Genomic DNA, 72,089 nt, shown 5'->3' with positions numbered 1-72,089 from the left:
TCCTCTGTAATCCCTCCTGGAAATGTATGAACTTTACTTTATGCACTTCCTCTGTAATCCCTACTGGAAATGTAAGAACTTTACTTTATGCACTTCCTCTGTAATCCCTCCTGGAAACGTAAGAAATCTACTTTGTGCACTTCCTCTGTAATCCCTCCTGGAAATGTAAGAACGTTGTGAATTTCCTCTGTAATTCCTCCTGGAAATGTAAGAACTTTACTTTCTGCACTTCCCCTGTAATCCCTCCTGGAAATGTAAGAACTTTACTTTATGGACTTCCTCTGTAATTCCTCCTGGAAATGTAAGAACTTTACTTTATGTACTTCCTCTGTAATCCCTCCTGGAAAAGTAAGAACTTTGCTTTATGCACTTCCTCTGTAATCCCTCCTGGAAATGTAAGAACTTTACTTTATGCACTTCCTCTGTAATCCCTCCTGGAAATGTAAGAACTTTACTTTATGCACTTCCTCTGTAATCCCTCCTGGAAATGTAAGAAATCTACTTTGTGCACTTCCTCTGTAATCCCTCCTGGAAATGTAAGAACGTTGTGCATTTCCTCTGTAATTCCTCCTGGAAATGCAAGAACTTTACTTCACTTCCTCTGTAATCCCTCCTGGAAATGTAAGAAATCTACTTTGTGCACTTCCTCTGTAATCCCTCCTGGAAATGTAAGAACGTTGTGCATTTCCTCTCTAATTCCTCCGGGAAATGTAAGAACTTTACTTTATGGACTTCCTCTGTAATCCCTCCTGGAAATGTAAGAACTTTACTTTTTGCACTTCCTCTGTAATTCCTCCTAGAAATGTAAGAACTTTACTTTATGGACTTCCTCTGTAATTCCTCCTGGAAATGTAAGAACTTTACTTTATGGACTTCCTCTGTAATTCCTCCTGGAAATGTAAGAAATTTACTTTATGCACTTCCTCTGTAATCCCTCCTGGAAATGTAAGAACTTTGCTTTATGCACTTCCTCTGTAATCCCTCCTGGAAATGTATGAACTTTACTTTATGCACTTCCTCTGTAATCCCTCCTGGAAATGTAAGAACTTTACTTTATGCACTTCCTCTGTAATCCCTCCTGGAAACGTAAGAAATCTACTTTGTGCACTTCCTCTGTAATCCCTCCTGGAAATGTAAGAACGTTGTGCATTTCCTCTGTAATTCCTCCTGGAAATGTAATAACTTTACTTTCTGCACTTCCCCTGTAATTCCTCCTGGAAATGTAAGAACTTTACTTTATGGACTTCCTCTGTAATTCCTCCTGGAAATGTAAGAACTTTACTTTATGCACTTCCTCTGTAATCCCTCCTGGAAAAGTAAGAACTTTGATTTATGCACTTCCTCTGTAATCCCTCCTGGAAATGTAAGAACTTTACTTTATGCACTTCCTCTGTAATCCCTCCTGGAAATGTAAGAACTTTAATTTATGCACTTCCTCTGTAATCCCTCCTGGAAATGTAAGAAATCTACTTTGTGCACTTCCTCTGTAATCCCTCCTGGAAATGTAAGAACGTTGTGCATTTCCTCTGTAATTCCTCCTGGAAATGCAAGAACTTTACTTCACTTCCTCCGTAATCCCTCCTGGAAATGTAAGAAATCTACTTTGTGCACTTCCTCTGTAATCCCTCCTGGAAATGTAAGAACGTTGTGCATTTCCTCTGTAATTCCTCCTGGAAATGTAAGAACTTTACTTTATGGACTTCCTCTGTAATCCCTCCTGGAAATGTAAGAACTTTACTTTTTGCACTTCCTCTGTAATTCCTCCTGGAAATGTAAGAACTTTACTTTATGGACTTCCTCTGTAATTCCTCCTGGAAATGTAAGAACTTTACTTTATGCACTTCCTCTGTAATCCCTCCTGGAAATGTAAGAACTTTGCTTTATGCACTTCCTCTGTAATCCCTCCTGGAAATGTATGAACTTTACTTTATGCACTTCCTCTGTAATCCCTCCTGGAAATGTAAGAACTTTACTTTATGCACTTCCTCTGTAATCCCTCCTGGAAATGTAAGAACTTTACTTTATGCACTTCCTCTGTAATCCCTCCTGGAAACGTAAGAAATCTACTTTGTGCACTTCCTCTGTAATCCCTCCTGGAAATGTAAGAACGTTGTGCATTTCCTCTGTAATTCCTCCTGGAAATGTAAGAACTCTACTTTCTGCACTTCCCCTGTAATCCCTCCTGGAAATGTAAGAACTTTACTTTATGGACTTCCTTTGTAATTCCTCCTGGAAATGTAAGAACTTTACTTTATGCACTTCCTCTGTAATCCCTCCTGGAAAAGTAAGAACTTTGCTTTATGCACTTCCTCTGTAATCCCTCCTGGAAATGTAAGAACTTTACTTTATGCACTTCTTCTGTAATCCCTCCTGGAAATGTAAGAAATCTACTTTGTGCACTTCCTCTGTAATCCCTCCTGGAAATGTAAGAACATTGTGCATTTCCTCTGTAATTCCTCCTGGAAATGTAAGAACTTTACTTTCTGCACTTCCCCTGTAATCCCTCCTGGAAATGTAAGGACTCTACTTTGTGCACTTCCTCTGTAGTCCATCCTGGAAATGTAAGAACTTTACATTCTGCACTTCCCCTGTAATCCCTCCTGGAAATGTAAGGACTCTTCTTTGTGCACTTCCTCTGTAGTCCCTCCTGGAAATGTAAGAACTTTACTTTGTGCACTTCCTCTGTAAATCCTCCTAGAAATGTAAGGACTCTACTTTGTGCACTTCCTCTTTTATTACTCCTGGAAATGTAAGAACTTTACTTTATGCACTTCCTCTGTAATCCCTCCTGGAAATGTAAGAACTTTACCTTATGCACTTCCTCTGTAATCCCTCCTGGAAATGCAAGAACTTTACTTCACTTCCTCCGTAATCCCGCCTGGAAATGTAAGAAATCTACTTTGTGCACTTCCTCTGTAATCCCTCCTGGAAATGTAAGAACGTTGTGCATTTCCTCTGTAATTCCTCCTGGAAATGTAAGAACTTTACTTTCTGCACTTCCCCTGTAATCCCTCCTGTAAATGTAAGAACTTTACTTTATGGACTTCCTTTGTAATCCCTCCTGGAAATGTAAGAACTTTACTTTTTGCACTTCCACTGTAATTCCTCCTGGAAATGTAAGAACTTTACTTTATGCACTTCCTCTGTAATCCCTCCTGGAAATGTAAGAACTTTGCTTTATGCACTTCCTCTGTAATCCCTCCTGGAAATGTATGAACTTTACTTTATGCACTTCCTCTGTAATCCCTACTGGAAATGTAAGAACTTTACTTTATGCACTTCCTCTGTAATCCCTCCTGGAAACGTAAGAAATCTACTTTGTGCACTTCCTCTGTAATCCCTCCTGGAAATGTAAGAACGTTGTGAATTTCCTCTGTAATTCCTCCTGGAAATGTAAGAACTTTACTTTCTGCACTTCCCCTGTAATCCCTCCTGGAAATGTAAGAACTTTACTTTATGGACTTCCTCTGTAATTCCTCCTGGAAATGTAAGAACTTTACTTTATGTACTTCCTCTGTAATCCCTCCTGGAAAAGTAAGAACTTTGCTTTATGCACTTCCTCTGTAATCCCTCCTGGAAATGTAAGAACTTTACTTTATGCACTTCCTCTGTAATCCCTCCTGGAAATGTAAGAACTTTACTTTATGCACTTCCTCTGTAATCCCTCCTGGAAATGTAAGAAATCTACTTTGTGCACTTCCTCTGTAATCCCTCCTGGAAATGTAAGAACGTTGTGCATTTCCTCTGTAATTCCTCCTGGAAATGCAAGAACTTTACTTCACTTCCTCTGTAATCCCTCCTGGAAATGTAAGAAATCTACTTTGTGCACTTCCTCTGTAATCCCTCCTGGAAATGTAAGAACGTTGTGCATTTCCTCTCTAATTCCTCCGGGAAATGTAAGAACTTTACTTTATGGACTTCCTCTGTAATCCCTCCTGGAAATGTAAGAACTTTACTTTTTGCACTTCCTCTGTAATTCCTCCTAGAAATGTAAGAACTTTACTTTATGGACTTCCTCTGTAATTCCTCCTGGAAATGTAAGAACTTTACTTTATGGACTTCCTCTGTAATTCCTCCTGGAAATGTAAGAAATTTACTTTATGCACTTCCTCTGTAATCCCTCCTGGAAATGTAAGAACTTTGCTTTATGCACTTCCTCTGTAATCCCTCCTGGAAATGTATGAACTTTACTTTATGCACTTCCTCTGTAATCCCTCCTGGAAATGTAAGAACTTTACTTTATGCACTTCCTCTGTAATCCCTCCTGGAAACGTAAGAAATCTACTTTGTGCACTTCCTCTGTAATCCCTCCTGGAAATGTAAGAACGTTGTGCATTTCCTCTGTAATTCCTCCTGGAAATGTAATAACTTTACTTTCTGCACTTCCCCTGTAATTCCTCCTGGAAATGTAAGAACTTTACTTTATGGACTTCCTCTGTAATTCCTCCTGGAAATGTAAGAACTTTACTTTATGCACTTCCTCTGTAATCCCTCCTGGAAAAGTAAGAACTTTGATTTATGCACTTCCTCTGTAATCCCTCCTGGAAATGTAAGAACTTTACTTTATGCACTTCCTCTGTAATCCCTCCTGGAAATGTAAGAACTTTAATTTATGCACTTCCTCTGTAATCCCTCCTGGAAATGTAAGAAATCTACTTTGTGCACTTCCTCTGTAATCCCTCCTGGAAATGTAAGAACGTTGTGCATTTCCTCTGTAATTCCTCCTGGAAATGCAAGAACTTTACTTCACTTCCTCCGTAATCCCTCCTGGAAATGTAAGAAATCTACTTTGTGCACTTCCTCTGTAATCCCTCCTGGAAATGTAAGAACGTTGTGCATTTCCTCTGTAATTCCTCCTGGAAATGTAAGAACTTTACTTTATGGACTTCCTCTGTAATCCCTCCTGGAAATGTAAGAACTTTACTTTTTGCACTTCCTCTGTAATTCCTCCTGGAAATGTAAGAACTTTACTTTATGGACTTCCTCTGTAATTCCTCCTGGAAATGTAAGAACTTTACTTTATGCACTTCCTCTGTAATCCCTCCTGGAAATGTAAGAACTTTGCTTTATGCACTTCCTCTGTAATCCCTCCTGGAAATGTATGAACTTTACTTTATGCACTTCCTCTGTAATCCCTCCTGGAAATGTAAGAACTTTACTTTATGCACTTCCTCTGTAATCCCTCCTGGAAATGTAAGAACTTTACTTTATGCACTTCCTCTGTAATCCCTCCTGGAAACGTAAGAAATCTACTTTGTGCACTTCCTCTGTAATCCCTCCTGGAAATGTAAGAACGTTGTGCATTTCCTCTGTAATTCCTCCTGGAAATGTAAGAACTCTACTTTCTGCACTTCCCCTGTAATCCCTCCTGGAAATGTAAGAACTTTACTTTATGGACTTCCTTTGTAATTCCTCCTGGAAATGTAAGAACTTTACTTTATGCACTTCCTCTGTAATCCCTCCTGGAAAAGTAAGAACTTTGCTTTATGCACTTCCTCTGTAATCCCTCCTGGAAATGTAAGAACTTTACTTTATGCACTTCTTCTGTAATCCCTCCTGGAAATGTAAGAAATCTACTTTGTGCACTTCCTCTGTAATCCCTCCTGGAAATGTAAGAACATTGTGCATTTCCTCTGTAATTCCTCCTGGAAATGTAAGAACTTTACTTTCTGCACTTCCCCTGTAATCCCTCCTGGAAATGTAAGGACTCTACTTTGTGCACTTCCTCTGTAGTCCATCCTGGAAATGTAAGAACTTTACATTCTGCACTTCCCCTGTAATCCCTCCTGGAAATGTAAGGACTCTTCTTTGTGCACTTCCTCTGTAGTCCCTCCTGGAAATGTAAGAACTTTACTTTGTGCACTTCCTCTGTAAATCCTCCTAGAAATGTAAGGACTCTACTTTGTGCACTTCCTCTTTTATTACTCCTGGAAATGTAAGAACTTTACTTTATGCACTTCCTCTGTAATCCCTCCTGGAAATGTAAGAACTTTACCTTATGCACTTCCTCTGTAATCCCTCCTGGAAATGCAAGAACTTTACTTCACTTCCTCCGTAATCCCGCCTGGAAATGTAAGAAATCTACTTTGTGCACTTCCTCTGTAATCCCTCCTGGAAATGTAAGAACGTTGTGCATTTCCTCTCTATTTCCTCCTGGAAATGTAAGAACTTTACTTTATGGACTTCCTCTGTAATCCCTCCTGGAAATGTAAGAACTTTACTTTTTGCACTTCCTCTGTAATTCCTCCTGGAAATGTAAGAACTTTACTTTATGGACTTCCTCTGTAATTCCTCCTGGAAATGTAAGAACTTTACTTTATGCACTTCCTCTGTAATCCCTCCTGGAAATGTAAGAACTTTGCTTTATGCACTTCCTCTGTAATCCCTCCTGGAAATGTATGAACTTTACTTTATGCACTTCCTCTGTAATCCCTCCTGGAAATGTAAGAAATCTACTTTGTGCACTTCCTCTGTAATCCCTCCTGGAAATGTAAGAACGTTGTGCATTTCCTCTGTAATTCCTCCTAGAAATGCAAGAACTTTACTTCACTTCCTCTGTAATCCCTCCTGGAAATGTAAGAAATCTACTTTGTGCACTTCCTCTGTAATCCCTCCTGGAAATGTAAGAACGTTGTGCATTTCCTCTCTAATTCCTCCGGGAAATGTAAGAACTTTACTTTATGGACTTCCTCTGTAATCCCTCCTGGAAATGTAAGAACTTTACTTTTTGCACTTCCTCTGTAATTCCTCCTAGAAATGTAAGAACTTTACTTTATGGACTTCCTCTGTAATTCCTCCTGGAAATGTAAGAACTTTACTTTATGGACTTCCTCTGTAATTCCTCCTGGAAATGTAAGAAATTTACTTTATGCACTTCCTCTGTAATCCCTCCTGGAAATGTAAGAACTTTGCTTTATGCACTTCCTCTGTAATCCCTCCTGGAAATGTATGAACTTTACTTTATGCACTTCCTCTGTAATCCCTCCTGGAAATGTAAGAACTTTACTTTATGCACTTCCTCTGTAATCCCTCCTGGAAACGTAAGAAATCTACTTTGTGCACTTCCTCTGTAATCCCTCCTGGAAATGTAAGAACGTTGTGCATTTCCTCTGTAATTCCTCCTGGAAATGTAATAACTTTACTTTCTGCACTTCCCCTGTAATTCCTCCTGGAAATGTAAGAACTTTACTTTATGGACTTCCTCTGTAATTCCTCCTGGAAATGTAAGAACTTTACTTTATGCACTTCCTCTGTAATCCCTCCTGGAAAAGTAAGAACTTTGATTTATGCACTTCCTCTGTAATCCCTCCTGGAAATGTAAGAACTTTACTTTATGCACTTCCTCTGTAATCCCTCCTGGAAATGTAAGAACTTTAATTTATGCACTTCCTCTGTAATCCCTCCTGGAAATGTAAGAAATCTACTTTGTGCACTTCCTCTGTAATCCCTCCTGGAAATGTAAGAACGTTGTGCATTTCCTCTGTAATTCCTCCTGGAAATGCAAGAACTTTACTTCACTTCCTCCGTAATCCCTCCTGGAAATGTAAGAAATCTACTTTGTGCACTTCCTCTGTAATCCCTCCTGGAAATGTAAGAACGTTGTGCATTTCCTCTGTAATTCCTCCTGGAAATGTAAGAACTTTACTTTATGGACTTCCTCTGTAATCCCTCCTGGAAATGTAAGAACTTTACTTTTTGCACTTCCTCTGTAATTCCTCCTGGAAATGTAAGAACTTTACTTTATGGACTTCCTCTGTAATTCCTCCTGGAAATGTAAGAACTTTACTTTATGCACTTCCTCTGTAATCCCTCCTGGAAATGTAAGAACTTTGCTTTATGCACTTCCTCTGTAATCCCTCCTGGAAATGTATGAACTTTACTTTATGCACTTCCTCTGTAATCCCTCCTGGAAATGTAAGAACTTTACTTTATGCACTTCCTCTGTAATCCCTCCTGGAAATGTAAGAACTTTACTTTATGCACTTCCTCTGTAATCCCTCCTGGAAACGTAAGAAATCTACTTTGTGCACTTCCTCTGTAATCCCTCCTGGAAATGTAAGAACGTTGTGCATTTCCTCTGTAATTCCTCCTGGAAATGTAAGAACTCTACTTTCTGCACTTCCCCTGTAATCCCTCCTGGAAATGTAAGAACTTTACTTTATGGACTTCCTTTGTAATTCCTCCTGGAAATGTAAGAACTTTACTTTATGCACTTCCTCTGTAATCCCTCCTGGAAAAGTAAGAACTTTGCTTTATGCACTTCCTCTGTAATCCCTCCTGGAAATGTAAGAACTTTACTTTATGCACTTCTTCTGTAATCCCTCCTGGAAATGTAAGAAATCTACTTTGTGCACTTCCTCTGTAATCCCTCCTGGAAATGTAAGAACATTGTGCATTTCCTCTGTAATTCCTCCTGGAAATGTAAGAACTTTACTTTCTGCACTTCCCCTGTAATCCCTCCTGGAAATGTAAGGACTCTACTTTGTGCACTTCCTCTGTAGTCCATCCTGGAAATGTAAGAACTTTACATTCTGCACTTCCCCTGTAATCCCTCCTGGAAATGTAAGGACTCTTCTTTGTGCACTTCCTCTGTAGTCCCTCCTGGAAATGTAAGAACTTTACTTTGTGCACTTCCTCTGTAAATCCTCCTAGAAATGTAAGGACTCTACTTTGTGCACTTCCTCTTTTATTACTCCTGGAAATGTAAGAACTTTACTTTATGCACTTCCTCTGTAATCCCTCCTGGAAATGTAAGAACTTTACCTTATGCACTTCCTCTGTAATCCCTCCTGGAAATGCAAGAACTTTACTTCACTTCCTCCGTAATCCCGCCTGGAAATGTAAGAAATCTACTTTGTGCACTTCCTCTGTAATCCCTCCTGGAAATGTAAGAACGTTGTGCATTTCCTCTCTATTTCCTCCTGGAAATGTAAGAACTTTACTTTATGGACTTCCTCTGTAATCCCTCCTGGAAATGTAAGAACTTTACTTTTTGCACTTCCTCTGTAATTCCTCCTGGAAATGTAAGAACTTTACTTTATGGACTTCCTCTGTAATTCCTCCTGGAAATGTAAGAACTTTACATTATGCACTTCCTCTGTAATCCCTCCTGGAAATGTAAGAACTTTGCTTTATGCACTTCCTCTGTAATCCCTCCTGGAAATGTATGAACTTTACTTTATGCACTTCCTCTGTAATCCCTCCTGGAAATGTAAGAACTTTACTTTATGCACTTCCTCTGTAATCCCTCCTGGAAACGTAAGAAATCTACTTTGTGCACTTCCTCTGTAATCCCTTCTGGAAATGTAAGAACGTTGTGCATTTCCTCTGTAATTCCTCCTGGAAATGTAAGAACTTTACTTTCTGCACTTCCCCTGTAATCCCTCCTGGAAATGTAAGAACTTTACTTTATGGACTTCCTCTGTAATTCCTCCTGGAAATGTAAGAACTTTACTTTATGCACTTCCTCTGTAATCCCTCCTGGAAAAGTAAGAACTTTGCTTTATGCACTTCCTCTGTAATCCCTCCTGGAAATGTAAGAACTTTACTTTATGCACTTCCTCTGTAATCCCTCCTGGAAATGTAAGAACTTTACTTTATGCACTTCCTCTGTAATCCCTCCTGGAAATGTAAGAAATCTACTTTGTGCACTTCCTCTGTAATCCCTCCTGGAAATGTAAGAACGTTGTGCATTTCCTCTGTAATTCCTCCTGGAAATGCAAGAACTTTACTTCACTTCCTCCGTAATCCCTCCTGGAAATGTAAGAAATCTACTTTGTGCACTTCCTCTGTAATCCCTCCTGGAAATGTAAGAACGTTGTGCATTTCCTCTGTAATTCCTCCTGGAAATGTAAGAACTTTACTTTATGGACTTCCTCTGTAATCCCTCCTGGAAATGTAAGAACTTTACTTTATGCACTTCCTCTGTAATCCCTCCTGGAAATGTAAGAACTTTACTTTATGCACTTCCTCTGTAATCCCTCCTGGAAATGTAAGAAATCTACTTTGTGCACTTCCTCTGTAATCCCTCCTGGAAATGTAAGAACGTTGTGCATTTCCTCTGTAATTCCTCCTGGAAATGCAAGAACTTTACTTCACTTCCTCCGTAATCCCTCCTGGAAATGTAAGAACTTTACTTTATGGACTTCCTCTGTAATTCCTCCTGGAAATGTAAGAACTTTACTTTATGCACTTCCTCTGTAATCCCTCCTGGAAATGTAAGAACTTTGCTTTATGCACTTCCTCTGTAATCCCTCCTGGAAATGTATGAACTTTACTTTATGCACTTCCTCTGTAATCCCTCCTGGAAATGTAAGAACTTTACTTTATGCACTTCCTCTGTAATCCCTCCTGGAAACGTAAGAAATCTACTTTGTGCACTTCCTCTGTAATCCCTCCTGGAAATGTAAGAACGTTGTGCATTTCCTCTGTAATTCCTCCTGGAAATGTAAGAACTTTACTTTCTGCACTTCCCCTGTAATCCCTCCTGGAAATGTAAGAACTTTACTTTATGGACTTCCTCTGTAATTCCTCCTGGAAATGTAAGAACTTTACTTTATGCACTTCCTCTGTAATCCCTCCTGGAAAAGTAAGAACTTTGCTTTATGCACTTCCTCTGTAATCCCTCCTGGAAATGTAAGAACTTTACTTTATGCACTTCCTCTGTAATCCCTCCTGGAAATGTAAGAACTTTACTTTATGCACTTCCTCTGTAATCCCTCCTGGAAATGTAAGAAATCTACTTTGTGCACTTCCTCTGTAATCCCTCCTGGAAATGTAAGAACGTTGTGCATTTCCTCTGTAATTCCTCCTGGAAATGCAAGAACTTTACTTCACTTCCTCCGTAATCCCTCCTGGAAATGTAAGAAATCTACTTTGTGCACTTCCTCTGTAATCCCTCCTGGAAATGTAAGAACGTTGTGCATTTCCTCTGTAATTCCTCCTGGAAATGTAAGAACTTTACTTTATGGACTTCCTCTGTAATCCCTCCTGGAAATGTAAGAACTTTACTTTATGCACTTCCTCTGTAATCCCTCCTGGAAATGTAAGAACTTTACTTTATGCACTTCCTCTGTAATCCCTCCTGGAAATGTAAGAAATCTACTTTGTGCACTTCCTCTGTAATCCCTCCTGGAAATGTAAGAACGTTGTGCATTTCCTCTGTAATTCCTCCTGGAAATGCAAGAACTTTACTTCACTTCCTCCGTCATCCCTCCTGGAAATGTAAGAAATCTACTTTGTGCACTTCCTCTGTAATCCCTCCTGGAAATGTAAGAACGTTGTGCATTTCCTCTGTAATTCCTCCTGGAAATGTAAGAACTTTACTTTATGGACTTCCTCTGTAATCCCTCCTGGAAATGTAAGAACTTTACTTTTTGCACTTCCTCTGTAATTCCTCCTGGAAATGTAAGAACTTTACTTTATGGACTTCCTCTGTAATTCCTCCTGGAAATGTAAGAACTTTACTTTATGCACTTCCTCTGTAATCCCTCCTGGAAATGTAAGAACTTTGCTTTATGCACTTCCTCTGTAATCCCTCCTGGAAATGTATGAACTTTACTTTATGCACTTCCTCTGTAATCCCTCCTGGAAATGTAAGAACTTTACTTTATGCACTTCCTCTGTAATCCCTCCTGGAAACGTAAGAAATCTACTTTGTGCACTTCCTCTGTAATCCCTCCTGGAAATGTAAGAACGTTGTGCATTTCCTCTGTAATTCCTCCTGGAAATGTAAGAACTTTACTTTCTGCACTTCCCCTGTAATCCCTCCTGGAAATGTAAGAACTTTACTTTACGGACTTCCTTTGTAATTCCTCCTGGAAATGTAAGAACTTTACTTTATGCACTTCCTCTGTAATCCCTCCTGGAAAAGTAAGAACTTTGCTTTATGCACTTCCTCTGTAATCCCTCCTGGAAATGTAAGAACTTTACTTTATGCACTTCTTCTGTAATCCCTCCTGGAAATGTAAGAAATCTACTTTGTGCACTTCCTCTGTAATCCCTCCTGGAAATGTAAGAACATTGTGCATTTCCTCTGTAATTCCTCCTGGAAATGTGAGAACTTTACTTTCTGCACTTCCCCTGTAATCCCTCCTGGAAATGTAAGGACTCTACTTTGTGCACTTCCTCTGTAGTCCCTCCTGGAAATGTAAGAACTTTACTTTCTGCACTTCCCCTGTAATCCCTCCTGGAAATGTAAGGACTCTACTTTGTGCACTTCCTCTGTAGTCCCTCCTGGAAATGTAATAACTTTACTTTGTGCACTTCCTCTGTAAATCCTCCTGGAAATGTAAGGACTCTACTTTGTGCACTTCCTCTTTTATTACTCCTGGAAATGTAAGAAATTTACTTTATGCACTTCCTCTGTAATCCCTCCTGGAAATGTAAGAACTTTACTTTATGCACTTCCTCTGTAATCCCTCTTGGAAATGTAAGAACTTTATTTTATGCACTTCCCCTGTTATCCCTCCTGGAAATGTAAGGACTCTACTTTGTGCACTTCCTCTGTAGTCCCTCCTGGAAATGTAAGAACTTTACTTTGTGCACTTCCTCTGTAAATCCTCCTGGAAATGTAAGGACTCTACTTTGTGCACTTCCTCTTTTATTACTCCTGGAAATGTAAGAACTTTACTTCATGCACTTCCTCTGTAATCCCTCCTGGAAATGTAAGAACTTTACTTTATGCACTTCCTCTGTAATCCCTCCTGGAAATGTAAGAACTTTATGCACTTCCTCTGTAATCCCTCCTGGAAATGCAAGAACTTTACTTCACTTCCTCCGTAATCCCTCCTGGAAATGTAAGAAATCTACTTTGTGCACTTCCTCTGTAATCCCTCCTGGAAATGTAAGAACGTTGTGCATTTCCTCTGTAATTCCTCCTGGAAATGTAAGAACTTTACTTTATGGACTTCCTCTGTAATCCCTCCTGGAAATGTAAGAACTTTACTTTTTGCACTTCCTCTGTAATTCCTCCTGGAAATGTAAGAACTTTACTTTATGGACTTCCTCTGTAATTCCTCCTGGAAATGTAAGAACTTTACTTTATGCACTTCCTCTGTAATCCCTCCTGGAAATGTAAGAACTTTGCTTTATGCACTTCCTCTGTAATCCCTCCTGGAAATGTATGAACTTTACTTTATGCAATTCCTCTGTAATCCCTCCTGGAAATGTAAGAACTTTACTTTATGCACTTCCTCTGTAATCCCTCCTGGAAACGTAAGAAATCTACTTTGTGCACTTCCTCTGTAATCCCTCCTGGAAATGTAAGAACGTTGTGCATTTCCTCTGTAATTCCTCCTGGAAATGTAAGAACTTTACTTTCTGCACTTCCCCTGTAATCCCTCCTGGAAATGTAAGAACTTTACTTTACGGACTTCCTTTGTAATTCCTCCTGGAAATGTAAGAACTTTACTTTATGCACTTCCTCTGTAATCCCTCCTGGAAAAGTAAGAACTTTGCTTTATGCACTTCCTCTGTAATCCCTCCTGGAAATGTAAGAACTTTACTTTATGCACTTCTTCTGTAATCCCTCCTGGAAATGTAAGAAATCTACTTTGTGCACTTCCTCTGTAATCCCTCCTGGAAATGTAAGAACATTGTGCATTTCCTCTGTAATTCCTCCTGGAAATGTAAGAACTTTACTTTCTGCACTTCCCCTGTAATCCCTCCTGGAAATGTAAGGACTCTACTTTGTGCACTTCCTCTGTAGTCCCTCCTGGAAATGTAAGAACTTTACTTTCTGCACTTCCCCTGTAATCCCTCCTGGAAATGTAAGGACTCTACTTTGTGCACTTCCTCTGTAGTCCCTCCTGGAAATGTAAGAACTTTACTTTGTGCACTTCCTCTGTAAATCCTCCTGGAAATGTAAGGACTCTACTTTGTGCACTTCCTCTGTAATCCCTCCTGGAAATGTAAGAACTTTACTTTATGCACTTCCTCTGTAATCCCTCCTGGAAATGTAAGAACTTTACTTTATGCACTTCCTCTGTAATCCCTCCTGGAAATGTAAGAAATCTACTTTGTGCACTTCCTCTGTAATCCCTCTTGGAAATGTAAGAACTTTACTTTATGCACTTCCTCTGTAATCCCTCCTGGAAATGTAAGAACTTTACTTTATGCACTTCCTCTGTAATCCCTCTTGGAAATGTAAGAACTTTACTTTATGCACTTCCCCTGTAATCCCTCCTGGAAATGTAAGGACTCTACTTTGTGCACTTCCTCTGTAGTCCCTCCTGGAAATGTAAGAACTTTACTTTGTGCACTTCCTCTGTAAATCCTCCTGGAAATGTAAGGACTCTACTTTGTGTACTTCCTCTTTTATTACTCCTGGAAATGTAAGAACTTTACTTTATGCACTTCCTCTGTAATCCCTCCTGGAAATGTAAGAACTTTACTTTATGCACTTCCTCTGTAATCCCTCCTGGAAATGTAAGAACTTTATGCACTTCCTCTGTAATCCCTCCTGGAAATGCAAGAACTTTACTTCACTTCCTCCGTAATCCCTCCTGGAAATGTAAGAAATCTACTTTGTGCACTTCCTCTGTAATCCCTCCTGGAAATGTAAGAACGTTGTGCATTTCCTCTGTATTTCCTCCTGGAAATGTAAGAACTTTACTTTATGGACTTCCTCTGTAATCCCTCCTGGAAATGTAAGAACTTTACTTTTTGCACTTCCTCTGTAATTCCTCCTGGAAATGTAAGAACTTTACTTTATGGACTTCCTATGTAATTCCTCCTGGAAATGTAAGAACTTTACTTTATGCACTGCCTCTGTAATCCCTCCTGGAAATGTAAGAACTTTGCTTTATGCACTTCCTCTGTAATCCCTCCTGGAAATGTATGAACTTTACTTTATGCACTTCCTCTGTAATCCCTCCTGGAAATGTAAGAACTTTACTTTATGCACTTCCTCTGTAATCCCTCCTGGAAACGTAAGAAATCTACTTTGTGCACTTCCTCTGTAATCCCTCCTGGAAATGTAAGAACGTTGTGCATTTCCTCTGTAATTCCTCCTGGAAATGTAAGAACTTTACTTTCTGCACTTCCCCTGTAATCCCTCCTGGAAATGTAAGAACTTTACTTTATGGACTTCCTCTGTAATTCCTCCTGGAAATGTAAGAACTTTACTTTATGCACTTCCTCTGTAATCCCTCCTGGAAAAGTAAGAACTTTGCTTTATGCACTTCCTCTGTAATCCCTCCTGGAAATGTAAGAACTTTACTTTATGCACTTCCTCTGTAATCCCTCCTGGAAATGTAAGAACTTTACTTTATGCACTTCCTCTGTAATCCCTCCTGGAAATGTAAGACCTTTACTTTATGCACTTCCTCTGTAATCTCTCCTAGAAATGTAAGAAATCTACTTTGTGCTCTTCCTCTGTAATCCCTCCTGGAAATGTAAGAACATTGTGCACTTCCTCTGTAATCCCTCCTGGAAATGTAAGAAATCTACTTTGTGCACTTCCTCTGTAATCCCTCCTGGAAATGTAAGAACGTTGTGCATTTCCTCTGTAATTCCTCCTGGAAATGCAAGAACTTTACTTCACTTCCTCCGTAATCCCTCCTGGAAATGTAAGAAATCTACTTTGTGCACTTCCTCTGTAATCCCTCCTGGAAATGTAAGAACGTTGTGCATTTCTTCTGTAATTCCTCCTGGAAATGTAAGAACTTTACTTTATGGACTTCCTCTGTAATCCCTCCTGGAAATGTAAGAACTTTACTTTTTGCACTTCCTCTGTAATTCCTCCTGGAAATGTAAGAACTTTACTTTATGGACTTCCTCTGTAATTCCTCCTGGAAATGTAAGAACTTTACTTTATGCACTTCCTCTGTAATCCCTCCTGGAAATGTAAGAACTTTGCTTTATGCACTTCCTCTGTAATCCCTCCTGGAAATGTATGAACTTTACTTTATGCACTTCCTCTGTAATCCCTCCTGGAAATGTAAGAACTTTACTTTATGCACTTCCTCTGTAATCCCTCCTGGAAACGTAAGAAATCTACTTTGTGCACTTCCTCTGTAATCCCTCCTGGAAATGTAAGAACGTTGTGCATTTCCTCTGTAATTCCTCCTGGAAATGTAAGAACTTTACTTTCTGCACTTCCCCTGTAATCCCTCCTGGAAATGTAAGAACTTTACTTTATGGACTTCCTTTGTAATTCCTCCTGGAAATGTAAGAACTTTACTTTATGCACTTCCTCTGTAATCCCTCCTGGAAAAGTAAGAACTTTGCTTTATGCACTTCCTCTGTAATCCCTCCTGGAAATGTAAGAACTTTACTTTATGCACTTCTTCTGTAATCCCTCCTGGAAATGTAAGAAATCTACTTTGTGCACTTCCTCTGTATTCCCTCCTGGAAATGTAAGAACATTGTGCATTTCCTCTGTAATTCCTCCTGGAAATGTAAGAACTTTACTTTCTGCACTTCCCCTGTAATCCCTCCTGGAAATGTAAGGACTCTACTTTGTGCACTTCCTCTGTAGTCCCTCCTGGAAATGTAAGAACTTTACTTTCTGCACTTCCCCTGTAATCCCTCCTGGAAATGTAAGGACTCTACTTTGTGCACTTCCTCTGTAGTCCCTCCTGGAAATGTAAGAACTTTACTTTGTGCACTTCCTCTGTAAATCCTCCTAGAAATGTAAGGACTCTACTTTGTGCACTTCCTCTTTTATTACTCCTGGAAATGTAAGAACTTTACTTTATGCACTTCCTCTGTAATCCCTCCTGGAAATGTAAGAACTTTACCTTATGCACTTCCTCTGTAATCCCTCTTGGAAATGTAAGAACTTTACTTTATGCACTTCCTCTGTAATCCCTCCTGGAAATGTAAGAACTTTATGCACTTCCTCTGTAATCCCTCCTGGAAATGCAAGAACTTTACTTCACTTCCTCCGTAATCCCTCCTGGAAATGTAAGAAATCTACTTTGTGCACTTCCTCTGTAATCCCTCCTGGAAATGTAAGAACGTTGTGCATTTCCTCGCTATTTCCTCCTGGAAATGTAAGAACTTTACTTTATGGACTTCCTCTGTAATCCCTCCTGGAAATGTAAGAACTTTACTTTTTGCACTTCCTCTGTAATTCCTCCTGGAAATGTAAGAACTTTACTTTATGGACTTCCTCTGTAATTCCTCCTGGAAATGTAAGAACTTTACTTTATGCACTTCCTCTGTAATCCCTCCTGGAAATGTAAGAACTTTGCTTTATGCACTTCCTCTGTAATCCCTCCTGGAAATGTATGAACTTTACTTTATGCATTTCCTCTGTAATCCCTCCTGGAAATGTAAGAACTTTACTTTATGCACTTCCTCTGTAATCCCTCCTGGAAACGTAAGAAATCTACTTTGTGCACTTCCTCTGTAATCCCTCCTGGAAATGTAAGAACGTTGTGCATTTCCTCTGTAATTCCTCCTGGAAATGTAAGAACTTTACTTTCTGCACTTCCCCTGTAATCCCTCCTGGAAATGTAAGAACTTTACTTTATGGACTTCCTCTGTAATTCCTCCTGGAAATGTAAGAACTTTACTTTATGCACTTCCTCTGTAATCCCTCCTGGAAAAGTAAGAACTTTGCTTTATGCACTTCCTCTGTAATCCCTCCTGGAAATGTAAGAACTTTACTTTATGCACTTCCTCTGTAATCCCTCCTGGAAATGTAAGAACTTTACTTTATGCACTTCCTCTGTAATCCCTCCTGGAAATGTAAGAAATCTACTTTGTGCACTTCCTCTGTAATCCCTCCTGGAAATGTAAGAACGTTGTGCATTTCCTCTGTAATTCCTCCTGGAAATGCAAGAACTTTACTTCACTTCCTCCGTAATCCCTCCTGGAAATGTAAGAAATCTACTTTGTGCACTTCCTCTGTAATCCCTCCTGGAAATGTAAGAACGTTGTGCATTTCCTCTCTATTTCCTCCTGGAAATGTAAGAACTTTACTTTATGGACTTCCTCTGTAATCCCTCCTGGAAATGTAAGAACTTTACTTTTTGCACTTCCTCTGTAATTCCTCCTGGAAATGTAAGAACTTTACTTTATGGACTTCCTCTGTAATTCCTCCTGGAAATGTAAGAACTTTACTTTATGCACTTCCTCTGTAATCCCTCCTGGAAATGTAAGAACTTTGCTTTATGCACTTCCTCTGTAATCCCTCCTGGAAATGTATGAACTTTACTTTATGCACTTCCTCTGTAATCCCTCCTGGAAATGTAAGAACTTTACTTTATGCACTTCCTCTGTAATCCCTCCTGGAAACGTAAGAAATCTACTTTGTGCACTTCCTCCGTAATCCCTCCTGGAAATGTAAGAACGTTGTGCATTTCCTCTGTAATTCCTCCTGGAAATGTAAGAACTTTACTTTCTGCACTTCCCCTGTAATCCCTCCTGGAAATGTAAGAACTTTACTTTATGGACTTCCTCTGTAATTCCTCCTGGAAATGTAAGAACTTTACTTTATGCACTTCCTCTGTAATCCCTCCTGGAAAAGTAAGAACTTTGCTTTATGCACTTCCTCTGTAATCCCTCCTGGAAATGTAAGAACTTTACTTTATGCACTTCCTCTGTAATCCCTCCTGGAAATGTAAGAACTTTACTTTATGCACTTCCTCTGTAATCCCTCCTGGAAATGTAAGAAATCTACTTTGTGCACTTCCTCTGTAATCCCTCCTGGAAATGTAAGAACGTTGTGCATTTCCTCTGTAATTCCTCCTGGAAATGCAAGAACTTTACTTCACTTCCTCCGTAATCCCTCCTGGAAATGTAAGAAATCTACTTTGTGCACTTCCTCTGTAATCCCTCCTGGAAATGTATGAACGTTGTGCATTTCCTCTGTAATTCCTCCTGGAAATGTAAGAACTTTACTTTATGGACTTCCTCTGTAATCCCTCCTGGAAATGTAAGAACTTTACTTTTTGCACTTCCTCTGTAATTCCTCCTGGAAATGTAAGAACTTTACTTTATGGACTTCCTCTGTAATTCCTCCTGGAAATGTAAGAACTTTACTTTATGCACTTCCTCTGTAATCCCTCCTGGAAATGTAAGAACTTTGCTTTATGCACTTCCTCTGTAATCCCTCCTGGAAATGTATGAACTTTACTTTATGCACTTCCTCTGTAATCCCTCCTGGAAATGCAAGAACTTTACTTTATGCACTTCCTCTGTAATCCCTCCTGGAAACGTAAGAAATCTACTTTGTGCACTTCCTCTGTAATCCCTCCTGGAAATGTAAGAACGTTGTGCATTTCCTCTGTAATTCCTCCTGGAAATGTAAGAACTTTACTTTCTGCACTTCCCCTGTAATCCCTCCTGGAAATGTAAGGACTCTACTTTGTGCACTTCCTCTGTAGTCCCTCCTGGAAATGTAAGAACTTTACTTTCTGCACTTCCCCTGTAATCCCTCCTGGAAATGTAAGGACTCTACTTTGTGCACTTCCTCTGTAGTCCCTCCTGGAAATGTAAGAACTTTACTTTGTGCACTTCCTCTGTAAATCCTCCTAGAAATGTAAGGACTCTACTTTGTGCACTTCCTCTTTTATTACTCCTGGAAATGTAAGAACTTTACTTTATGCACTTCCTCTGTAATCCCTCCTGGAAATGTAAGAACTTTACCTTATGCACTTCCTCTGTAATCCCTCTTGGAAATGTAAGAACTTTACTTTATGCACTTCCTCTGTAATCCCTCCTGGAAATGTAAGAACTTTATGCACTTCCTCTGTAATCCCTCCTGGAAATGCAAGAACTTTACTTCACTTCCTCCGTAATCCCTCCTGGAAATGTAAGAAATCTACTTTGTGCACTTCCTCTGTAATCCCTCCTGGAAATGTAAGAACGTTGTGCATTTCCTCGCTATTTCCTCCTGGAAATGTAAGAACTTTACTTTATGGACTTCCTCTGTAATCCCTCCTGGAAATGTAAGAACTTTACTTTTTGCACTTCCTCTGTAATTCCTCCTGGAAATGTAAGAACTTTACTTTATGGACTTCCTCTGTAATTCCTCCTGGAAATGTAAGAACTTTACTTTATGCACTTCCTCTGTAATCCCTCCTGGAAATGTAAGAACTTTGCTTTATGCACTTCCTCTGTAATCCCTCCTGGAAATGTATGAACTTTACTTTATGCATTTCCTCTGTAATCCCTCCTGGAAATGTAAGAACTTTACTTTATGCACTTCCTCTGTAATCCCTCCTGGAAACGTAAGAAATCTACTTTGTGCACTTCCTCTGTAATCCCTCCTGGAAATGTAAGAACGTTGTGCATTTCCTCTGTAATTCCTCCTGGAAATGTAAGAACTTTACTTTCTGCACTTCCCCTGTAATCCCTCCTGGAAATGTAAGAACTTTACTTTATGGACTTCCTCTGTAATTCCTCCTGGAAATGTAAGAACTTTACTTTATGCACTTCCTCTGTAATCCCTCCTGGAAAAGTAAGAACTTTGCTTTATGCACTTCCTCTGTAATCCCTCCTGGAAATGTAAGAACTTTACTTTATGCACTTCCTCTGTAATCCCTCCTGGAAATGTAAGAACTTTACTTTATGCACTTCCTCTGTAATCCCTCCTGGAAATGTAAGAAATCTACTTTGTGCACTTCCTCTGTAATCCCTCCTGGAAATGTAAGAACGTTGTGCATTTCCTCTGTAATTCCTCCTGGAAATGCAAGAACTTTACTTCACTTCCTCCGTAATCCCTCCTGGAAATGTAAGAAATCTACTTTGTGCACTTCCTCTGTAATCCCTCCTGGAAATGTAAGAACGTTGTGCATTTCCTCTCTATTTCCTCCTGGAAATGTAAGAACTTTACTTTATGGACTTCCTCTGTAATCCCTCCTGGAAATGTAAGAACTTTACTTTTTGCACTTCCTCTGTAATTCCTCCTGGAAATGTAAGAACTTTACTTTATGGACTTCCTCTGTAATTCCTCCTGGAAATGTAAGAACTTTACTTTATGCACTTCCTCTGTAATCCCTCCTGGAAATGTAAGAACTTTGCTTTATGCACTTCCTCTGTAATCCCTCCTGGAAATGTATGAACTTTACTTTATGCACTTCCTCTGTAATCCCTCCTGGAAATGTAAGAACTTTACTTTATGCACTTCCTCTGTAATCCCTCCTGGAAACGTAAGAAATCTACTTTGTGCACTTCCTCTGTAATCCCTCCTGGAAATGTAAGAACGTTGTGCATTTCCTCTGTAATTCCTCCTGGAAATGTAAGAACTTTACTTTCTGCACTTCCCCTGTAATCCCTCCTGGAAATGTAAGAACTTTACTTTATGGACTTCCTCTGTAATTCCTCCTGGAAATGTAAGAACTTTACTTTATGCACTTCCTCTGTAATCCCTCCTGGAAAAGTAAGAACTTTGCTTTATGCACTTCCTCTGTAATCCCTCCTGGAAATGTAAGAACTTTACTTTATGCACTTCCTCTGTAATCCCTCCTGGAAATGTAAGAACTTTACTTTATGCACTTCCTCTGTAATCCCTCCTGGAAATGTAAGAAATCTACTTTGTGCACTTCCTCTGTAATCCCTCCTGGAAATGTAAGAACGTTGTGCATTTCCTCTGTAATTCCTCCTGGAAATGCAAGAACTTTACTTCACTTCCTCCGTAATCCCTCCTGGAAATGTAAGAAATCTACTTTGTGCACTTCCTCTGTAATCCCTCCTGGAAATGTATGAACGTTGTGCATTTCCTCTGTAATTCCTCCTGGAAATGTAAGAACTTTACTTTATGGACTTCCTCTGTAATCCCTCCTGGAAATGTAAGAACTTTACTTTTTGCACTTCCTCTGTAATTCCTCCTGGAAATGTAAGAACTTTACTTTATGGACTTCCTCTGTAATTCCTCCTGGAAATGTAAGAACTTTACTTTATGCACTTCCTCTGTAATCCCTCCTGGAAATGTAAGAACTTTGCTTTATGCACTTCCTCTGTAATCCCTCCTGGAAATGTATGAACTTTACTTTATGCACTTCCTCTGTAATCCCTCCTGGAAATGCAAGAACTTTACTTTATGCACTTCCTCTGTAATCCCTCCTGGAAACGTAAGAAATCTACTTTGTGCACTTCCTCTGTAATCCCTCCTGGAAATGTAAGAACGTTGTGCATTTCCTCTGTAATTCCTCCTGGAAATGTAAGAACTTTACTTTCTGCACTTCCCCTGTAATCCCTCCTGGAAATGTAAGAACTTTACTTTACGGACTTCCTTTGTAATTCCTCCTGGAAATGTAAGAACTTTACTTTATGCACTTCCTCTGTAATCCCTCCTGGAAAAGTAAGAACTTTGCTTTATGCACTTCCTCTGTAATCCCTCCTGGAAATGTAAGAACTTTACTTTATGCACTTTTTCTGTAATCCCTCCTGGAAATGTAAGAAATCTACTTTGTGCACTTCCTCTGTAATCCCTCCTGGAAATGTAAGAACGTTGTGCATTTCCTCTGTAATTCCTCCTGGAAATGTAAGAACTTTACTTTCTGCACTTCCCCTGTAATCCCTCCTGGAAATGTAAGGACTCTACTTTGTGCACTTCCTCTGTAGTCCCTCCTGGAAATGTAAGAACTTTACTTTCTGCACTTCCCCTGTAATCCCTCCTGGAAATGTAAGGACTCTACTTTGTGCACTTCCTCTGTAGTCCCTCCTGGAAATGTAAGAACTTTACTTTGTGCACTTCCTCTGTAAATCCTCCTGGAAATGTAAGGACTCTACTTTGTGCACTTCCTCTTTTATTACTCCTGGAAATGTAAGAACTTTACTTTATGCACTTCCTCTGTAATCCCTCCTGGAAATGTAAGAACTTTACTTTATGCACTTCCTCTGTAATCCCTCTTGGAAATGTAAGAACTTTACTTTATGCACTTCCTCTGTAATCCCTCCTGGAAACGTAAGAAATCTACTTTGTGCACTTCCTCTGTAATCCCTCCTGGAAATGTAAGAACGTTGTGCATTTCCTCTGTAATTCCTCCTGGAAATGTAAGAACTTTACTTTCTGCACTTCCCCTGTAATCCCTCCTGGAAATGTAAGAACTTTACTTTATGGACTTCCTCTGTAATTCCTCCTGGAAATGTAAGAACTTTACTTTATGCACTTCCTCTGTAATCCCTCCTGGAAATGTAAGAACTTTGCTTTATGCACTTCCTCTGTAATCCCTCCTGGAAATGTAAGAACTTTACTTTATGCACTTCCTCTGTAATCCCTCCTGGAAATGTAAGAACTTTATGCACTTCCTCTGTAATCCCTCCTGGAAATGTAAGAAATCTACTTTGTGCACTTCCTCTGTAATCCCTCCTGGAAATGTAAGAACGTTGTGCATTTCATCTGTAATTCCTCCTGGAAATGTAAGAACTTTACTTTCTGCACTTCCCCTGTAATCCCTCCTGGAAATGTAAGGACTCTACTTTGTACACTTCCTCTGTAGTCCCTCCTGGAAATGTAAGAACTTTACTTTGTGCACTTCCTCTGTAAATCCTCCTGGAAATGTAAGGACTCTACTTTGTGCACTTCCTCTTTAATTACTCCTGGAAATGTAAGAACTTTACTTTATGCACTTCCTCTATAATCCCTCCTGGAAATGTAAGAACTTTACTTTATGCACTTCCTCTGTAATCCCTCCTGGAAATGTAAGAACTTTACTTTATGCACTTCCACTGTAATCCCTCCTGGAAATGTAAGAAATCTACTTTGTGCACTTCCTCTGTAATCCCTCCTGGAAATGTAAGAACTTTACTTTATGCACTTCCTCTGTAATCCCTCCTGGAAATGTAAGAATTTTACTTTTTTCACTTCCTCTGTAAATCCTCCTGGAAATGTAAGAACTCTACTTTGTGCACATCCCCTGTAATCCCTCCTGGAAATGTAAGCACTCCACTTTCTGCACTTCCTCGTTAATTCCCCCTGGAAATGTAAGAACTTTACTTTATGCACTTCCTCTGTAATCCCTCCTGGAAATGTAAGAACTTTACTTTTTGCACTTCCTCTGTAATCCCTCCTGGAAATGTAAGAACTCTAATTTATGCACTTCCTCTGTAATCTCTCCTGGAAATGTAAGAACTTTACTTTATGCACTTCCTCTGTAATCCCTCCTGGAAATGTAAGACCTTTACTTTATGCACTTCCTCTGTAATCTCTCCTGGAAATGTAAGAAATCTACTTTGTGCTCTTCCTCTGTAATCCATCCTGGAAATGTAAGAACATTGTGCATTTCCTCTGTAATTCCTCCTGGAAATGTAAGAACTTTACTTTCTGCAGTTCCCCTGTAATCCCTCCTGGAAATGTAAGGACTCTACTTTGTGCACTTCCTCTGTAGTCCCTCCTGGAAATGTAAGAACTTTACTTTGGGCACTTCCTCTGTAAATCCTCCTGGAAATGTAAGGACTCTACTTTGTGCACTTCCTCTTTTATTACTCCTGGAAATGTAAGAACTTTACTTTATGCACTTCCTCTGTAATCCCTCCTGGAAATGTAAGAACTTTACTTTATGCACTTCCTCTGTAATCCCTCTTGGAAATGTAAGAACTTTACTTTATGCACTTCCTCTGTAATCCCTCCTGGAAATGTAAGAACTTTATGCACTTCCTCTGTAATCCCTCCTGGAAATGCAAGAACTTTACTTCACTTCCTCCGTAATCCCTCCTGGAAATGTAAGAAATCTACTTTGTGCATTTCCTCTGTAATCCCTCCTGGAAATGTAAGAACGTTGTGCATTTCCTCTGTATTTCCTCCTGGAAATGTAAGAACTTTACTTTATGGACTTCCTCTGTAATCCCTCCTGGAAATGTAAGAACTTTACTTTTTGCACTTCCTCTGTAATTCCTCCTGGAAATGTAAGAACTTTACTTTATGGACTTCCTCTGTAATTCCTCCTGGAAATGTAAGAACTTTACTATATGCACTTCCTCTGTAATCCCTCCTGGAAATGTAAGAACTTTGCTTTATGCACTTCCTCTGTAATCCCTCCTGGAAATGTATGAACTTTACTTTATGCACTTCCTCTGTAATCCCTCCTGGAAATGTAAGAACTTTACTTTATGCACTTCCTCTGTAATCCCTCCTGGAAACGTAAGAAATCTACTTTGTGCACTTCCTCTGTAATCCCTCCTGAAAATGTAAGAACTTTACTTTATGCACTTCCTCTGTAATCCCTCCTGGAAATGTAAGAATTTTACTTTTTGCACTTCCTCTGTAATCTCTCCTGGAAATGTAAGAAATTTACTTTATGCACTTCCTCTGTAATCCCTCCTGGAAATGTAAGAACTTTACTTTATGCACTTCCTCTGTAATCCCTCCTGGAAATGTAAGAAATCTACTTTGTGCACTTCCTCTGTAATCCCTCCTGGAAATGTAAGAACGTTGTGCATTTCCTCTGTAATTCCTTCTGGAAATGCAAGAACTTTACTTCACTTCCTCTGTAATCCCTCCTGGAAATGTAAGAAATCTACTTTGTGCACTTCCTCTGTAATCCCTCCTGGAAATGTAAGAACGTTGTGCATTTCCTCTCTAATTCCTCCGGGAAATGTAAGAACTTTACTTTATGGACTTCCTCTGTAATCCCTCCTGGAAATGTAAGAACTTTACTTTTTGCACTTCCTCTGTAATTCCTCCTAGAAATGTAAGAACTTTACTTTATGGACTTCCTCTGTAATTCCTCCTGGAAATGTAAGAACTTTACTTTATGGACTTCCTCTGTAATTCCTCCTGGAAATGTAAGAACTTTACTTTATGCACTTCCTCTGTAATCCCTCCTGGAAATGTAAGAACTTTGCTTTATGCACTTCCTCTGTAATCCCTCCTGGAAATGTATGAACTTTACTTTATGCACTTCCTCTGTAATCCCTCCTGGAAATGTAAGAACTTTACTTTATGCACTTCCTCTGTAATCCCTCCTGGAAACGTAAGAAATCTACTTTGTGCACTTCCTCTGTAATCCCTCCTGGAAATGTAAGAACGTTGTGCATTTCCTCTGTAATTCCTCCTGGAAATGTAAGAACTTTACTTTCTGCACTTCCCCTGTAATTCCTCCTGGAAATGTAAGAACTTTACTTTATGGACTTCCTCTGTAATTCCTCCTGGAAATGTAAGAACTTTACTTTATGCACTTCCTCTGTAATCCCTCCTGGAAATGTAAGAACTTTACTTTATGCACTTCCTCTGTAATCCCTCCTGGAAATGTAAGAACTTTAATTTATGCACTTCCTCTGTAATCCCTCCTGGAAATGTAAGAAATCTACTTTGTGCACTTCCTCTGTAATCCCTCCTGGAAATGTAAGACCGTTGTGCATTTCCTCTGTAATTCCTCCTGGAAATGCAAGAACTTTACTTCACTTCCTCCGTAATCCCTCCTGTAAATGTAAGAAATCTACTTTGTGCACTTCCTCTGTAATCCCTCCTGGAAATGTAAGAACGTTGTGCATTTCCTCTGTAATTCCTCCTGGAAATGTAAGAACTTTACTTTATGGACTTCCTCTGTAATCCCTCCTGGAAATGTAAGAACTTTACTTTTTGCACTTCCTCTGTAATTCCTCCTGGAAATGTAAGAACTTTACTTTATGGACTTCCTCTGTAATTCCTCCTGGAAATGTAAGAACTTTACTTTATGCACTTCCTCTGTAATCCCTCCTGGAAATGTAAGAACTTTGCTTTATGCACTTCCTCTGTAATCCCTCCTGGAAATGTATGAACTTTACTTTATGCACTTCCTCTGTAATCCCTCCTGGAAATGTAAGAACTTTACTTTATGCACTTCCTCTGTAATCCCTCCTGGAAATGTAAGAACTTTACTTTATGCACTTCCTCTGTAATCCCTCCTGGAAACGTAAGAAATCTACTTTGTGCACTTCCTCTGTAATCCCTCCTGGAAATGTAAGAACGTTGTGCATTTCCTCTGTAATTCCTCCTGGAAATGTAAGAACTCTACTTTCTGCACTTCCCCTGTAATCCCTCCTGGAAATGTAAGAACTTTACTTTATGGACTTCCTTTGTAATTCCTCCTGGAAATGTAAGAACTTTACTTTATGCACTTCCTCTGTAATCCCTCCTGGAAAAGTAAGAACTTTGCTTTATGCACTTCCTCTGTAATCCCTCCTGGAAATGTAAAAAATCTACTTTGTGCACTTCCTCTGTAATCCCTCCTGGAAATGTAAGAACATTGTACATTTCCTCTGTAATTCCTCCTGGAAATGTAAGAACTTTACTTTCTGCACTTCCCCTGTAATCCCTCCTGGAAATGTAAGGACTCTACTTTGTGCACTTCCTCTGTAGTCCATCCTGGAAATGTAAGAACTTTACTTTCTGCACTTCCCCTGTAATCCCTCCTGGAAATGTAAGGACTCTACTTTGTGCACTTCCTCTGTAGTCCCTCCTGGAAATGTAAGAACTTTACTTTGTGCACTTCCTCTGTAAATCCTCCTAGAAATGTAAGGACTCTACTTTGTGCACTTCCTCTTTTATTACTCCTGGAAATGTAAGAACTTTATGCACTTCCTCTGTAATCCCTCCTGGAAATGTAAGAACTTTACCTTATGCACTTCCTCTGTAATCCCTCTTGGAAATGTAAGAACTTTACTTTATGCACTTCCTCTGTAATCTCTCCTGGAAATGTAAGAACTGTATGCACTTCCTCTGTAATCCCTCCTGGAAATGCAAGAACTTTACTTCACTTCCTCCGTAATCCCGCCTGGAAATGTAAGAAATCTACTTTGTGCACTTCCTCTGTAATCCCTCCTGGAAATGTAAGAACGTTGTGCATTTCCTCTCTATTTCCTCCTGGAAATGTAAGAACTTTACTTTATGGACTTCCTCTGTAATCCCTCCTGGAAATGTAAGAACTTTACTTTTTGCACTTCCTCTGTAATTCCTCCTGGAAATGTAAGAACTTTACTTTATGGACTTCCTCTGTAATTCCTCCTGGAAATGTAAGAACTTTACTTTATGCACTTCCTCTGTAATCCCTCCTGGAAATGTAAGAACTTTGCTTTATGCACTTCCTCTGTAATCCCTCCTGGAAATGTATGAACTTTACTTCATGCACTTCCTCTGTAATCCCTCCTGGAAATGTAAGAACTTTACTTTATGCACTTCCTCTGTAATCCCTCCTGGAAACGTAAGAAATCTACTTTGTGCACTTCCTCTGTAATCCCTCCTGGAAATGTAAGAACGTTGTGCATTTCCTCTGTAATTCCTCCTGGAAATGTAAGAACTTTACTTTCTGCACTTCCCCTGTAATCCCTCCTGGAAATGTAAGGACTTTACTTTGTTCACTTCCTCTGTAATCCCTCCTGGAAATGTAAGAACTTTACTTTGTGCACTTCCTCTGTAAATCCTCCTGGAAATGTAAGGACTCTACTTTGTGCACTTCCTCTTTTATTACTCCTGGAAATGTAAGAACTTTACTTTATGCACTTCCTCTGTAATCCCTCCTGGAAATGTAAGAACTTTACTTTATGCACTTCCTCTGTAATCCCTCCTGGAAATGTAAGAACTTTACTTTATGCACTTTCTCTGTAATCCCTCCTGGAAATGTAAGAACTTTATGCACTTCCTCTGTAATCCCTCCTGGAAATGCAAGAACTTTACTTCACTTCCTCCGTAATCCCTCCTGGAAATGTAAGAAATCTACTTTGTGCACTTCCTCTGTAATCCCTCCTGGAAATGTAAGAACGTTGTGCATTTCCTCTGTAATTCCTCCTGGAAATGTAAGAACTTTACTTTCTGCACTTCCCCTGTAATCCCTCCTGGAAATGTAAGAACTTTACTTTATGGACTTCCTCTGTAATCCCTCCTGGAAATGTAAGAAATTTACTTTTTGCACTTCCACTGTAATTCCTCCTGGAAATGTAAGAACTTTACTTTATGGACTTCCTCTGTAATTCCTCCTGGAAATGTAAGAACTTTACTTTATGCACTTCCTCTGTAATCCCTCCTGGAAATGTAAGAACTTTGCTTTATGGACTTCTTCTGTAATCCCTCCTGGAAATGTATGAACTTTACTTTATGCACTTCCTCTGTAATCCCTCCTGGAAATGTAAGAACTTTACTTTATGCACTTCCTCTGTAATCCCTCCTGGAAACGTAAGAAATCTACTTTGTGCACTTCCTCTGTAATCCCTCCTGGAAATGTAAGAACGTTGTGCATTTCCTCTGTAATTCCTCCTGGAAATGTAAGAACTTTACTTTCTGCACTTCCCCTGTAATCCCTCCTGGAAATGTAAGAACTTTACTTTATGGACTTCCTCTGTAATTCCTCCTGGAAATGTAAGAACTTTACTTTATGCACTTCCTCTATAATCCCTCCTGGAAAAGTAAGAACTTTGCTTTATGCACTTCCTCTGTAATCCCTCCTGGAAATGTAAGAACTTTATGCACTTCCTCTGTAATCCCTCCTGGAAATGTAAGAACTTTACTTTTTGCACTTCCTCTGTAAATACTCTTGGAAATGTAAGGACTCTACTTTGTGCACTTCCTCTTTAGTTCCTCATGGAAATGTAAGAACTTTACTATACGCACTTCCTCTGTAATCCCTCCTGGAAATGTAAGGACTCTACTTTCTGCACTTCCTCTTTAATTCCTCATGGAAATGTAAGAACTTTACTATATGCACTTCCTCTGTAAATACTCCTGGAAATGTAAGAACTTTACTTTATGCACTTCCTCTGTAATCCCTCCTGGAAATGTAAGAACTTTACTTTGTGCACTTCCTCTGTAAATCCTCCTGGAAATGTAAGGACTCTACTTTGTGCACTTCCCCTTTAATTACTCCTGGAAATGTAAGAACTTTACTTTATGCACTTCCTCTGTAATCCCTCCTGGAAATGTAAGAACTTTACTTTATGCACTTCCTCTGTAATCCCTCCTGGAAATGTAAGAACTTTACTTTATGCACTTCCTCTGTAATCCCTCCTGGAAATGTAAGAACTTTACTTTATGCACTTCCTCTGTAATCCCTCCTGGAAATGCAAGAACTTTACTTCACTTCCTCCGTAAACCCTCCTGGAAATGTAAGAAATCTACTTTGTGCACTTCCTCTGTAATCCCTCCTGGAAATGTAAGAACGTTGTGCATTTCCTCTGTAATTCCTCCTGGAAATGTAAGAACTTTACTTTATGGACTTCCTCTGTAATCCCTCCTGGAAATGTAAGAACTTTACTTTTTGCACTTCCTCTGTAATTCCTCCTGGAAATGTAAGAACTTTACTTTATGGACTTCCTCTGTAATTCCTCCTGGAAATGTAAGAACTTTACTTTATGCACTTCCTCTGTAATCCCTCCTGGAAATGTAAGAACTTTGCTTTATGCACTTCCTCTGTAATCCCTCCTGGAAATGTATGAACTTTACTTTATGCACTTCCTCTGTAATCCCTCCTGGAAATGTAAGAACTTTACTTTATGCACTTCCTCTGTAATCCCTCCTGGAAATGTAAGAACTTTACTTTATGCACTTCCTCTGTAATCCCTCCTGGAAACGTAAGAAATCTACTTTGTGCACTTCCTCTGTAATCCCTCCTGGAAATGTAAGAACGTTGTGCATTTCCTCTGTAATTCCTCCTGGAAATGTAAGAACTCTACTTTCTGCACTTCCCCTGTAATCCCTCCTGGAAATGTAAGAACTTTACTTTATGGACTTCCTTTGTAATTCCTCCTGGAAATGTAAGAACTTTACTTTATGCACTTCCTCTGTAATCCCTCCTGGAAAAGTAAGAACTTTGCTTTATGCACTTCCTCTGTAATCCCTCCTGGAAATGTTATAAATCTACTTTGTGCACTTCCTCTGTAATCCCTCCTGGAAATGTAAGAACATTGTGCATTTCCTCTGTAATTCCTCCTGGAAATGTAAGAACTTTACTTTCTGCACTTCCCCTGTAATCCCTACTGGAAATGTAAGGACTCTACTTTGTGCACTTCCTCTGTAGTCCATCCTGGAAATGTAAGAACTTTACTTTCTGCACTTCCCCTGTAATCCCTCCTGGAAATGTAAGGACTCTACTTTGTGCACTTCCTCTGTAGTCCCTCCTGGAAATGTAAGAACTTTACTTTGTGCACTTCCTCTGTAAATCCTCCTAGAAATGTAAGGACTCTACTTTGTGCACTTCCTCTTTTATTACTCCTGGAAATGTAAGAACTTTACTTTCTGCACTTCCCCTGTAATCCCTCCTGGAAATGTAAGAACTTTACTTTATGGACTTCCTCTGTAATTCCTCCTGGAAATGTAAGAACTTTACTTTATGCACTTCCTCTATAATCCCTCCTGGAAAAGTAAGAACTTTGCTTTATGCACTTCCTCTGTAATCCCTCCTGGAAATGTAAGAACTTTACTTTATGCACTTCCTCTGTAATCCCTCCTGGAAATGTAAGAACTTTACTTTTTGCACTTCCTCTGTAAATACTCTTGGAAATGTAAGGACTCTACGTTGTGCACTTCCTCTTTAGTTCCTCATGGAAATGTAAGAACTTTACTATACGCACTTCCTCTGTAATCCCTCCTGGAAATGTAAGGACTCTACTTTCTGCACTTCCTCTTTAATTCCTCATGGAAATGTAAGAACTTTACTATATGCACTTCCTCTGTAAATACTCCTGGAAATGTAAGAACTTTACTTTATGCACTTCCTCTGTAATCCCTCCTGGAAATGTAAGAACTTTACTTTGTGCACTTCCTCTGTAAATCCTCCTGGAAATGTAAGGACTCTACTTTGTGCACTTCCCCTTTAATTACTCCTGGAAATGTAAGAACTTTACTTTATGCACTTCCTCTGTAATCCCTCCTGGAAATGTAAGAACTTTACTTTATGCACTTCCTCTGTAATCCCTCCTGGAAATGTAAGAACTTTACTTTATGCACTTCCTCTGTAATCCCTCCTGGAAATGTAAGAACTTTACTTTATGCACTTCCTCTGTAATCCCTCCTGGAAATGCAAGAACTTTACTTCACTTCCTCCGTAAACCCTCCTGGAAATGTAAGAAATCTACTTTGTGCACTTCCTCTGTAATTCCTCCTGGAAATGTAAGAACGTTGTGCATTTCCTCTGTAATCCCTCCTGGAAATGTAAGAAATCTACTTTTTGCACTTCCTCTGTAAATCCTCCTGGAAATGTAAGGACTCTACTTTGTGCACTTCCCCTTTAATTACTCCTGGAAATGTAAGAACTTTACTTTATGGACTTCCTCTGTAATCCCTCCTGGAAATGTAAGAACTTTACTTTTTGCACTTCCTCTGTAATTCCTCCTGGAAATGTAAGAACTTTACTTTATGGACTTCCTCTGTAATTCCTCCTGGAAATGTAAGAACTTTACTTTATGCACTTCCTCTGTAATCCCTCCTGGAAATGTAAGAACTTTGCTTTATGCACTTCCTCTGTAATCCCTCCTGGAAATGTAAGAACTTTACTTTATGCACTTACTCTGTAATCCCTCCTGGAAATGTAAGAACTTTACTTTATGCACTTCCTCTGTAATCCCTCCTGGAAATGTAAGAAATCTACTTTTTGCACTTCCTCTGTAATCCCTCCTGGAAATGGAAGAACGTTGTGCATTTCCTCTGTAATTACTCCTGGAAATGTAAGAACTTTACTTTCTGCACTTCGCCTGTAATCGCTCCTGGAAATGTAAGGACTCTACTTTGTGCATTTCCTCTGTAATCCCTCCTGGAAATGTAAGAACTTTACTTTGTGCACTTCCTCTGTAAATCCTCCTGGAAATGTAAGGACTTTACTTTGTGCACTTCTTCTTTAATTACTCCTGGAAATGTAAGAACTTTACTTTATGCACTTCCTCTGTAATCCCTCCTGGAAATGTAAGAACTTTACTTTATGCACTTCCTCTGTAATCCCTCCTGGAAATGTAAGAACTTTACTTTATGCACTTCCTCTGTAATCCCTCCTGGAAATGTACGAACTTTACTTTATGCACTTCCTCTGTAATCCCTCCTGGAAATGCAAGAACTTTACTTCACTTCCTCCGTAATCCCTCCTGGAAATGTAAGAAATCTACTTTGTGCACTTCCTCTGTAATCCCTCCTGGAAATGTAAGAACATTGAGCATTTCCTCTGTAATTCCTCCTGGAAATGTAAGAACTTTACTTTATGGACTTCCTCTGTAATCCCTCCTGGAAATGTAAGAACTTTACTTTTTGCACTTCCTCTGTAATTCCTCCTGGAAATGTAAGAACTTTACTTTATGGACTTCCTCTGTAATTCCTCCTGGAAATGTAAGAACTTTACTTTATGCACTTCCTCTGTAATCCCTCCTGGAAATGTAAGAACTTTGCTTTATGGACTTCTTCTGTAATCCCTCCTGGAAATGTATGAACTTTACTTTATGCACTACCTCTGTAATCCCTCCTGGAAATGTAAGAACTTTACTTTATGCACTTCCTCTGTAATCCCTCCTGGAAACGTAAGAAATCTACTTTGTGCACTTCCTCAGTAATCCCTCCTGGAAATGTAAGAACGTTGTGCATTTCCTCTGTAATTCCTCCTGGAAATGTAAGAACTTTACTTTCTGCACTTCCCCTGTAATCCCTCCTGGAAATGTAAGAACTTTACTTTATGCACTTCCTCTGTAATCCCTCCTGGAAATGTAAGAACTTTACTTTATGCACTTCCTCTGTAATCCCTCCTGGAAATGTAAGAAATCTACTTTGTGCACTTCCTCTGTAATCCCTCCTGGAAATGTAAGAACGTTGTGCATTTCCTCTGTAATCCCTCCTGGAAATGTAAGAACTTTATGCACTTCCTCTGTAATCCCTCCTGGAAATGCAAGAACTTTACTTCACTTCCTCCGTAATCCCTCCTGGAAATCTAAGAAATCTACTTTGTGCATTTCCTCTGTAATCCCTCCTGGAAATGTAAGAACGTTGTGCATTTCCTCTGTGTTTCCTCCTGGAAATGTAAGAACTTTACTTTATGGACTTCCTCTGTAATCCCTCCTGGAAATGTAAGAACTTTACTTTTTGCACTTCCTCTGTAATTCCTCCTGGAAATGTAAGAACTTTACTTTATGGACTTCCTCTGTAATTCCTCCTGGAAATGTAAGAACTTTACTATATGCACTTCCTCTGTAATCCCTCCTGGAAATGTAAGAACTTTGCTTTATGCACCTCCTCTGTAATCCCTCCTGGAAATGTATGAACTTTACTTTATGCACTTCCTCTGTAATCCCTCCTGGAAATGTAAGAACTTTACTTTATGCACTTCCTCTGTAATCCCTCCTGGAAACGTAAGAAATCTACTTTGTGCACTTCCTCTGTAATCCCTCCTGAAAATGTAAGAACTTTACTTTATGCACTTCCTCTGTAATCCCTCCTGGAAATGTAAGAATTTTACTTTTTGCACTTCCTCTGTAATCTCTCCTGGAAATGTAAGAACTTTACTTTATGCACTTCCTCTGTAATCCCTCCTGGAAATGTAAGAACTTTACTTTATGCACTTCCTCTGTAATCCCTCCTGGAAATGTAAGAAATCTACTTTGTGCACTTCCTCTGTAATCCCTCCTGGAAATGTAAGAACGTTGTGCATTTCCTCTGTAATTCCTCCTGGAAATGCAAGAACTTTACTTCACTTCCTCTGTAATCCCTCCTGGAAATGTAAGAAATCTACTTTGTGCACTTCCTCTGTAATCCCTCCTGGAAATGTAAGAACATTGTGCATTTCCTCTCTAATTCCTCCGGGAAATGTAAGAACTTTACTTTATGGACTTCCTCTGTAATCCCTCCTGGAAATGTAAGAACTTTACTTTTTGCACTTCCTCTGTAATTCCTCCTAGAAATGTAAGAACTTTACTTTATGGTTTTCCTCTGTAATTCCTCCTGGAAATGTAAGAACTTTACTTTATGCACTTCCTCTGTAATCCCTCCTGGAAATGTAAGAACTTTGCTTTATGCACTTCCTCTGTAATCCCTCCTGGAAATGTATGAACTTTACTTTATGCACTTCCTCTGTAATCCCTCCTGGAAATGTAAGAACTTTACTTTATGCACTTCCTCTGTAATCCCTCCTGGAAACGTAAGAAATCTACTTTGTGCACTTCCTCTGTAATCCCTCCTGGAAATGTAAGAACGTTGTGCATTTCCTCTGTAATTCCTCCTGGAAATGTAAGAACTTTACTTTCTGCACTTCCCCTGTAATTCCTCCTGGAAATGTAAGAACTTTACTTTATGGACTTCCTCTGTAATTCCTCCTGGAAATGTAAGAACTTTACTTTATGCACTTCCTCTGTAATCCCTCCTGGAAAAGTAAGAACTTTGCTTTATGCACTTCCTCTGTAATCCCTCCTGGAAATGTAAGAACTTTACTTTATGCACTTCCTCTGTAATCCCTCCTGGAAATGTAAGAACTTTAATTTATGCACTTCCTCTGTAATCCCTCCTGGAAATGTAAGAAATCTACTTTGTGCACTTCCTCTGTAATCCCTCCTGGAAATGTAAGACCGTTGTGCATTTCCTCTGTAATTCCTCCTGGAAATGCAAGAACTTTACTTCACTTCCTCCGTAATCCCTCCTGGAAATGTAAGAAATCTACTTTGTGCACTTCCTCTGTAATGCCTCCTGGAAATGTAAGAACGTTGTGCATTTCCTCTGTAATTCCTCCTGGAAATGTAAGAACTTTACTTTATGGACTTCCTCTGTAATCCCTCCTGGAAATGTAAGAACTTTACTTTTTGCACTTCCTCTGTAATTCCTCCTGGAAATGTAAGAACTTTACTTTATGGACTTCCTCTGTAATTCCTCCTGGAAATGTAAGAACTTTACTTTATGCACTTCCTCTGTAATCCCTCCTGGAAATGTAAGAACTTTGCTTTATGCACTTCCTCTGTAATCCCTCCTGGAAATGTATGAACTTTACTTTATGCACTTCCTCTGTAATCCCTCCTGTAAATGTAAGAACTTTACTTTATGCACTTCCTCTGTAATCCCTCCTGGAAATGTAAGAACTTTACTTTATGCACTTCCTCTGTAATCCCTCCTGGAAACGTAAGAAATCTACATTGTGCACTTCCTCTGTAATCCCTCCTGGAAATGTAAGAACGTTGTGCATTTCCTCTGTAATTCCTCCTGGAAATGTAAGAACTCTACTTTCTGCACTTCCCCTGTAATCCCTCCTGGAAATGTAAGAACTTTACTTTATGGACTTCCTTTGTAATTCCTCCTGGAAATGTAAGAACTTTACTTTATGCACTTCCTCTGTAATCCCTCCTGGAAAAGTAAGAACTTTGCTTTATGCACTTCCTCTGTAATCCCTCCTGGAAATGTAAGAACTTTACTTTATGCACTTCTTCTGTAATCCCTCCTGGAAATGTAAGAAATCTACTTTGTGCACTTCCTCTGTAATCCCTCCTGGAAATGTAAGAACATTGTGCATTTCCTCTGTAATTCCTCCTGGAAATGTAAGAACTTTACTTTCTGCACTTCCCCTGTAATCCCTCCTGGAAATGTAAGGACTCTACTTTGTGCACTTCCTCTGTAGTCCATCCTGGAAATGTAAGAACTTTACTTTCTGCACTTCCCCTGTAATCCCTCCTGGAAATGTAAGGACTCTACTTTGTGCACTTCCTCTGTAGTCCCTCCTGGAAATGTAAGAACTTTACTTTGTGCACTTCCTCTGTAAATCCTCCTAGAAATGTAAGGACTCTACTTTGTGCACTTCCTCTTTTATTACTCCTGGAAATGTAAGAACTTTACTTTATGCACTTCCTCTGTAATCCCTCCTGGAAATGTAAGAACTTTACCTTATGCACTTCCTCTGTAATCCCTCTTGGAAATGTAAGAACTTTACTTTATGCACTTCCTCTGTAATCTCTCCTGGAAATGTAAGAACTTTATGCACTTCCTCTGTAATCCCTCCTGGAAATGCAAGAACTTTACTTCACTTCCTCCGTAATCCCGCCTGGAAATGTAAGAAATCTACTTTGTGCACTTCCTCTGTAATCCCTCCTGGAAATGTAAGAACGTTGTGCATTTCCTCTCTATTTCCTCCTGGAAATGTAAGAACTTTACTTTATGGACTTCCTCTGTAATCCCTCCTGGAAATGTAAGAACTTTACTTTTTGCACTTCCTCTGTAATTCCTCCTGGAAATGTAAGAACTTTACTTTATGGACTTCCTCTGTAATTCCTCCTGGAAATGTAAGAACTTTACTTTATGCACTTCCTCTGTAATCCCTCCTGGAAATGTAAGAACTTTGCTTTATGCACTTCCTCTGTAATCCCTCCTGGAAATGTATGAACTTTACTTTATGCACTTCCTCTGTAATCCCTCCTGGAAATGTAAGAACTTTACTTTATGCACTTCCTCTGTAATCCCTCCTGGAAACGTAAGAAATCTACTTTGTGCACTTCCTCTGTAATCCCTCCTGGAAATGTAAGAACGTTGTGCATTTCCTCTGTAATTCCTCCTGGAAATGTAAGAACTTTACTTTCTTCACTTCCCCTGTAATCCCTCCTGGAAATGTAAGGACTTTACTTTGTTCACTTCCTCTGTAATCCCTCCTGGAAATGTAAGAACTTTACTTTGTGCACTTCCTCTGTAAATCCTCCTGGAAATGTAAGGACTCTACTTTGTGCACTTCCTCTTTTATTACTCCTGGAAATGTAAGAACTTTACTTTATGCACTTCCTCTGTAATCCCTCCTGGAAATGTAAGAACTTTACTTTATGCACTTCCTTTGTAATCCCTCCTGGAAATGTAAGAACTTTACTTTATGCACTTTCTCTGTAATCCCTCCTGGAAATGTAAGAACTTTATGCACTTCCTCTGTAATCCCTCCTGGAAATGCAAGAACTTTACTTCACTTCCTCCGTAATCCCTCCTGGAAATGTAAGAAATCTACTTTGTGCACTTCCTCTGTAATCCCTCCTGGAAATGTAAGAACGTTGTGCATTTCCTCTGTAATTCCTCCTGGAAATGTAAGAACTTTACTTTCTGTACTTCCCCTGTAATCCCTCCTGGAAATGTAAGAACTTTACTTTATGGACTTCCTCTGTAATCCCTCCTGGAAATGTAAGAAATTTACTTTTTGCACTTCCACTGTAATTCCTCCTGGAAATGTAAGAACTTTACTTTATGGACTTCCTCTGTAATTCCTCCTGGAAATGTAAGAACTTTACTTTATGCACTTCCTCTGTAATCCCTCCTGGAAATGTAAGAACTTTGCTTTATGGACTTCTTCTGTAATCCCTCCTGGAAATGTATGAACTTTACTTTATGCACTTCCTCTGTAATCCCTCCTGGAAATGTAAGAACTTTACTTTATGCACTTCCTCTGTAATCCCTCCTGGAAACGTAAGAAATCTACTTTGTGCACTTCCTCTGTAATCCCTCCTGGAAATGTAAGAACGTTGTGCATTTCCTCTGTAATTCCTCCTGGAAATGTAAGAACTTTACTTTCTGCACTTCCCCTGTAATCCCTCCTGGAAATGTAAGAACTTTACTTTATGGACTTCCTCTGTAATTCCTCCTGGAAATGTAAGAACTTTACTTTATGCACTTCCTCTATAATCCCTCCTGGAAAAGTAAGAACTTTGCTTTATGCACTTCCTCTGTAATCCCTCCTGGAAATGTAAGAACTTTACTTTATGCACTTCCTCTGTAATCCCTCCTGGAAATGTAAGAACTTTACTTTTTGCACTTCCTCTGTAAATACTCTTGGAAATGTAAGGACTCTACTTTGTGCACTTCCTCTTTAGTTCCTCATGGAAATGTAAGAACTTTACTATACGCACTTCCTCTGTAATCCCTCCTGGAAATGTAAGGACTCTACTTTCTGCACTTCCTCTTTAATTCCTCATGGAAATGTAAGAACTTTACTATATGCACTTCCTCTGTAAATACTCCTGGAAATGTAAGAACTTTACTTTATGCACTTCCTCTGTAATCCCTCCTGGAAATGTAAGAACTTTACTTTGTGCACTTCCTCTGTAAATCCTCCTGGAAATGTAAGGACTCTACTTTGTGCACTTCCCCTTTAATTACTCCTGGAAATGTAAGAACTTTACTTTATGCACTTCCTCTGTAATCCCTCCTGGAAATGTAAGAACTTTACTTTATGCACTTCCTCTGTAATCCCTCCTGGAAATGTAAGAACTTTACTTTATGCACTTCCTCTGTAATCCCACCTGGAAATGTAAGAACTTTACTTTAAGCACTTCCTCTGTAATCCCTCCTGGAAATGCAAGAACTTTACTTCACTTCCTCCGTAAACCCTCCTGGAAATGTAAGAAATCTACTTTGTGCACTTCCTCTGTAATTCCTCCTGGAAATGTAAGAACGTTGTGCATTTCCTCTGTAATCCCTCCTGGAAATGCAAGAACTTTACTTCACTTCCTCCGTAAACCCTCCTGGAAATGTAAGAAATCTACTTTTTGCACTTCCTCTGTAAATCCTCCTGGAAATGTAAGGACTCTACTTTGTGCACTTCCCCTTTAATTACTCCTGGAAATGTAAGAACTTTACTTTATGGACTTCCTCTGTAATCCCTCCTGGAAATGTAAGAACTTTACTTTTTGCACTTCCTCTGTAATTCCTCCTGGAAATGTAAGAACTTTACTTTATGGACTTCCTCTGTAATTCCTCCTGGAAATGTAAGAACTTTACTTTATGCACTTCCTCTGTAATCCCTCCTGGAAATGTAAGAACTTTGCTTTATGCACTTCCTCTGTAATCCCTCCTGGAAATGTAAGAACTTTACTTTATGCACTTCCTCTGTAATCCCTCCTGGAAATGTAAGAACTTTACTTTATGCACTTCCTCTGTAATCCCTCCTGGAAATGTAAGAAATCTACTTTTTGCACTTCCTCTGTAATCCCTCCTGGAAATGGAAGAACGTTGTGCATTTCCTCTGTAATTACTCCTGGAAATGTAAGAACTTTACTTTCTGCACTTCCCCTGTAATCGCTCCTGGAAATGTAAGGACTCTACTTTGTGCATTTCCTCTGTAATCCCTCCTGGAAATGTAAGAACTTTACTTTGTGCACTTCCTCTGTAAATCCTCCTGGAAATGTAAGGACTTTACTTTGTGCACTTCTTCTTTATTTACTCCTGGAAATGTAAGAACTTTACTTTATGCACTTCCTCTGTAATCCCTCCTGGAAATGTAAGAACTTTACTTTATGCACTTCCTCTGTAATCCCTCCTGGAAATGTAAGATCTTTACTTTATGCACTTCCTCTGTAATCCCTCCTGGAAATGTACGAACTTTACTTTATGCACTTCCTCTGTAATCCCTCCTGGAAATGCAAGAACTTTACTTCACTTCCTCCGTAATCCCTCCTGGAAATGTAAGAAATCTACTTTGTGCACTTCCTCTGTAATCCCTCCTGGAAATGTAAGAACATTGTGCATTTCCTCTGTAATTCCTCCTGGAAATGTAAGAACTTTACTTTATGGACTTCCTCTGTAATCCCTCCTGGAAATGTAAGAACTTTACTTTTTGCACTTCCTCTGTAATTCCTCCTGGAAATGTAAGAACTTTACTTTATGGACTTCCTCTGTAATTCCTCCTGGAAATGTAAGAACTTTACTTTATGCACTTCCTCTGTAATCCCTCCTGGAAATGTAAGAACTTTGCTTTATGGACTTCTTCTGTAATCCCTCCTGGAAATGTATGAACTTTACTTTATGCACTTCCTCTGTAATCCCTCCTGGAAATGTAAGAACTTTACTTTATGAACTTCCTCTGTAATCCCTCCTGGAAACGTAAGAAATCTACTTTGTGCACTTCCTCAGTAATCCCTCCTGGAAATGTAAGAACGTTGTGCATTTCCTCTGTAATTCCTCCTGGAAATGTAAGAACTTTACTTTCTGCACTTCCCCTGTAATCCCTCCTGGAAATGTAAGAACTTTACTTTATGGACTTCCTCTGTAATTCCTCCTGGAAATGTAAGAACTTTACTTTATGCACTTCCTCTATAATCCCTCCTGGAAAGGTAAGAACTTTGCTTTATGCACTTCCTCTGTAATCCCTCCTGGAAATGTAAGAACTTTACTTTATGCACTTCCTCTGTAATCCCTCCTGGAAATGTAAGAACTTTACTTTATGCACTTCCTCTGTAATCCCTCCTGGAAATGTAAGAAATCTACTTTGTGCACTTCCTCTGTAATCCCTCCTGGAAATGTAAGAACGTTGTGCATTTCCTCTGTAATTCCTCCTGGAAATGTAAGAACTTTACTTTCTGCACTTCCCCTGTAATCCCTTCTGGAAATGTAAGGACTCTACTTTGTGCACTTCCTCTGTAATCCCTCCTGGAAATGTAAGAACTTTACTATGTGCACTTCCTCTGTAAATCCTCCTGGAAATGTAAGGACTCTACTTTGTGCACTTCCTCTTTTATTACTCCTGGAAATGTAAGAACTTTACTTTATGCACTTCCTCTGTAATCCCTCCTGGAAATGTAAGAACTTTACTCTATGCACTTCCTCTGTAATCCCTCCTGGAAATGTAAGAACTTTACTTTATGCACTTCCTCTGTAATCCCTCCTGGAAATGTAAGAACTTTATGCACTTCCTCTGTAATCCCTCCTGGAAATGCAAGAACTTTACTTCACTTCCTCCGTAATCCCTCCTGGAAATGTAAGAAATCTACTTTGTGCACTTCCTCTGTAATCCCTCCTGGAAATGTAAGAACGTTGTGCATTTCCTCTGTAATTCCTCCTGGAAATGTAAGAACTTTACTTTCTGCACTTCCCCTGTAATCCCTCCTGTAAATGTAAGAACTTTACTTTATGGACTTCCTCTGTAATCCCTCCTGGAAATGTAAGAACTTTACTTTTTGCACTTCCACTGTAATTCCTCCTGGAAATGTAAGAACTTTACTTTATGCACTTCCTCTGTAATCCCTCCTGGAAATGTAAGAACTTTGCTTTATGTACTTCCTCTGTAATCCCTCCTGGAAATGTATGAACTTTACTTTATGCACTTCCTCTGTAATCCCTACTGGAAATGTAAGAACTTTACTTTATGCACTTCCTCTGTAATCCCTCCTGGAAACGTAAGAAATCTACTTTGTGCACTTCCTCTGTAATCCCTCCTGGAAATGTAAGAACGTTGTGAATTTCCTCTGTAATTCCTCCTGGAAATGTAAGAACTTTACTTTCTGCACTTCCCCTGTAATCCCTCCTGGAAATGTAAGAACTTTACTTTATGGACTTCCTCTGTAATTCCTCCTGGAAATGTAAGAACTTTACTTTATGCACTTCCTCTGTAATCCCTCCTGGAAAAGTAAGAACTTTGCTTTATGCACTTCCTCTGTAATCCCTCCTGGAAATGTAAGAACTTTACTTTATGCACTTCCTCTGTAATCCCTCCTGGAAATGTAAGAACTTTACTTTATGCACTTCCTCTGTAATCCCTCCTGGAAATGTAAGAAATCTACTTTGTGCACTTCCTCTGTAATCCCTCCTGGAAATGTAAGAACGTTGTGCATTTCCTCTGTAATTCCTCCTGGAAATGCAAGAACTTTACTTCACTTCCTCTGTAATCCCTCCTGGAAATGTAAGAAATCTACTTTGTGCACTTCCTCTGTAATCCCTCCTGGAAATGTAAGAACTTTACTTTATGCACTTCCTCTGTAATCCCTCCTGGAAACGTAAGAAATCTACTTTGTGCACTTCCTCTGTAATCCCTCCTGGAAATGTAAGAACGTTGTGCATTTCCTCTGTAATTCCTCCTGGAAATGTAAGAACTTTACTTTCTTCACTTCCCCTGTAATCCCTCCTGGAAATGTAAGGACTTTACTTTGTTCACTTCCTCTGTAATCCCTCCTGGAAATGTAAGAACTTTACTTTGTGCACTTCCTCTGTAAATCCTCCTGGAAATGTAAGGACTCTACTTTGTGCACTTCCTCTTTTATTACTCCTGGAAATGTAAGAACTTTACTTTATGCACTTCCTCTGTAATCCCTCCTGGAAATGTAAGAACTTTACTTTATGCACTTCCTTTGTAATCCCTCCTGGAAATGTAAGAACTTTACTTTATGCACTTTCTCTGTAATCCCTCCTGGAAATGTAAGAACTTTATGCACTTCCTCTGTAATCCCTCCTGGAAATGCAAGAACTTTACTTCACTTCCTCCGTAATCCCTCCTGGAAATGTAAGAAATCTACTTTGTGCACTTCCTCTGTAATCCCTCCTGGAAATGTAAGAACGTTGTGCATTTCCTCTGTAATTCCTCCTGGAAATGTAAGAACTTTACTTTCTGTACTTCCCCTGTAATCCCTCCTGGAAATGTAAGAACTTTACTTTATGGACTTCCTCTGTAATCCCTCCTGGAAATGTAAGAAATTTACTTTTTGCACTTCCACTGTAATTCCTCCTGGAAATGTAAGAACTTTACTTTATGGACTTCCTCTGTAATTCCTCCTGGAAATGTAAGAACTTTACTTTATGCACTTCCTCTGTAATCCCTCCTGGAAATGTAAGAACTTTGCTTTATGGACTTCTTCTGTAATCCCTCCTGGAAATGTATGAACTTTACTTCATGCACTTCCTCTGTAATCCCTCCTGGAAATGTAAGAACTTTACTTTATGCACTTCCTCTGTAATCCCTCCTGGAAACGTAAGAAATCTACTTTGTGCACTTCCTCTGTAATCCCTCCTGGAAATGTAAGAACGTTGTGCATTTCCTCTGTAATTCCTCCTGGAAATGTAAGAACTTTACTTTCTGCACTTCCCCTGTAATCCCTCCTGGAAATGTAAGAACTTTACTTTATGGACTTCCTCTGTAATTCCTCCTGGAAATGTAAGAACTTTACTTTATGCACTTCCTCTATAATCCCTCCTGGAAAAGTAAGAACTTTGCTTTATGCACTTCCTCTGTAATCCCTCCTGGAAATGTAAGAACTTTACTTTATGCACTTCCTCTGTAATCCCTCCTGGAAATGTAAGAACTTTACTTTTTGCACTTCCTCTGTAAATACTCTTGGAAATGTAAGGACTCTACTTTGTGCACTTCCTCTTTAGTTCCTCATGGAAATGTAAGAACTTTACTATACGCACTTCCTCTGTAATCCCTCCTGGAAATGTAAGGACTCTACTTTCTGCACTTCCTCTTTAATTCCTCATGGAAATGTAAGAACTTTACTATATGCACTTCCTCTGTAAATACTCCTGGAAATGTAAGAACTTTACTTTATGCACTTCCTCTGTAATCCCTCCTGGAAATGTAAGAACTTTACTTTGTGCACTTCCTCTGTAAATCCTCCTGGAAATGTAAGGACTCTACTTTGTGCACTTCCCCTTTAATTACTCCTGGAAATGTAAGAACTTTACTTTATGCACTTCCTCTGTAATCCCTCCTGGAAATGTAAGAACTTTACTTTATGCACTTCCTCTGTAATCCCTCCTGGAAATGTAAGAACTTTACTTTATGCACTTCCTCTGTAATCCCTCCTGGAAATGTAAGAACTTTACTTTAAGCACTTCCTCTGTAATCCCTCCTGGAAATGCAAGAACTTTACTTCACTTCCTCCGTAAACCCTCCTGGAAATGTAAGAAATCTACTTTGTGCACTTCCTCTGTAATTCCTCCTGGAAATGTAAGAACGTTGTGCATTTCCTCTGTAATCCCTCCTGGAAATGCAAGAACTTTACTTCACTTCCTCCGTAAACCCTCCTGGAAATGTAAGAAATCTACTTTTTGCACTTCCTCTGTAAATACTCCTGGAAATGTAAGGACTCTACTTTGTGCACTTCCCCTTTAATTACTCCTGGAAATGTAAGAACTTTACTTTATGGACTTCCTCTGTAATCCCTCCTGGAAATGTAAGAACTTTACTTTTTGCACTTCCTCTGTAATCCCTCCTGGAAATGTAAGAACTTTACTTTATGCACTTCCTTTGTAATCCCTCCTGGAAATGTAAGAACTTTACTTTATGCACTTTCTCTGTAATCCCTCCTGGAAATGTAAGAACTTTATGCACTTCCTCTGTAATCCCTCCTGGAAATGCAAGAACTTTACTTCACTTCCTCCGTAATCCCTCCTGGAAATGTAAGAAATCTACTTTGTGCACTTCCTCTGTAATCCCTCCTGGAAATGTAAGAACGTTGTGCATTTCCTCTGTAATTCCTCCTGGAAATGTAAGAACTTTACTTTCTGTACTTCCCCTGTAATCCCTCCTGGAAATGTAAGAACTTTACTTTATGGACTTCCTCTGTAATCCCTCCTGGAAATGTAAGAAATTTACTTTTTGCACTTCCACTGTAATTCCTCCTGGAAATGTAAGAACTTTACTTTATGGACTTCCTCTGTAATTCCTCCTGGAAATGTAAGAACTTTACTTTATGCACTTCCTCTGTAATCCCTCCTGGAAATGTAAGAACTTTGCTTTATGGACTTCTTCTGTAATCCCTCCTGGAAATGTATGAACTTTACTTCATGCACTTCCTCTGTAATCCCTCCTGGAAATGTAAGAACTTTACTTTATGCACTTCCTCTGTAATCCCTCCTGGAAACGTAAGAAATCTACTTTGTGCACTTCCTCTGTAATCCCTCCTGGAAATGTAAGAACGTTGTGCATTTCCTCTGTAATTCCTCCTGGAAATGTAAGAACTTTACTTTCTGCACTTCCCCTGTAATCCCTCCTGGAAATGTAAGAACTTTACTTTATGGACTTCCTCTGTAATTCCTCCTGGAAATGTAAGAACTTTACTTTATGCACTTCCTCTATAATCCCTCCTGGAAAAGTAAGAACTTTGCTTTATGCACTTCCTCTGTAATCCCTCCTGGAAATGTAAGAACTTTACTTTATGCACTTCCTCTGTAATCCCTCCTGGAAATGTAAGAACTTTACTTTTTGCACTTCCTCTGTAAATACTCTTGGAAATGTAAGGACTCTACTTTGTGCACTTCCTCTTTAGTTCCTCATGGAAATGTAAGAACTTTACTATACGCACTTCCTCTGTAATCCCTCCTGGAAATGTAAGGACTCTACTTTCTGCACTTCCTCTTTAATTCCTCATGGAAATGTAAGAACTTTACTATATGCACTTCCTCTGTAAATACTCCTGGAAATGTAAGAACTTTACTTTATGCACTTCCTCTGTAATCCCTCCTGGAAATGTAAGAACTTTACTTTGTGCACTTCCTCTGTAAATCCTCCTGGAAATGTAAGGACTCTACTTTGTGCACTTCCCCTTTAATTACTCCTGGAAATGTAAGAACTTTACTTTATGCACTTCCTCTGTAATCCCTCCTGGAAATGTAAGAACTTTACTTTATGCACTTCCTCTGTAATCCCTCCTGGAAATGTAAGAACTTTACTTTATGCACTTCCTCTGTAATCCCTCCTGGAAATGTAAGAACTTTACTTTAAGCACTTCCTCTGTAATCCCTCCTGGAAATGCAAGAACTTTACTTCACTTCCTCCGTAAACCCTCCTGGAAATGTAAGAAATCTACTTTGTGCACTTCCTCTGTAATTCCTCCTGGAAATGTAAGAACGTTGTGCATTTCCTCTGTAATCCCTCCTGGAAATGCAAGAACTTTACTTCACTTCCTCCGTAAACCCTCCTGGAAATGTAAGAAATCTACTTTTTGCACTTCCTCTGTAAATACTCCTGGAAATGTAAGGACTCTACTTTGTGCACTTCCCCTTTAATTACTCCTGGAAATGTAAGAACTTTACTTTATGGACTTCCTCTGTAATCCCTCCTGGAAATGTAAGAACTTTACTTTTTGCACTTCCTCTGTAATTCCTCCTGGAAATGTAAGAACTTTACTTTATGGACTTCCTCTGTAATTCCTCCTGGAAATGTAAGAACTTTACTTTATGCACTTCCTCTGTAATCCCTCCTGGAAATGTAAGAACTTTGCTTTATGCACTTCCTCTGTAATCCCTCCTGGAAATGTAAGAACTTTACTTTATGCACTTCCTCTGTAATCCCTCCTGGAAATGTAAGAACTTTACTTTATGCACTTCCTCTGTAATCCCTCCTGGAAATGTAAGAAATCTACTTTTTGCACTTCCTCTGTAATCCCTCCTGGAAATGGAAGAACGTTGTGCATTTCCTCTGTAATTACTCCTGGAAATGTAAGAACTTTACTTTCTGCACTTCCCCTGTAATCGCTCCTGGAAATGTAAGGACTCTACTTTGTGCATTTCCTCTGTAATCCCTCCTGGAAATGTAAGAACTTTACTTTGTGCACTTCCTCTGTAAATCCTCCTGGAAATGTAAGGACTTTACTTTGTGCACTTCTTCTTTATTTACTCCTGGAAATGTAAGAACTTTACTTTATGCACTTCCTCTGTAATCCCTCCTGGAAATGTAAGAACTTTACTTTATGCACTTCCTCTGTAATCCCTCCTGGAAATGTAAGAACTTTACTTTATGCACTTCCTCTGTAATCCCTCCTGGAAATGTACGAACTTTACTTTATGCACTTCCTCTGTAATCCCTCCTGGAAATGCAAGAACTTTACTTCACTTCCTCCGTAATCCCTCCTGGAAATGTAAGAAATCTACTTTGTGCACTTCCTCTGTAATCCCTCCTGGAAATGTAAGAACATTGTGCATTTCCTCTGTAATTCCTCCTGGAAATGTAAGAACTTTACTTTATGGACTTCCTCTGTAATCCCTCCTGGAAATGTAAGAACTTTACTTTTTGCACTTCCTCTGTAATTCCTCCTGGAAATGTAAGAACTTTACTTTATGGACTTCCTCTGTAATTCCTCCTGGAAATGTAAGAACTTTACTTTATGCACTTCCTCTGTAATCCCTCCTGGAAATGTAAGAACTTTGCTTTATGGACTTCTTCTGTAATCCCTCCTGGAAATGTATGAACTTTACTTTATGCACTTCCTCTGTAATCCCTCCTGGAAATGTAAGAACTTTACTTTATGAACTTCCTCTGTAATCCCTCCTGGAAACGTAAGAAATCTACTTTGTGCACTTCCTCAGTAATCCCTCCTGGAAATGTAAGAACGTTGTGCATTTCCTCTGTAATTCCTCCTGGAAATGTAAGAACTTTACTTTCTGCACTTCCCCTGTAATCCCTCCTGGAAATGTAAGAACTTTACTTTATGGACTTCCTCTGTAATTCCTCCTGGAAATGTAAGAACTTTACTTTATGCACTTCCTCTATAATCCCTCCTGGAAAGGTAAGAACTTTGCTTTATGCACTTCCTCTGTAATCCCTCCTGGAAATGTAAGAACTTTACTTTATGCACTTCCTCTGTAATCCCTCCTGGAAATGTAAGAACTTTACTTTATGCACTTCCTCTGTAATCCCTCCTGGAAATGTAAGAAATCTACTTTGTGCACTTCCTCTGTAATCCCTCCTGGAAATGTAAGAACGTTGTGCATTTCCTCTGTAATCCCTCCTGGAAATGTAAGAACTTTACTTTTTGCACTTCCTCTGTAATTCCTCCTAGAAATGTAAGAACTTTACTTTAAGGACTTCCTCTGTAATTCCTCCTGGAAATGTAAGAACTTTACTTTATGGACTTCCTCTGTAATTCCTCCTGGAAATGTAAGAACTTTACTTTATGCACTTCCTCTGTAATCCCTCCTGGAAATGTAAGAACTTTGCTTTATGCACTTCCTCTGTAATCCCTCCTGGAAATGTATGAACTTTACTTTATGCACTTCCTCTGTAATCCCTCCTGGAAATGTAAGAACTTTACTTTATGCACTTCCTCTGTAATCCCTCCTGGAAACGTAAGAAATCTACTTTGTGCACTTCCTCTGTAATCCCTCCTGGAAATGTAAGAACGTTGTGCATTTCCTCTGTAATTCCTCCTGGAAATGTAAGAACTTTACTTTATGCACTTCCTCTGTAATCCCTCCTGGAAAAGTAAGAACTTTGCTTTATGCACTTCCTCTGTAATCCCTCCTGGAAATGTAAGAACTTTACTTAATGCACTTCCTCTCTAATCCCTCCTGGAAATGTAAGAACTTTAATTTATGCACTTCCTCTGTAATCCCTCCTGGAAATGTAAGAAATCTACTTTGTGCACTTCCTCTGTAATCCCTCCTGGAAATGTAAGAACGTTGTGCATTTCCTCTGTAATTCCTCCTGGAAATGCAAGAACTTTACTTCACTTCCTCCGTAATCCCTCCTGGAAATGTAAGAAATCTACTTTGTGCACTTCCTCTGTAATCCCTCCTGGAAATGTAAGAACGTTGTGCATTTCCTCTGTAATTCCTCCTGGAAATGTAAGAACTTTACTTTATGGACTTCCTCTGTAATCCCTCCTGGAAATGTAAGAACTTTACTTTTTGCACTTCCTCTGTAATTCCTCCTGGAAATGTAAGAACTTTACTTTATGGACTTCCTCTGTAATTCCTCCTGGAAATGTAAGAACTTTACTTTATGCACTTCCTCTGTAATCCCTCCTGAAAATGTAAGAACTTTGCTTTATGCACTTCCTCTGTAATCCCTCCTGGAAATGTATGAACTTTACTTTATGCACTTCCTCTGTAATCCCTCCTGGAAATGTAAGAACTTTACTTTATGCACTTCCTCTGTAATCCCTCCTGGAAATGTAAGAACTTTACTTTATGCACTTCCTCTGTAATCCCTCCTGGAAATGTAAGAAATCTACTTTGTGCACTTCCTCTGTAATCCCTCCTGGAAATGTAAGAACGTTGTGCATTTCCTCTGTAATTCCTCCTGGAAATGTAAGAACTTTACTTTCTGCACTTCCCCTGTAATCCCTCCTGGAAATGTAAGGACTCTACTTTGTGCACTTCCTCTGTAATCCCTCCTGGAAATGTAAGAACTTTACTATGTGCACTTCCTCTGTAAATCCTCCTGGAAATGTAAGGACTCTACTTTGTGCACTTCCTCTTTTATTACTCCTGGAAATGTAAGAACTTTACTTTATGCACTTCCTCTGTAATCCCTCCTGGAAATCTAAGAACTTTACTTTATGCACTTCCTCTGTAATCCCTCCTGGAAATGTAAGAACTTTACTTTATGCACTTCCTCTGTAATCCCTCCTGGAAATGTAAGAACTTTATGCACTTCCTCTGTAATCCCTCCTGGAAATGCAAGAACTTTACTTCACTTCCTCCGTAATCCCTCCTGGAAATGTAAGAAATCTACTTTGTGCACTTCCTCTGTAATCCCTCCTGGAAATGTAAGAACGTTGTGCATTTCCTCTGTAATTCCTCCTGGAAATGTAAGAACTTTACTTTCTGCACTTCCCCTGTAATCCCTCCTGTAAATGTAAGAACTTTACTTTATGGACTTCCTCTGTAATCCCTCCTGGAAATGTAAGAACTTTACTTTTTGCACTTCCACTGTAATTCCTCCTGGAAATGTAAGAACTTTACTTTATGCACTTCCTCTGTAATCCCTCCTGGAAATGTAAGAACTTTGCTTTATGCACTTCCTCTGTAATCCCTCCTGGAAATGTATGAACTTTACTTTATGCACTTCCTCTGTAATCCCTACTGGAAATGTAAGAACTTTACTTTATGCACTTCCTCTGTAATCCCTCCTGGAAACGTAAGAAATCTACTTTGTGCACTTCCTCTGTAATCCCTCCTGGAAATGTAAGAACGTTGTGAATTTCCTCTGTAATTCCTCCTGGAAATGTAAGAACTTTACTTTCTGCACTTCCCCTGTAATCCCTCCTGGAAATGTAAGAACTTTACTTTATGGACTTCCTCTGTAATTCCTCCTGGAAATGTAAGAACTTTACTTTATGCACTTCCTCTGTAATCCCTCCTGGAAAAGTAAGAACTTTGCTTTATGCACTTCCTCTGTAATCCCTCCTGGAAATGTAAGAACTTTACTTTATGCACTTCCTCTGTAATCCCTCCTGGAAATGTAAGAACTTTACTTTATGCACTTCCTCTGTAATCCCTCCTGGAAATGCAAGAAATCTACTTTGTGCACTTCCTCTGTAATCCCTCCTGGAAATGTAAGAACGTTGTGCATTTCCTCTGTAATTCCTCCTGGAAATGCAAGAACTTTACTTCACTTCCTCTGTAATCCCTCCTGGAAATGTAAGAAATCTACTTTGTGCACTTCCTCTGTAATCCCTCCTGGAAATGTAAGAACGTTGTGCATTTCCTCTCTAATTCCTCCGGGAAATGTAAGAACTTTACTTTATGGACTTCCTCTGTAATCCCTCCTGGAAATGTAAGAACTTTACTTTTTGCACTTCCTCTGTAATTCCTCCTGGAAATGTAAGAACTTTACTTTATGGACTTCCTCTGTAATTCCTCCTGGAAATGTAAGAACTTTACTTTATGGACTTCCTCTGTAATTCCTCCTGGAAATGTAAGAACTTTACTTTATGCACTTCCTCTGTAATCCCTCCTGGAAATGTAATAACTTTGCTTTATGCACTTCCTCTGTAATCCCTCCTGGAAATGTATGAACTTTACTTTATGCACTTCCTCTGTAATCCCTCCTGGAAATGTAAGAACTTTACTTTATGCACTTCCTCTGTAATCCCTCCTGGAAACGTAAGAAATCTACTTTGTGCACTTCCTCTGTAATCCCTCCTGGAAATGTAAGAACGTTGTGCATTTCCTCTGTAATTCCTCCTGGAAATGTAAGAACTTTACTTTCTGCACTTCCCCTGTAATTCCTCCTGGAAATGTAAGAACTTTACTTTATGGACTTCCTCTGTAATTCCTCCTGGAAATGTAAGAACTCTACTTTATGCACTTCCTCTGTAATCCCTCCTGGAAAAGTAAGAACTTTGCTTTATGCACTTCCTCTGTAATCCCTCCTGGAAATGTAAGAACTTTACTTAATGCACTTCCTCTCTAATCCCTCCTGGAAATGTAAGAACTTTAATGTATGCACTTCCTCTGTAATCCCTCCTGGAAATGTAAGAAATCTACTTTGTGCACTTCCTCTGTAATCCCTCCTGGAAATGTAAGAACGTTGTGCATTTCCTCTGTAATTCCTCCTGGAAATGCAAGAACTTTACTTCACTTCCTCCGTAATCCCTCCTGGAAATGTAAGAAATCTACTTTGTGCACTTCCTCTGTAATCCCTCCTGGAAATGTAAGAACGTTGTGCATTTCCTCTGTAATTCCTCCTGGAAATGTAAGAACTTTACTTTATGGACTTCCTCTGTAATCCCTCCTGGAAATGTAAGAACTTTACTTTTTGCACTTCCTCTGTAATTCCTCCTGGAAATGTAAGAACTTTACTTTATGGACTTCCTCTGTAATTCCTCCTGGAAATGTAAGAACTTTACTTTATGCACTTCCTCTGTAATCCCTCCTGGAAATGTAAGAACTTTGCTTTATGCACTTCCTCTGTAATCCCTCCTGGAAATGTATGAACTTTACTTTATGCACTTCCTCTGTAATCCCTCCTGGAAATGTAAGAACTTTACTTTATGCACTTCCTCTGTAATCCCTCCTGGAAATGTAAGAACTTTACTTTATGCACTTCCTCTGTAATCCCTCCTGGAAACGTAAGAAATCTACTTTGTGCACTTCCTCTGTAATCCCTCCTGGAAATGTAAGAACGTTGTGCATTTCCTCTGTAATTCCTCCTGGAAATGTAAGAACTCTACTTTCTGCACTTCCCCTGTAATCCCTCCTGGAAATGTAAGAACTTTACTTTATGGACTTCCTTTGTAATTCCTCCTGGAAATGTAAGAACTTTACTTTATGCACTTCCTCTGTAATCCCTCCTGGAAAAGTAAGAACTTTGCTTTATGCACTTCCTCTGTAATCCCTCCTGGAAATGTAAGAACTTTACTTTATGCACTTCTTCTGTAATCCCTCCTGGAAATGTAAGAAATCTACTTTGTGCACTTCCTCTGTAATCCCTCCTGGAAATGTAAGAACATTGTGCATTTCCTCTGTAATTCCTCCTGGAAATGTAAGAACTTTACTTTCTGCACTTCCCCTGTAATCCCTCCTGGAAATGTAAGGACTCTACTTTGTGCACTTCCTCTGTAGTCCATCCTGGAAATGTAAGAACTTTACTTTCTGCACTTCCCCTGTAATCCCTCCTGGAAATGTAAGGACTCTACTTTGTGCACTTCCTCTGTAGTCCCTCCTGGAAATGTAAGAACTTTACTTTGTGCACTTCCTCTGTAAATCCTCCTAGAAATGTAAGGACTCTACTTTGTGCACTTCCTCTTTTATTACTCCTGGAAATGTAAGAACTTTACTTTATGCACTTCCTCTGTAATCCCTCCTGGAAATGTAAGAACTTTACCTTATGCACTTCCTCTGTAATCCCTCTTGGAAATGTAAGAACTTTACTTTATGCACTTCCTCTGTAATCTCTCCTGGAAATGTAAGAACTTTATGCACTTCCTCTGTAATCCCTCCTGGAAATGCAAGAACTTTACTTCACTTCCTCCGTAATCCCGCCTGGAAATGTAAGAAATCTACTTTGTGCACTTCCTCTGTAATCCCTCCTGGAAATGTAAGAACGTTGTGCATTTCCTCTCTATTTCCTCCTGGAAATGTAAGAACTTTACTTTATGGACTCCCTCTGTAATCCCTCCTGGAAATGTAAGAACTTTACTTTCTGCACTTCCTCTGTAATTCCTCCTGGAAATGTAAGAACTTTACTTTATGGACTTCCTCTGTAATTCCTCCTGGAAATGTAAGAACTTTACTTTATGCACTTCCTCTGTAATCCCTCCTGGAAATGTAAGAACTTTGCTTTATGCACTTCCTCTGTAATCCCTCCTGGAAATGTATGAACTTTACTTTATGCACTTCCTCTGTAATCCCTCCTGGAAATGGAAGAACTTTACTTTATGCACTTCCTCTGTAATCCCTCCTGGAAACGTAAGAAATCTACTTTGTGCACTTCCTCTGTAATCCCTCCTGGAAATGTAAGAACGTTGTGCATTTCCTCTGTAATTCCTCCTGGAAATGTAAGAACTTTACTTTCTGCACTTCCCCTGTAATCCCTCCTGGAAATGTAAGAACTTTACTTTATGGACTTCCTCTGTAATTCCTCCTGGAAATGTAAGAACTTTACTTTATGCACTTCCTCTGTAATCCCTCCTGTAAAAGTAAGAACTTTGCTTTATGCACTTCCTCTGTAATCCCTCCTGGAAATGTAAGAACTTTACTTTATGCACTTCCTCTGTAATCCCTCCTGGAAATGTAAGAACTTTACTTTATGCACTTCCTCTGTAATCCCTCCTGGAAATGTAAGAAATCTACTTTGTGCACTTCCTCTGTAATCCCTCCTGGAAATGTAAGAACGTTGTGCATTTCCTCTGTAATTCCTCCTGGAAATGCAAGAACTTTACTTCACTTCCTCCGTAATCCCTCCTGGAAATGTAAGAAATCTACTTTGTGCACTTCCTCTGTAATCCCTCCTGGAAATGTAAGAACGTTGTGCATTTCCTCTGTAATTCCTCCTGGAAATGTAAGAACTTTACTTTATGGACTTCCTCTGTAATCCCTCCTGGAAATGTAAGAACTTTACTTTTTGCACTTCCTCTGTAATTCCTCCTGGAAATGTAAGAACTTTACTTTATGGACTTCCTCTGTAATTCCTCCTGGAAATGTAAGAACTTTACTTTATGCACTTCCTCTGTAATCCCTCCTGGAAATGTAAGAACTTTGCTTTATGCACTTCCTCTGTAATCCCTCCTGGAAATGTATGAACTTTACTTTATGCACTTCCTCTGTAATCCCTCCTGGAAATGTAAGAACTTTACTTTATGCACTTCCTCTGTAATCCCTCCTGGAAACGTAAGAAATCTACTTTGTGCACTTCCTCTGTAATCCCTCCTGGAAATGTAAGAACGTTGTGCATTTCCTCTGTAATTCCTCCTGGAAATGTAAGAACTTTACTTTCTGCACTTCCCCTGTAATCCCTCCTGGAAATGTAAGAACTTTACTTTACGGACTTCCTTTGTAATTCCTCCTGGAAATGTAAGAACTTTACTTTATGCACTTCCTCTGTAATCCCTCCTGGAAAAGTAAGAACTTTGCTTTATGCACTTCCTCTGTAATCCCTCCTGGAAATGTAAGAACTTTACTTTATGCACTTCTTCTGTAATCCCTCCTGGAAATGTAAGAAATCTACTTTGTGCACTTCCTCTGTAATCCCTCCTGGAAATGTAAGAACATTGTGCATTTCCTCTGTAATTCCTCCTGGAAATGTGAGAACTTTACTTTCTGCACTTCCCCTGTAATCCCTCCTGGAAATGTAAGGACTGTGCTTTGTGCACTTCCTCTGTAGTCCCTCCTGGAAATGTAAGAACTTTACTTTCTGCACTTCCCCTGTAATCCCTCCTGGAAATGTAAGGACTCTACTTTGTGCACTTCCTCTGTAGTCCCTCCTGGAAATGTAATAACTTTACTTTGTGCACTTCCTCTGTAAATCCTCCTGGAAATGTAAGGACTCTACTTTGTGCACTTCCTCTTTTATTACTCCTGGAAATGTAAGAACTTTACTTTATGCACTTCCTCTGTAATCCCTCCTGGAAATGTAAGAACTTTATTTTATGCACTTCCCCTGTAATCCCTCCTGGAAATGTAAGGACTTTTCTTTGTGCACTTCCTCTGTAGTCCCTCCTGGAAATGTAAGAACTTTACTTTGTGCACTTCCTCTGTAAATCCTCCTGGAAATGTAAGGACTCTACTTTGTGCACTTCCTCTTTTATTACTCCTGGAAATGTAAGAACTTTACTTCATGCACTTCCTCTGTAATCCCTCCTGGAAATGTAAGAACTTTACTTTATGCACTTCCTCTGTAATCCCTCCTGGAAATGTAAGAACTTTATGCACTTCCTCTGTAATCCCTCCTGGAAATGCAAGAACTTTACTTCACTTCCTCCGTAATCCCTCCTGGAAATGTAAGAAATCTACTTTGTGCACTTCCTCTGTAATCCCTCCTGGAAATGTAAGAACGTTGTGCATTTCCTCTGTAATTCCTCCTGGAAATGTAAGAACTTTACTTTATGGACTTCCTCTGTAATCCCTCCTGGAAATGTAAGAACTTTACTTTTTGCACTTCCTCTGTAATTCCTCCTGGAAATGTAAGAACTTTACTTTATGGACTTCCTCTGTAATTCCTCCTGGAAATGTAAGAACTTTACTTTATGCACTTCCTCTGTAATCCCTCCTGGAAATGTAAGAACTTTGCTTTATGCACTTCCTCTGTAATCCCTCCTGGAAATGTATGAACTTTACTTTATGCAATTCCTCTGTAATCCCTCCTGGAAATGTAAGAACTTTACTTTATGCACTTCCTCTGTAATCCCTCCTGGAAACGTAAGAAATCTACTTTGTGCACTTCCTCTGTAATCCCTCCTGGAAATGTAAGAACGTTGTGCATTTCCTCTGTAATTCCTCCTGGAAATGTAAGAACTTTACTTTCTGCACTTCCCCTGTAATCCCTCCTGGAAATGTAAGAACTTTACTTTACGGACTTCCTTTGTAATTCCTCCTGGAAATGTAAGAACTTTACTTTATGCACTTCCTCTGTAATCCCTCCTGGAAAAGTAAGAACTTTGCTTTATGCACTTCCTCTGTAATCCCTCCTGGAAATGTAAGAACTTTACTTTATGCACTTCTTCTGTAATCCCTCCTGGAAATGTAAGAAATCTACTTTGTGCACTTCCTCTGTAATCCCTCCTGGAAATGTAAGAACATTGTGCATTTCCTCTGTAATTCCTCCTGGAAATGTAAGAACTTTACTTTCTGCACTTCCCCTGTAATCCCTCCTGGAAATGTAAGGACTCTACTTTGTGCACTTCCTCTGTAGTCCCTCCTGGAAATGTAAGAACTTTACTTTCTGCACTTCCCCTGTAATCCCTCCTGGAAATGTAAGGACTCTACTTTGTCCACTTCCTCTGTAGTCCCTCCTGGAAATGTAAGAACTTTACTTTGTGCACTTCCTCTGTAAATCCTCCTGGAAATGTAAGGACTCTACTTTGTGCACTTCCTCTTTTATTACTCCTGGAAATGTAAGAACTTTACTTTATGCACTTCCTCTGTAATCCCTCCTGGAAATGTAAGAACTTTACTTTATGCACTTCCTCTGTAATCCCTCTTGGAAATGTAAGAACTTTACTTTGTGCACTTCCCCTGTAATCCCTCCTGGAAATGTAAGGACTCTACTTTGTGCACATCCTCTGTAGTCCCTCCTGGAAATGTAAGAACTTTACTTTGTGCACTTCCTCTGTAAATCCTCCTGGAAATGTAAGGACTCTACTTTGTGTACTTCCTCTTTTATTACTCCTGGAAATGTAAGAACTTTACTTTATGCACTTCCTCTGTAATCCCTCCTGGAAATGTAAGAACTTTACTTTATGCACTTCCTCTGTAATCCCTCCTGGAAATGTAAGAACTTTATGCACTTCCTCTGTAATCCCTCCTGGAAATGCAAGAACTTTACTTCACTTCCTCCGTAATCCCTCCTGGAAATCTAAGAAATCTACTTTGTGCACTTCCTCTGTAATCCCTCCTGGAAATGTAAGAACGTTGTGCATTTCCTCTGTATTTCCTCCTGGAAATGTAAGAACTTTACTTTATGGACTTCCTCTGTAATCCCTCCTGGAAATATAAGAACTTTACTTTATGGACTTCCTCTGTAATTCCTCCTGGAAATGTAAGAACTTTACTTTATGGACTTCCTCTGTAATTCCTCCTGGAAATGTAAGAACTTTACTTTATGCACTTCCTCTGTAATCCCTCCTGGAAATGTAAGAACTTTGCTTTATGCACTTCCTCTGTAATCCCTCCTGCAAATGTATGAACTTTACTTTATGCACTTCCTCTGTAATCCCTCCTGCAAATGTATGAACTTTACTTTATGCACTTCCTCTGTAATCCCTCCTGGAAATGTAAGAACTTTACTTTATGCACTTCCTCTGTAATCCCTCCTGGAAACGTAAGAAATCTACTTTGTGCACTTCCTCTGTAATCCCTCCTGGAAATGTAAGAACGTTGTGCATTTCCTCTGTAATTCCTCCTGGAAATGTAAGAACTTTACTTTCTGCACTTCCCCTGTAATCCCTCCTGGAAATGTAAGAACTTTACTTTATGGACTTCCTCTGTAATTCCTCCTGGAAATGTAAGAACTTTACTTTATGCACTTCCTCTGTAATCCCTCCTGGAAAAGTAAGAAATTTGCTTTATGCACTTCCTCTGTAATCCCTCCTGGAAATGTAAGAACTTTACTTTATGCACTTCCTCTGTAATCCCTCCTGGAAATGTAAGAACTTTACTTTATGCACTTCCTCTGTAATCCCTCCTGGAAATGTAAGGACTCTACTTTGTACACTTCCTCTGTAGTCCCTCCTGTAAATGTAAGAACTTTACTTTGTGCACTTCCTCTGTAAATCCTCCTGGAAATGTAAGGACTCTACTTTGTGCACTTCCTCTTTAATTACTCCTGGAAATGTAAGAACTTTACTTTATGCACTTCCTCTATAATCCCTCCTGGAAATGTAAGAACTTTACTTTATGCACTTCCTCTGTAATCCCTCCTGGAAATGTAAGAACTTTACTTTATGCACTTCCACTGTAATCCCTCCTGGAAATGTAAGAAATCTACTTTGTGCACTTCCTCTGTAATCCCTCCTGGAAATGTAAGAACTTTACTTTATGCACTTCCTCTGTAATCCCTCCTGGAAATGTAAGAATTTTACTTTTTGCACTTCCTCTGTAAATCCTCCTGGAAATGTAAGAACTCTACTTTGTGCACATCCCCTGTAATCCCTCCTGGAAATGTAAGGACTCCACTTTCTGCACTTCCTCGTTAATTCCCCCTGGAAATGTAAGAACTTTACTTTATGCACTTCCTCTGTAATCCCTCCTGGAAATGTAAGAACTTTACTTTTTGCACTTCCTCTGTAATCCCTCCTGGAAATGTAAGAACTCTACTTTATGCACTTCCTCTGTAATCTCTCCTGGAAATGTAAGAACTTTACTTTATGCACTTCCTCTGTAATCCCTCCTGGAAATGTAAGACCTTTACTTTATGCACTTCCTCTGTAATCTCTCCTAGAAATGTAAGAAATCTACTTTGTGCTCTTCCTCTGTAATCCCTCCTGGAAATGTAAGAACATTGTGCACTTCCTCTGTAATCCCTCCTGGAAATGTAAGAAATCTACTTTGTGCACTTCCTCTGTAATCCCTCCTGGAAATGTAAGAACGTTGTGCATTTCCTCTGTAATTCCTCCTGGAAATGCAAGAACTTTACTTCACTTCCTCCGTAATCCCTCCTGGAAATGTAAGAAATCTACTTTGTGCACTTCCTCTGTAATCCCTCCTGGAAATGTAAGAACGTTGTGCATTTCTTCTGTAATTCCTCCTGGAAATGTAAGAACTTTACTTTATGGACTTCCTCTGTAATCCCTCCTGGAAATGTAAGAACTTTACTTTTTGCACTTCCTCTGTAATTCCTCCTGGAAATGTAAGAACTTTACTTTATGGACTTCCTTTGTAATTCCTCCTGGAAATGTAAGAACTTTACTTTATGCACTTCCTCTGTAATCCCTCCTGGAAAAGTAAGAACTTTGCTTTATGCACTTCCTCTGTAATCCCTCCTGGAAATGTAAGAACTTTACTTTATGCACTTCTTCTGTAATCCCTCCTGGAAATGTAAGAAATCTACTTTGTGCACTTCCTCTGTAATCCCTCCTGGAAATGTAAGAACATTGTGCATTTCCTCTGTAATTCCTCCTGGAAATGTAAGAACTTTACTTTCTGCACTTCCCCTGTAATCCCTCCTGGAAATGTAAGGACTCTACTTTGTGCACTTCCTCTGTAGTCCATCCTGGAAATGTAAGAACTTTACTTTCTGCACTTCCCCTGTAATCCCTCCTGGAAATGTAAGGACTCTACTTTGTGCACTTTCTCTGTAGTCCCTCCTGGAAATGTAAGAACTTTACTTTGTGCACTTCCTCTGTAAATCCTCCTAGAAATGTAAGGACTCTACTTTGTGCACTTCCTCTTTTATTACTCCTGGAAATGTAAGAACTTTACTTTATGCACTTCCTCTGTAATCCCTCCTGGAAATGTAAGAACTTTACCTTATGCACTTCCTCTGTAATCCCTCTTGGAAATGTAAGAACTTTACTTTATGCACTTCCTCTGTAATCTCTCCTGGAAATGTAAGAACTTTATGCACTTCCTCTGTAATCCCTCCTGGAAATGCAAGAACTTTACTTCACTTCCTCCGTAATCCCGCCTGGAAATGTAAGAAATCTACTTTATGCACTTCCTCTGTAATCCCTCCTGGAAATGTAAGAACGTTGTGCATTTCCTCTCTATTTCCTCCTGGAAATGTATGAACTTTACTTTATGCACTTCCTCTGTAATCCCTCCTGGAAATGTAAGAACTTTGCTTTATGCACTTCCTCTGTAATCCCTCCTGGAAATGTATGAACTTTACTTTATGCACTTCCTCTGTAATCCCTCCTGGAAATGTAAGAACTTTACTTTATGCACTTCCTCTGTAATCCCTCCTGGAAACGTAAGAAATCTACTTTGTGCACTTCCTCTGTAATCCCTCCTGGAAATGTAAGAACGTTGTGCATTTCCTCTGTAATTCCTCCTGGAAATGTAAGAACTTTACTTTCTGCACTTCCCCTGTAATCCCTCCTGGAAATGTAAGAACTTTACTTTATGGACTTCCTCTGTAATTCCTCCTGGAAATGTAAGAACTTTACTTTATGCACTTCCTCTGTAATCCCTCCTGTAAAAGTAAGAACTTTGCTTTATGCACTTCCTCTGTAATCCCTCCTGGAAATGTAAGAACTTTACTTTATGCACTTCCTCTGTAATCCCTCCTGGAAATGTAAGAACTTTACTTTATGCACTTCCTCTGTAATCCCTCCTGGAAATGTAAGAAATCTACTTTGTGCACTTCCTCTGTAATCCCTCCTGGAAATGTAAGAACGTTGTGCATTTCCTCTGTAATTCCTCCTGGAAATGCAAGAACTTTACTTCACTTCCTGCGTAATCCCTCCTGGAAATGTAAGAAATCTACTTTGTGCACTTCCTCTGTAATCCCTCCTGGAAATGTAAGAACGTTGTGCATTTCCTCTGTAATTCCTCCTGGAAATGTAAGAACTTTACTTTATGGACTTCCTCTGTAATCCCTCCTGGAAATGTAAGAACTTTACTTTTTGCACTTCCTCTGTAATTCCTCCTGGAAATGTAAGAACTTTACTTTATGGACTTCCTCTGTAATTCCTCCTGGAAATGTAAGAACTTTACTTTATGCACTTCCTCTGTAATCCCTCCTGGAAATGTAAGAACTTTGCTTTATGCACTTCCTCTGTAATCCCTCCTGGAAATGTATGAACTTTACTTTATGCACTTCCTCTGTAATCCCTCCTGGAAATGTAAAAACTTTACTTTATGCACTTCCTCTGTAATCCCTCCTGGAAACGTAAGAAATCTACTTTGTGCACTTCCTCTGTAATCCCTCCTGGAAATGTAAGAACGTTGTGCATTTCCTCTGTAATTCCTCCTGGAAATGTAAGAACTTTACTTTCTGCACTTCCCCTGTAATCCCTCCTGGAAATGTAAGAACTTTACTTTACGGACTTCCTTTGTAATTCCTCCTGGAAATGTAAGAACTTTACTTTATGCACTTCCTCTGTAATCCCTCCTGGAAAAGTAAGAACTTTGCTTTATGCACTTCCTCTGTAATCCCTCCTGGAAATGTAAGAACTTTACTTTATGCACTTCTTCTGTAATCTCTCCTGGAAATGTAAGAAATCTACTTTGTGCACTTCCTCTGTAATCCCTCCTGGAAATGTAAGAACATTGTGCATTTCCTCTGTAATTCCTCCTGGAAATGTGAGAACTTTACTTTCTGCACTTCCCCTGTAATCCCTCCTGGAAATGTAAGGACTCTACTTTGTGCACTTCCTCTGTAGTCCCTCCTGGAAATGTAAGAACTTTACTTTCTGCACTTCCCCTGTAATCCCTCCTGGAAATGTAAGGACTCTACTTTGTGCACTTCCTCTGTAGTCCCTCCTGGAAATGTAAGAACTTTACTTTGTGCACTTCCTCTGTAAATCCTCCTGGAAATGTAAGGACTCTACTTTGTGCACTTCCTCTTTTATTACTCCTGGAAATGTAAGAACTTTACTTCATGCACTTCCTCTGTAATCCCTCCTGGAAATGTAAGAACTTTACTTTATGCACTTCCTCTGTAATCCCTCCTGGAAATGTAAGAACTTTATGCACTTCCTCTGTAATCCCTCCTGGAAATGCAAGAACTTTACTTCACTTCCTCCGTAATCCCTCCTGGAAATGTAAGAAATCTACTTTGTGCACTTCCTCTGTAATCCCTCCTGGAAATGTAAGAACGTTGTGCATTTCCTCTGTAATTCCTCCTGGAAATGTAAGAACTTTACTTTATGGACTTCCTCTGTAATCCCTCCTGGAAATGTAAGAACTTTACTTTTTGCACTTCCTCTGTAATTCCTCCTGGAAATGTAAGAACTTTACTTTATGGACTTCCTCTGTAATTCCTCCTGGAAATGTAAGAACTTTACTTTATGCACTTCCTCTGTAATCCCTCCTGGAAATGTAAGAAATTTGCTTTATGCACTTCCTCTGTAATCCCTCCTGGAAATGTATGAACTTTACTTTATGCAATTCCTCTGTAATCCCTCCTGGAAATGTAAGAACTTTACTTTATGCACTTCCTCTGTAATCCCTCCTGGAAACGTAAGAAATCTACTTTGTGCACTTCCTCTGTAATACCTCCTGGAAATGTAAGAACGTTGTGCATTTCCTCTGTAATTCCTCCTGGAAATGTAAGAACTTTACTTTCTGCACTTCCCCTGTAATCCCTCCTGGAAATGTAAGAACTTTACTTTACGGACTTCCTTTGTAATTCCTCCTGGAAATGTAAGAACTTTACTTTATGCACTTCCTCTGTAATCCCTCCTGGAAAAGTAAGAACTTTGCTTTATGCACTTCCTCTGTAATCCCTCCTGGAAATGTAAGAACTTTACTTTATGCACTTCTTCTGTAATCCCTCCTGGAAATGTAAGAAATCTACTTTGTGCACTTCCTCTGTAATCCCTCCTGGAAATGTAAGAACATTGTGCATTTCCTCTGTAATTCCTCCTGGAAATGTAAGAACTTTACTTTCTGCACTTCCCCTGTAATCCCTCCTGGAAATGTAAGGACTCTACTTTGTGCACTTCCTCTGTAGTCCCTTCTGGAAATGTAAGAACTTTACTTTCTGCACTTCCCCTGTAATCCCTCCTGGAAATGTAAGGACTCTACTTTGTGCACTTCCTCTGTAGTCCCTCCTGGAAATGTAAGAACTTTACTTTGTGCACTTCCTCTGTAAATCCTCCTGGAAATGTAAGGACTCTACTTTGTGCACTTCCTCTTTTATTACTCCTGGAAATGTAAGAACTTTACTTTATGCACTTCCTCTGTAATCCCTCCTGGAAATGTAAGAACTTTACTTTATGCACTTCCTCTGTAATCCCTCTTGGAAATGTAAGAACTTTACTTTGTGCACTTCCCCTGTAATCCCTCCTGGAAATGTAAGGACTCTACTTTGTGCACTTCCTCTGTAGTCCCTCCTGGAAATGTAAGAACTTTACTTTGTGCACTTCCTCTGTAAATCCTCCTGGAAATGTAAGGACTCTACTTTGTGTACTTCCTCTTTTATTACTCCTGGAAATGTAAGAACTTTACTTTATGCACTTCCTCTGTAATCCCTCCTGGAAATGTAAGAACTTTACTTTATGCACTTCCTCTGTAATCCCTCCTGGAAATGTAAGAACTTTATGCACTTCCTCTGTAATCCCTCCTGGAAATGCAAGAACTTTACTTCACTTCCTCCGTAATCCTTCCTGGAAATGTAAGAAATCTACTTTGTGCACTTCCTCTGTAATCCCTCCTGGAAATGTAAGAACGTTGTGCATTTCCTCTGTATTTCCTCCTGGAAATGTAAGAACTTTACTTTATGGACTTCCTCTGTAATCCCTCCTGGAAATATAAGAACTTTACTTTTTGCACTTCCTCTGTAATTCCTCCTGGAAATGTAAGAACTTTACTTTATGGACTTCCTCTGTAATTCCTCCTGGAAATGTAAGAACTTTACTTTATGCACTTCCTCTGTAATCCCTCCTGGAAATGTAAGAACTTTGCTTTATGCACTTCCTCTGTAATCCCTCCTGGAAATGTATGAACTTTACTTTATGCACTTCCTCTGTAATCCCTCCTGGAAATGTAAGAACTTTACTTTATGCACTTCCTCTGTAATCCCTCCTGGAAACGTAAGAAATCTACTTTGTGCACTTCCTCTGTAATCCCTCCTGGAAATGTAAGAACGTTGTGCATTTCCTCTGTAATTCCTCCTGGAAATGTAAGAACTTTACTTTCTGCACTTCCCCTGTAATCCCTCCTGGAAATGTAAGAACTTTACTTTATGGACTTCCTCTGTAATTCCTCCTGGAAATGTAAGAACTTTACTTTATGCACTTCCTCTGTAATCCCTCCTGGAAAAGTAAGAAATTTGCTTTATGCACTTCCTCTGTAATCCCTCCTGGAAATGTAAGAACTTTACTTTATGCACTTCCTCTGTAATCCCTCCTGGAAATGTAAGAACTTTACTTTATGCACTTCCTCTGTAATCCCTCCTGGAAATGTAAGAAATCTACTTTGTGCACTTCCTCTGTAATCCCTCCTGGAAATGTAAGAACGTTGTGCATTTCATCTGTAATTCCTCCTGGAAATGTAAGAACTTTACTTTCTGCACTTCCCCTGTAATCCCTCCTGGAAATGTAAGGACTCTACTTTGTACACTTCCTCTGTAGTCCCTCCTGTAAATGTAAGAACTTTACTTTGTGCACTTCCTCTGTAAATCCTCCTGGAAATGTAAGGACTCTACTTTGTGCACTTCCTCTTTAATTACTCCTGGAAATGTAAGAACTTTACTTTATGCACTTCCTCTATAATCCCTCCTGGAAATGTAAGAACTTTACTTTATGCACTTCCTCTGTAATCCCTCCTGGAAATGTAAGAACTTTACTTTATGCACTTCCACTGTAATCCCTCCTGGAAATGTAAGAAATCTACTTTGTGCACTTCCTCTGTAATCCCTCCTGGAAATGTAAGAACTTTACTTTATGCACTTCCTCTGTAATCCCTCCTGGAAATGTAAGAATTTTACTTTTTGCACTTCCTCTGTAAATCCTCCTGGAAATGTAAGAACTCTACTTTGTGCACATCCCCTGTAATCCCTCCTGGAAATGTAAGGACTCCACTTTCTGCACTTCCTCGTTAATTCCCCCTGGAAATGTAAGAACTTTACTTTATGCACTTCCTCTGTAATCCCTCCTGGAAATGTAAGAACTTTACTTTTTGCACTTCCTCTGTAATCCCTCCTGGAAATGTAAGAACTCTACTTTATGCACTTCCTCTGTAATCTCTCCTGGAAATGTAAGAACTTTACTTTATGCACTTCCTCTGTAATCCCTCCTGGAAATGTAAGACCTTTACTTTATGCACTTCCTCTGTAATCTCTCCTAGAAATGTAAGAAATCTACTTTGTGCTCTTCCTCTGTAATCCCTCCTGGAAATGTAAGAACATTGTGCACTTCCTCTGTAATCCCTCCTGGAAATGTAAGAAATCTACTTTGTGCACTTCCTCTGTAATCCCTCCTGGAAATGTAAGAACGTTGTGCATTTCCTCTGTAATTCCTCCTGGAAATGCAAGAACTTTACTTCACTTCCTCCGTAATCCCTCCTGGAAATGTAAGAAATCTACTTTGTGCACTTCCTCTGTAATCCCTCCTGGAAATGTAAGAACGTTGTGCATTTCTTCTGTAATTCCTCCTGGAAATGTAAGAACTTTACTTTATGGACTTCCTCTGTAATCCCTCCTGGAAATGTAAGAACTTTACTTTTTGCACTTCCTCTGTAATTCCTCCTGGAAATGTAAGAACTTTACTTTATGGACTTCCTCTGTAATTCCTCCTGGAAATGTAAGAACTTTACTTTATGCACTTCCTCTGTAATCCCTCCTGGAAACGTAAGAACTTTGCTTTATGCACTTCCTCTGTAATCCCTCCTGGAAATGTATGAACTTTACTTTATGCACTTCCTCTGTAATCCCTCCTGGAAATGTAAGAACTTTACTTTATGCACTTCCTCTGTAATCCCTCCTGGAAACGTAAGAAATCTACTTTGTGCACTTCCTCTGTAATCCCTCCTGGAAATGTAAGAACGTTGTGCATTTCCTCTGTAATTCCTCCTGGAAATGTAAGAACTTTACTTTCTGCACTTCCCCTGTAATCCCTCCTGGAAATGTAAGAACTTTACTTTATGGACTTCCTCTGTAATCCCTCCTGGAAATGTAAGAACTTTACTTTTTGCACTTCCTCTGTAATTCCTCCTGGAAATGTAAGAACTTTACTTTATGGACTTCCTCTGTAATTCCTCCTGGAAATGTAAGAACTTTACTTTATGCACTTCCTCTGTAATCCCTCCTGGAAACGTAAGAACTTTGCTTTATGCACTTCCTCTGTAATCCCTCCTGGAAATGTATGAACTTTACTTTATGCACTTCCTCTGTAATCCCTCCTGGAAATGTAAGAACTTTACTTTATGCACTTCCTCTGTAATCCCTCCTGGAAACGTAAGAAATCTACTTTGTGCACTTCCTCTGTAATCCCTCCTGGAAATGTAAGAACGTTGTGCATTTCCTCTGTAATTCCTCCTGGAAATGTAAGAACTTTACTTTCTGCACTTCCCCTGTAATCCCTCCTGGAAATGTAAGAACTTTACTTTACGGACTTCCTTTGTAATTCCTCCTGGAAATGTAAGAACTTTACTTTATGCACTTCCTCTGTAATCCCTCCTGGAAAAGTAAGAACTTTGCTTTATGCACTTCCTCTGTAATCCCTCCTGGAAATGTAAGAACTTTACTTTATGCACTTCTTCTGTAATCTCTCCTGGAAATGTAAGAAATCTACTTTGTGCACTTCCTCTGTAATCCCTCCTGGAAATGTAAGAACATTGTGCATTTCCTCTGTAATTCCTCCTGGAAATGTGAGAACTTTACTTTCTGCACTTCCCCTGTAATCCCTCCTGGAAATGTAAGGACTCTACTTTGTGCACTTCCTCTGTAGTGCCTCCTGGAAATGTAAGAACTTTACTTTCTGCACTTCCCCTGTAATCCCTCCTGGAAATGTAAGGACTCTACTTTGTGCACTTCCTCTGTAGTCCCTCCTGGAAATGTAATAACTTTACTTTGTGCACTTCCTCTGTAAATCCTCCTGGAAATGTAAGGACTCTACTTTGTGCACTTCCTCTTTTATTACTCCTGGAAATGTAAGAACTTTACTTTATGCACTTCCTCTGTAATCCCTCCTGGAAATGTAAGAACTTTATTTTATGCACTTCCCCTGTAATCCCTCCTGGAAATGTAAGGACTCTACTTTGTGCACTTCCTCTGTAGTCCCTCCTGGAAATGTAAGAACTTTACTTTGTGCACTTCCTCTGTAAATCCTCCTGGAAATGTAAGGACTCTACTTTGTGCACTTCCTCTTTTATTACTCCTGGAAATGTAAGAACTTTACTTCATGCACTTCCTCTGTAATCCCTCCTGGAAATGTAAGAACTTTACTTTATGCACTTCCTCTGTAATCCCTCCTGGAAATGTAAGAACTTTATGCACTTCCTCTGTAATCCCTCCTGGAAATGCAAGAACTTTACTTCACTTCCTCCGTAATCCCTCCTGGAAATGTAAGAAATCTACTTTGTGCACTTCCTCTGTAATCCCTCCTGGAAATGTAAGAACGTTGTGCATTTCCTCTGTAATTCCTCCTGGAAATGTAAGAACTTTACTTTATGGACTTCCTCTGTAATCCCTCCTGGAAATGTAAGAACTTTACTTTTTGCACTTCCTCTGTAATTCCTCCTGGAAATGTAAGAACTTTACTTTATGGACTTCCTCTGTAATTCCTCCTGGAAATGTAAGAACTTTACTTTATGCACTTCCTCTGTAATCCCTCCTGGAAATGTAAGAACTTTGCTTTATGCACTTCCTCTGTAATCCCTCCTGGAAATGTATGAACTTTACTTTATGCAATTCCTCTGTAATCCCTCCTGGAAATGTAAGAACTTTACTTTATGCACTTCCTCTGTAATCCCTCCTGGAAACGTAAGAAATCTACTTTGTGCACTTCCTCTGTAATCCCTCCTGGAAATGTAAGAACGTTGTGCATTTCCTCTGTAATTCCTCCTGGAAATGTAAGAACTTTACTTTCTGCACTTCCCCTGTAATCCCTCCTGGAAATGTAAGAACTTTACTTTACGGACTTCCTTTGTAATTCCTCCTGGAAATGTAAGAACTTTACTTTATGCACTTCCTCTGTAATCCCTCCTGGAAAAGTAAGAACTTTGCTTTATGCACTTCCTCTGTAATCCCTCCTGGAAATGTAAGAACTTTACTTTATGCACTTCTTCTGTAATCTCTCCTGGAAATGTAAGAAATCTACTTTGTGCACTTCCTCTCTAATCCCTCCTGGAAATGTAAGAACATTGTGCATTTCCTCTGTAATTCCTCCTGGAAATGTGAGAACTTTACTTTCTGCACTTCCCCTGTAATCCCTCCTGGAAATGTAAGGACTCTACTTTGTGCACTTCCTCTGTAGTCCCTCCTGGAAATGTAAGAACTTTACTTTCTGCACTTCCCCTGTAATCCCTCCTGGAAATGTAAGGACTCTACTTTGTGCACTTCCTCTGTAGTCCCTCCTGGAAATGTAATAACTTTACTTTGTGCACTTCCTCTGTAAATCCTCCTGGAAATGTAAGGACTCTACTTTGTGCACTTCCTCTTTTATTACTCCTGGAAATGTAAGAACTTTACTTTATGCACTTCCTCTGTAATCCCTCCTGGAAATGTAAGAACTTTATTTTATGCACTTCCCCTGTAATCCCTCCTGGAAATGTAAGGACTCTACTTTGTGCACTTCCTCTGTAGTCCCTCCTGGAAATGTAAGAACTTTACTTTGTGCACTTCCTCTGTAAATCCTCCTGGAAATGTAAGGACTCTACTTTGTGCACTTCCTCTTTTATTACTCCTGGAAATGTAAGAACTTTACTTCATGCACTTCCTCTGTAATCCCTCCTGGAAATGTAAGAACTTTACTTTATGCACTTCCTCTGTAATCCCTCCTGGAAATGTAAGAACTTTATGCACTTCCTCTGTAATCCCTCCTGGAAATGCAAGAACTTTACTTCACTTCCTCCGTAATCCCTCCTGGAAATGTAAGAAATCTACTTTGTGCACTTCCTCTGTAATCCCTCCTGGAAATGTAAGAACGTTGTGCATTTCCTCGGTAATTCCTCCTGGAAATGTAAGAACTTTACTTTATGGACTTCCTCTGTAATCCCTCCTGGAAATGTAAGAACTTTACTTTTTGCACTTCCTCTGTAATTCCTCCTGGAAATGTAAGAACTTTACTTTATGGACTTCCTCTGTAATTCCTCCTGGAAATGTAAGAACTTTACTTTATGCACTTCCTCTGTAATCCCTCCTGGAAATGTAAGAACTTTGCTTTATGCACTTCCTCTGTAATCCCTCCTGGAAATGTATGAACTTTACTTTATGCAATTCCTCTGTAATCCCTCCTGGAAATGTAAGAACTTTACTTTATGCACTTCCTCTGTAATCCCTCCTGGAAACGTAAGAAATCTACTTTGTGCACTTCCTCTGTAATCCCTCCTGGAAATGTAAGAACGTTGTGCATTTCCTCTGTAATTCCTCCTGGAAATGTAAGAACTTTACTTTCTGCACTTCCCCTGTAATCCCTCCTGGAAATGTAAGAACTTTACTTTACGGACTTCCTTTGTAATTCCTCCTGGAAATGTAAGAACTTTACTTTATGCACTTCCTCTGTAATCCCTCCTGGAAAAGTAAGAACTTTGCTTTATGCACTTCCTCTGTAATCCCTCCTGGAAATGTAAGAACTTTACTTTATGCACTTCTTCTGTAATCCCTCCTGGAAATGTAAGAAATCTACTTTGTGCACTTCCTCTGTAATCCCTCCTGGAAATGTAAGAACATTGTGCATTTCCTCTGTAATTCCTCCTGGAAATGTGAGAACTTTACTTTCTGCACTTCCCCTGTAATCCCTCCTGGAAATGTAAGGACTCTACTTTGTGCACTTCCTCTGTAGTCCCTCCTGGAAATGTAAGAACTTTACTTTCTGCACTTCCCCTGTAATCCCTCCTGGAAATGTAAGGACTCTACTTTGTGCACTTCCTCTGTAGTCCCTCCTGGAAATGTAATAACTTTACTTTGTGCACTTCCTCTGTAAATCCTCCTGGAAATGTAAGGACTCTACTTTGTGCACTTCCTCTTTTATTACTCCTGGAAATGTAAGAACTTTACTTTATGCACTTCCTCTGTAATCCCTCCTGGAAATGTAAGAACTTTATTTTATGCACTTCCCCTGTAATCCCTCCTGGAAATGTAAGGACTCTACTTTGTGCACTTCCTCTGTAGTCCCTCCTGGAAATGTAAGAACTTTACTTTGTGCACTTCCTCTGTAAATCCTCCTGGAAATGTAAGGACTCTACTTTGTGCACTTCCTCTTTTATTACTCCTGGAAATGTAAGAACTTTACTTCATGCACTTCCTCTGTAATCCCTCCTGGAAATGTAAGAACTTTACTTTATGCACTTCCTCTGTAATCCCTCCTGGAAATGTAAGAACTTTATGCACTTCCTCTGTAATCCCTCCTGGAAATGCAAGAACTTTACTTCACTTCCTCCGTAATCCCTCCTGGAAATGTAAGAAATCTACTTTGTGCACTTCCTCTGTAATCCCTCCTGGAAATGTAAGAACGTTGTGCATTTCCTCTGTAATTCCTCCTGGAAATGTAAGAACTTTACTTTATGGACTTCCTCTGTAATCCCTCCTGGAAATGTAAGAACTTTACTTTTTGCACTTCCTCTGTAATTCCTCCTGGAAATGTAAGAACTTTACTTTATGGACTTCCTCTGTAATTCCTCCTGGAAATGTAAGAACTTTACTTTATGCACTTCCTCTGTAATCCCTCCTGGAAATGTAAGAACTTTGCTTTATGCACTTCCTCTGTAATCCCTCCTGGAAATGTATGAACTTTACTTTATGCAATTCCTCTGTAATCCCTCCTGGAAATGTAAGAACTTTACTTTATGCACTTCCTCTGTAATCCCTCCTGGAAACGTAAGAAATCTACTTTGTGCACTTCCTCTGTAATCCCTCCTGGAAATGTAAGAACGTTGTGCATTTCCTCTGTAATTCCTCCTGGAAATGTAAGAACTTTACTTTCTGCACTTCCCCTGTAATCCCTCCTGGAAATGTAAGAACTTTACTTTACGGACTTCCTTTGTAATTCCTCCTGGAAATGTAAGAACTTTACTTTATGCACTTCCTCTGTAATCCCTCCTGGAAAAGTAAGAACTTTGCTTTATGCACTTCCTCTGTAATCCCTCCTGGAAATGTAAGAACTTTACTTTATGCACTTCTTCTGTAATCCCTCCTGGAAATGTAAGAAATCTACTTTGTGCACTTCCTCTGTAATCCCTCCTGGAAATGTAAGAACATTGTGCATTTCCTCTGTAATTCCTCCTGGAAATGTAAGAACTTTACTTTCTGCACTTCCCCTGTAATCCCTCCTGGAAATGTAAGGACTCTACTTTGTGCACTTCCTCTGTAGTCCCTTCTGGAAATGTAAGAACTTTACTTTCTGCACTTCCCCTGTAATCCCTCCTGGAAATGTAAGGACTCTACTTTGTGCACTTCCTCTGTAGTCCCTCCTGGAAATGTAAGAACTTTACTTTGTGCACTTCCTCTGTAAATCCTCCTGGAAATGTAAGGACTCTACTTTGTGCACTTCCTCTTTTATTACTCCTGGAAATGTAAGAACTTTACTTTATGCACTTCCTCTGTAATCCCTCCTGGAAATGTAAGAACTTTACTTTATGCACTTCCTCTGTAATCCCTCTTGGAAATGTAAGAACTTTACTTTGTGCACTTCCCCTGTAATCCCTCCTGGAAATGTAAGGACTCTACTTTGTGCACTTCCTCTGTAGTCCCTCCTGGAAATGTAAGAACTTTACTTTGTGCACTTCCTCTGTAAATCCTCCTGGAAATGTAAGGACTCTACTTTGTGTACTTCCTCTTTTATTACTCCTGGAAATGTAAGAACTTTACTTTATGCACTTCCTCTGTAATCCCTCCTGG

The sequence above is a fragment of the Phyllobates terribilis genome, unplaced genomic scaffold (genome assembly GCF_046119375.1).
Source record: "Phyllobates terribilis strain yellow unplaced genomic scaffold, ASM4611937v1 Scaffold_343__1_contigs__length_2019054, whole genome shotgun sequence".
Classification (NCBI taxonomy): domain Eukaryota; kingdom Metazoa; phylum Chordata; class Amphibia; order Anura; family Dendrobatidae; genus Phyllobates; species Phyllobates terribilis.
Note: the sequence above shows the minus strand (reverse complement) of the source record.